Below are 72,089 nucleotides of genomic sequence, written 5' to 3'. Positions count from 1 at the left end.
GCACTAGCACCTCCTCTGGTTGGTGGGGGTGCGTGTTCGGGGGGGGGGACTGGGGGGGATAGCGTGATCCTCCCACGCGCTACGTCCCACTGGTGAAACTCCTCACTGTCAGGTGAAAAGAAGCGGCTGGTGACTCCACATGTATCGGAGGAGGCGTGTGGTAGCCTGCAGCCCTCCTCGGATCGGCAGAGGGGGTGGAGCAGCGACCGGGATAGCTCGGAAGAGTCGGGTAATTGGCCAAGTACAATTGGGGAGAAAACGGGCGAAAAAATCCAGAAAAAAAACGAGATTGTTAACGAATGTATGAAAGGGACATTTGTTCATATGCAGCTCTTCACAAGGGCACTTTGCCTACTGGAGTTTAATCCATTGTGTGTCTGAATCTGGCTTAATAGCTGTGTCAGATTTGGATTCAGGAATCTTACAGTATTCCCACCTTTGGTTAGTATATTGAAAAAGTGATGAACAGTTACACTGCTTTTGACCTGATGCACTCCGGGCTTTGTTCTTTTAATGAAAAGTTTGTCATGAATAAAATGCACTGAGAGCTAAGGCGCCATGCCACACCTTATGGTCTCTTTTACCAATCCAACAGGCTGTTCAGCCAGATTCCAGTCATTAATGACGACCTGCCCCTCAAGATTTTGTCCGGGTCTGTCATTATCAAGCCGAACGTGAAGGAGATCCGTGGCTCCACTCTGGTGTTCGCTGACGGCAGTGTCGTGGAGAAGGTCGGAAGGCCCGTTTCATTCACTGATATGCGTAGTCGGCATACGCATCTGACAGCTCACTTGAGCAACGTTTAATTCCCGATACTTTATCGGTTGTAGGTAGATACACTTGTGTTTGCCACTGGATACAGCTACGACTTCCCCTTCCTTCCTCCTAATGTCATGCACAAGTCTGGCCACCGTGTGGGTCTCTACAAGCATGTCTTCCCCCCCAGCATAGAGCACCCCACCTTGGCTTTGGTGGGTTTCATCCATGCCCTGGGAGCCATCATGCCTCAGGCTGAGATGCAGGCTCGCTGGGTCACCCGTGTCTTCAAAGGTGACGCTCATACTGTGCTATTTGTCCAAGTTTGCCTGTGGTTCGTACAAGATGTGGGGATTACTAGATTACTAACAAGCTCAGATAAAACAAAGCAAGTCGAGTCACGTTCACCACAACTCTGTCTTCTGCTGTTCAGGGCTGAACAAGCTGCCTTCCAACCAGGCCATGATAAAGGCGGTTGAGAGGGATACCGAGGACATGGAGAAAAGGTATGACTGTCTTTTCAGTGTTTGCTTGCCTCATTACTGCTGCAATGTCCTTCAGTGAAGCAATGTGTCACGTTAAATCATACAATGATTGATGAAAGGTCCTTCCGTTAGCTACATCGTGTCCAAGCTGACACCCCTGCAGGTGGACTTTGTCTCCTACATGGACGACTTAGCTGGAGAGGTTGGTGTGCGGCCAAGCCTTCTGTGGCTCTTCTTCACAGACTACTCACTATTCAAGAAAGTGTTGTGGGGGCCCGTCACAGCCTACCAATACCGTTTGACGGGACCAGGAAAATGGGACGGGGCCCGCAGAGCAATCTTCACCCAGTTTGACCGCATGTACCAGGCCCTGAAAACAAGACCGGTCAGCAATAGATACCATTTGCCTTAAGTACCTTTGCCTTTGGCATCTAATCGGTGGCTAAATGTGCAGCATATTTGCACAGATCTCAAGTCAATTGTAGAAAACATTGTTCTTGCCCATGACATTGTAAATTATGTTTTATGTTTGATTAAACTTTTTTTTTCTTCCAAAACAGTTTTGCCAGGTGGCAGAGCCTGAGACTTCGATTGCTGGCCCGATGCTAAAGCTGAGCCTGGCTGTCATGGCTGGAGGAGCCGCCATCTACTATGTCCATGTCCGCAACCCCTCCACCATCCCCACCTTACTCTCCAACCTATGTCCACAGACAGCTTGAACATATAGGGGTCGAACGATGTGAAATGAGTTCTCACATGGAGAGAACTTGGCTGTTGGCTTGTACACTTGCAATGCCAGCTTCTCTCGACTGTACCTCCACGAGTCACTGCTACAACGGCGTGCTTTATATCTTGGACTGAGAGCATCAGTGGGGTCAGAACAACACTTTTATGTAGTTTTATTCCCAGTCTTCCCCCAATTTAGGTTGTGGTTATAGAGATGACAGCTGTCGCGATCACTGTCTGAGCTTTGAACTAGAAGTCCTATCTGTGAATTTGTACTATTTAAACTTGTCTGTCGTACATGGTAGTTGAAAGTCGTTCATTCCTCACTTCAGACATTCTCGGGGCAGATGCTCTCCAGGGAGCTCTGCTGGGATATCTGTAAATATTGAATGATTTTAGTACCAAACTAAAATCAAGAAACCTACTTCATTACGCCATGTTTTACTTAAAGCAAATGTGTGGAAAGACTGCTTTTCACATTTCCATGTGAATAAAACATTGTAATTGTCATCCCCCACCTTCACTGTGTCCTGATGTGTTGAGATCGTAAGCATGCACGGTTCGGCCTCCGCAGCAGCACCTTTAAGACGGGATACGTGAATAAAGAAAGCCTCAGGTGGCTCACAATACTGCTCTCTCTCTCTCTCTCTCTCTCTCTCTCTCTCTCTCTCTCTCTCTCTCTCTCTCTCTCTCTCTCTCTCTCTCTCTCTCTCTCTCTCGCTCTCTGACACTTCATGAAACGGTGTTTGTTCTGGAAAATGATTAATATGAAAAAGAGTTGGATGGTGTAGCTGGCACCGTGCCTGCTTCTGCTGGAAACTGCCAACTTAAAAAGAGAAAGAAAAAAAAACCACAACCCATGGCATCGCGAAGTGCTGAAATCTGGTACACTCGTGCATTTTCAAACATGACCCACTTATTTCCCTTGTGCACAACCCAAAACAGAACACTATCGGTTTGTCAAAGCGCTCCCTACAGGAATCGGGAGCAATTTATTTGTCATTTCATATTGTGTACTACGTACACAAAAGAAACGAAATTCTGTTTCCCCCAGCCCACAGCCGTGCGACACGAAAACACACATCCAAAAACCTCCAAAAACAACACCACCATAAACATACACAAACAGAGAACAAAGCAAAACCACACACACACACACACACACACACACACACACACACACACACACACACACACACACACACACACACACACACACACACACACAAACGAAGAAACAGCCAACAACACAGTACACCCAGTGCAACACAGTCAAAAAAAGAACGCCACCGTCCAGAGAACGAACGCCAGCCAGGATGACTGTCGGAACTGCCGGTCTGGGGCAGCGACCATGAGCTATTTTTAGCCCTTCCCGAGCGGAAGTGGAAGCAGAAGCTTCGCTGCAAATGGAAGTCCGACATCGGACTTACTAGACTACATTAGAAGTAAGCAGTTTGTTGTAATTTTCGTTTTTTTTTTGCGTAATTTAATATTATCGGATTTATGGCAGCATATACGTGAGTTGGTGTTGTAAACACAACCATGCTGTACTGTCTAATGCGCTCCGCATGTCTGACTTCCGGTGACGCGTCCACAGCGACAGCGGCGCTGTGACACAACTAGGACGCTGCCCCGTTAGCTTAGCCTGCCCCGCCTCCGCGTCTCATCAGACTGCCCGCGGTGTTTCCCGCTCAGGTGCAGCGCCAGGCAGGACCGTGGTCACTGGGCCTACCGGATGCAGCAGACCAGGCTCCTCCAGCCGATCCAGCCCCAGCTCTCCCAGCCAAGCGAAATCGACAATCAAAATAAAAACTTCACATGATGACACAAACGTAGATGCAGACGTAAACAAAGACACTGCATAATCGGCACTGGCTGAGGCTGCCGCAAACGCGTGTTCGCGCCGCCATCTTCCCACCTATGCGTATATAGGTATATACTATGGGTACACAGGACATCAAAGTTAAACACCACCTAAATCCTCTCACATTCGAACGAGTTTGTTCCTTTGCACATAGACTCAGTCCAGGTTTCAGCTAACTGGGTGGATTGTTAGGGTTCTCGAATGAAGTCCAGAGACCAGTGTAGCAAAACCCAAAGGCAGCCGGACACAGAGTACAGAGAAACTCGAAGGCAATTTTAATGCAGGAAAAAAATAAACAAACTGCCTCAAAATAATAACAGGGGAATCTAAGGTGTTGCGACGCCGTCCTCTGCGCTGGGAGAGGACGGGTCCGATGCCCGTATCCGACGCGTCCACCTCCACGATGAACTGCCGAGAAGGCAGCCTCCACCTCCGGGGTCCAGGAGAAAGGGCAGAGGGTGGAGGTTAGTGCAGTGAGAGGGGCAGCCACTTGGCTGAACCCCCTGATGAAGCGCCAATAAAAATTGGTGAACCCTAGGGAGTGCCGGAGTTGCGTCCTGTAGGAAAGGCCGCGCCCACTCCTCCACCACTCGGATCTTCCTGGGGTCGGTGCGGGTGTGCCCCTTCTCCACGATGTGGCCGAGAAATTTCACGGAGGCGGAGTGAAACACACTTCTTGGCCTTCACGAACAGCTTGTTCTGTTGGAGGACCAGGCAGACGTGCTGGTGGTGTTCCTCCTCTGTCCTGAAGAACACGAGGATGTCGTCCAGGTACACCACCACAAACGTGTTAAGGATGTCCCCCAACACATCACTGACCAGCGCTTGGAAGACGGCCGGGGCGTTGGTGAGGCCAAAGGGCATGACGAGGTACTCGAAATGCCCTAGGTGCTTGTTGAAGGCCGTCTTCCTTTCGTCACCCTCCCGAATACGCACCAAATGGTACTCACTGCGTAGGTCTACTTTAGTTAACACCGTGGCGTGAGTGAGTGGCTCGAAAGTGGAACTCATAAGGGGAAGTGGACACTTATTTTTAACAGTGATGTAATTTAACTGAAGATTATCTATACAGGGCCTCAGGCTGCCAACCTTCTTCGCCACAAAAAAGAAGCCCACTGCAATTGGGGACGACAAGGGCCTTGTGATTCCTGAGGCCAGGGACTCTGTGATATAACTGTGCATAGACTACCTCTCCGGGACCGAGAGGTTATACAACCGACCGTTGGGAAAGGTGGCCCTCGGAAGGAGGTCTATGGCGCAATCATAGGGATGGTGAGGGGGATGTGAAAGTGCGCTGTCTTTGCTAAACACGGGAGCTAAATCGTGATAAACAGAGGGTACACCAGCGAGATCCGGGGGAGAGAGCACAGGACTGAGGCCAATATCCGCCCAGTGGACCATGAATTTACTCTTTCGGTTTCCTTGTTTGGTTTCACATTGTCTTTGACATGTTTGATGCTCTGTTCTTAGCCCACTCTGTTGTTTTACGGACCAGACACACAGGACACGTCACGCCACGTCCACCGTCGAACGTCAGGTAAATTATTAATTGGAAGCAATGAGAGGTGTCACACTAGCCACGTTCCGTCACGCGTCCGATGGCTCCGTTCAACATCAAGAATTACAGAGTTTGAATTCTCGATGGCTGACGGATCCGTCAACCAGCCTAGTACATCGTAATAATGAGAAATAAAGTTGATATAATGATATTGGCTCTGTTGTTTACGAACTACTGTTTCAAAATCATTTTGTTCTCTAATCCCAATGCAATAGGCCTACTGTCAATCTGCCCGATTTTATTACAATATTACAATACCAAGTCAAAGGAAGTATTTTGCGAGGCAAAACATAATCAGGCCTACAGCAATTCACTAGCATCTTGTTGCTCATTTCGCTTTCTCAGCCGCAAGCTCGTGCTGTTATTGCAGCCCTTCGTCGGCTGCGCGTGGGCTGAACATGACGTGACGCGACGTGCGCTGTTAGGCAGGTCAAAAGTAACGTTGACGGCGACGTGACGTGACGTGTCCTGTGTGTCTGGAGCCTTAGAGTATACTGGCTTTGTTTGATGTGTTTGTATATTTGAAGTCTTGATTAAAAAAATCTTCTTCTTCTTCCTCTTCTTCTTACTGCCTCTCTCACTAAGATTCTTGGACCAAAAACCTCTGACAAATGATGACCTCCCTGGTCGAATTCTTAAGTGGGGAAGACTAACCTGCATGAATTCCAGGGCTCTCGGGTTGTGTTTGAGGATAGTACAGCCGAGGACAATATTGATGCTGTAGTCTTCTGTACAACCCAGTCGCACGGACTTTCGTGATGGCATCACGTTAATTAATAATCGTGACACCATCACGATTATGACCTGATTTACGTGATGTGGTCACGATCTGATAGAACCCTAACCCTAACGCTAACCCTAACCCTCGAGTCGTGACCACATCACGTAAATCAGGTCATAATCGTGATGGTATCACGATCGAAAGTCCGTGCGACTGGGTAGCTTCTGTACGGGCTACAAGAGCAGCTTTCCATTCCTGCCCCGATGTTTGTCTAATGGGTCTGGTGAAGAGGTGACCTTGTACAAGTAAGTACACTGGTAGGATGGACAATTTTGTCTGGTATAGGTATTACATTTAGGGATACTACAACTTGGGCTGTACAGCAAGTGAACGAGGCTATTGCATCCTCAGACAAATTGCATTGTAATCGCAGTAATTCAGTATTCTAATGACATTCAGTGACTTTTAATTAATTTTAGTGACTATAGCTATAACCTATTGGCATAATTTGTTATCACACAATTACATAATTTATTTCCAAATTTTCTCAAATTTTAGGCAGTTGTTTCCTCCTTCTCTATAGCATACTGGCTATCATGGGTCTGATCCAGGCCAAAGGACCAATTATGCCCATAGTGAAAATGCAGGCCCGATGGGGCATTAAGGTCATTGCCGGTAACCAAATCTGAGCTTAACTCTCTCTCTCTCTCTCTCTCTCTCTCTCTCTCTCTCTCTCTCTCTCTCTCTCTCTCTCTCTCTCTCTCTCTCTCTATATATATATATATATATATATCTTTCTATCTTTCTCTCTCTCTCACTCTCACTCACACACAAACAAACATATGGCCTGGCGGTCTGTCCAGGGTGTCTCTCCGCCTGCTGCCCAATGACTGCTGGGATAGGCTCCAGCATCATGTGACCCTGAGATCGGGATAAGCGGTTTGGATAATGGATGGATATGCAAACACCTAAACATCTAGTATCTTTATTTCTTTTAAGGTTCAAGCCATCTTCCACTCAAGGAGACAATGCTCACCACCATTGAGTCTGGAGGAAGGAAACAATGAAAAGGTAGCTAACATCTAGCAGGTGATGTTGTATTATTGGTGGACATCTCTCAGGTGTCTTCTGCTGATGCTGTGATGTCAAGATTTTGCCTTGATCTGAAATGTGGGTTCGATTTAGTGCATATGTGGTTTTGATAAGGGCTTATTAACTAATGTAGCCCTGTTTCTTGATTTTTCAGCTATCCCAGCCCAAACCAGCCTGCATTCCAGGTGGACTACATCGCCTATCTGGATTTCATGGCTGAGGAGGTCAGTGGAGTTTTTGCTCATTCTTAGAAAAATGTGATGAAATAGGAACGGTAAAGGCCTCATCACTATGATAAATTTACAATGTCAGATAGGGGTTCGACCAAACATCCTGACCTTACTGCTAAGAGATCCTCTGCGGGGGCTAAAGGTGTTCCTGGGTCCATGTACCCCATACCAGTACCGCCTGACTGGACCAGGACAGTAGACTGGAGCCCGTCAGGCCATCCTAACTCAATGGGAGTGGGTGGTTCAGCTTTTTAAGACCAGAGCGATACCAGAACCGAGGACCAGGCCGACTTCTCTCCTCTCCCACTGGCTGCTCGCAGTGTCTACGGGAGTTGTGATTGTGGCTGTATTACCGTCTCAGAATAGACTCGGCACTGGGCTGCACATCCCGGCCGAGCTACTGGACAGGTTGAACACTCTGCGGGGGGGTGGGGGGGTAGACACCGATCCTAATACCATTATGTGAGCTGAGATAAAATCCGATCACATGCCAAATCACTCCCAACCAATGCCAAAAGTATGGTACATTTGACCCCAATCCCCCTTAAAATTGGTTAAGTGGGGAGAAAAATTGGATGGCTATACTGAAGTGAAATTCAAATTTAATGGTTATGCACTATAAGCTGACCTGAGCAATTTTTTTTTTCTTTTGTAAAAACCACATGCATGAGGCTATATGAAAGTCAAAGGTAATTCAATTCAATTGACATGTACAAGAGTAAGAGGGGCCTAATAGTACAGCTGTACTCGTAGGCCCCTCTTACCCTCTTGCCGTTCCCTCTTCACATAGATTGCCCCTTTGACTCAGTGTACAGAGTACATTTGTCACCATTTTACAACGCCGTGATTGCAGACATTCCCAAAATCCTCTGTGAATAGTACACATGGCCATTGAAACCGATCACGCCCATATTTACATATGAAGCTGATCGTTGGTTTGGGTCGTTATGCCACTGTGTTGTTTATAAGGGTGGGGATACCTGCAGTCAGTTTAGACTGAGGAGGTCACCTAGATGAGTGATGAAACGTATCCGTCAATAAACGTTGTGTCCAGATGAACTGAATCAGTCTTCTTTGGTACACTGTTTTATGTTTTTATCTGAAGCTAAAATTAATACATAAGCCTATCCACTACTACCACTACTACTACTACTACTACTGCTACTACTACTACTACTACTTTCGGCTGCTCCCGTTAGGGGTCGACACAGTGGATCATCCGTTTCCATCTCTTCCTGTCCTCTGCATCTTCCTCTGTCACACCAGCCACCTACATGCCCCCCCTCACCACATCCATAAACCTCCTCTTTTCCTCTTCCCTGGCAGCTCCATATTCAGCATCCTTCTCCCAATATACCCAGCATCTCTCCTCCACACACATCCAAGCCATCTCAGTCTTGCCGCTCTTGCTTTGTCTCCAAACCGTCCAACCTGAGTTGTCCCTCTAATATACTCGTTCCTAATCCTGTCCTTCTTCGTCACTCCCAATGAAAATCTTAGCATGAAAGTTCTTCAAAGCAGGAATTTAGAATAATGGAATGCAAAAATCCCCACAAATGACCAATTCAATTCTATACCACAATTTGATATTCACAGAGCATTGACCCCCCCCCCCGCTAACTCCACAATATGTTCTGTTCTGCACTTTAATGGAATTTTTAAATACATGCAGGCATAATGGGTAGCTACTGTCAGTCCTTGTGGTGATTTTGCCATACCATAATTCATCACGCCCCATCTATCACCTTTTTCTCACTCACTCACTCACTCACTCCCTTGGAGTGAGTTTTTGCAGATGTAGATCAGGCTGCAAGAGTTCGCCATGTTGCAGAGTAGGCCTACACTGTCCATCCATCCATCCATCCATCCAATATCCGAACCATTTATCCCACTCTCAGGGTCACGGGGATGCTGGAGCCTATCCCAGCAGTCACTGGGCAGCAGGCGGGGAGACACCCCGGACAGACCGCCAGGCCATCACACAGGGCCCACACATTCATACCTAGGGTCCTGGGTTCAAGCCCCAGGGTAGTCCAACCTCGGAGGTCTTCCCAGGTTGTCTTTTGTGTGGAGTTTGCATGTTCCCCCCGTGTCTGCGTGGGTTTTCTCCCACTGTCCAAAGACATGTAGGTCAGGTGAATCGGCCGTACTAGATTGTCCCTAGGCCTACAATGTGGATTAATCGATTTAAGGACTTTAATCGAAGGTCAATGAAAAGTAGAGACTTCTTAACACTTTTAAATATTGTACCATTATTGCATATCCATGCATGTAGGCACAACAACTTATCCTTTTGCCTTCAGGTGTATGGTGGTCTAATTGCCTCCACGCTGTGTTGATTTTATTTCATTTTTTTTGGTAAATACTCTTTTACCACTCTATTCTTGTCTTTTTTTCCTGAGGTCGGCCTCCCAGTGGAGATAGTGTTTATGTGCATGAGCGTGAGCGTTAATTTCTCTGAAATGACAGGCGTTTTGATTTGTTCTCTTTCCAGATTTCCTTCTCCCAGTCTCCGGTGAGTAACAGCGCCTCTGCTGGCCGTCTTCAGCAAAGCAGCCAGCCCTTGAAGTCTGGAGACCGACTGACATCTGCTGGTTGGTCCGGACTACTGCTGAAGACTAAACGTATTCCAGACAGTTTGTCCCCACAACACACTGGCTTCACACTTCCGACAATACGTCTATTGTACCGGTTCTGAATTTGTAAAAAAAAAAAAAAAAGAAAAAAAAAGTCATATTCAGAACGGGGAGAAAATAAAGTCATGCTGTCTGAGGAAGAATATCACGTTTCGAGTCGCTTCTGCATGTACCCAACCTCCAGAGCCATCTGTGGTCCCACCTTTTATGTGCCTTTACTTTGCACATATCCAGAAAACTTTAGCTATCCCGAGGGAAATTGTTTCTGTCACAGCTGCTCAAAATGCTCGGAAGTACACAAGTTGAATAAAAAAAACAAGCAAATGACCCAGGGACCAGAAATATGACCCAAAAAAACAAAACAAACAATAAACAAAAAACAAAACAAAACAGTAGATCAGAGCACCTATCTTTCATAAATGATGCTCCATTCTTGTACAAAAGGAGCTTCTTGTTTCTCTTATAATTATATGTCTATGGGCCTATACCCCCATTGTCAGACAGCATCCGTGTCTGTAGCAAGCAAGACAGAAAGCGACTATCTGTATTGTTTGTCTGGCGTTACAGTTTGGGGGTCTCAGATTATTTCCGAATGTCCATCTCTCTTTACCTGACCAATCTTCCTTTGAACTGCTGGCTGTTACGCTCTGTGGACCCAGAGCCATCTTTACTGCTGCTCTGGCAGCTGAGGCATTGGATATATTTATCACTGAACTCTCAACAGTTTTAACCGATTTCTCCGAATATAATCATAATAGGGGATTTAAATGTTCATATTGATAACACTGATATGTTCACTAAAGCTTTTAAAGCAATGCTAGACTGCTTTGATCTAACGCAATATGTCAACTTTACAAGCAACACCAAGGGTCATATCTGTTAACCTATTGGCTAAGCCAGGGGTTGGCAACCTTTACCATGTAAAGAGCCATTTTTATTTTTTGTTTTTGGGCTGGAAGGGGGGCGGGGATCCTGTCTGGAGCCGCAAAAAAAAATTGAGTCCCATAGACCCACATCATCAAAAGTATGCGCGCGCATTTAGGCAACGGAAGTGAAACGCAACCCCCATTCATTCACGGCGTGAATGGGGGTAGCGTTTCTCCGACGCATTCAGTGACACTCCCATTCATTCACGGTCCCGAGACCCGGTGCGTTCACGGACGTTCGTAAACTCGGCAACAGAGCTCCAAACGCCCCCCCCCCCCCGACCTTGTGGGCCCTGGGGCGACCGCCCCCATGCACCCGCTCTGGCTCCGCCACAGATTCACGGATTCAGACGGAGAAGAGGAGATTACAAAGTTTATTCAGAAGTATAACCAGCATCAAAATGTCCGGTTGTTCTGTGTTTGGCTGTACGAATCGCTACTCTACCAACAGCGGGCTGAAGTTTTACCCAATTCCAACGGGATCACGGCCATTTCAGAGCAACCGGAGGCGCCTGTGGTTGCAAGCCATCAAACGTACTGTAGCGAATTCGGGGGGCAACCACAGGAACTGCCGCGGCCGGGACACGAACTTGTATCGCCCGCACCGCGGGAGACATCGCTAACCGCTTGACTAAAGGGTCACTACTTATCCATGCACGTTACACTACCCCCCTCCTTCGGGAAGCGCGTCCCCGCGCTTAAGCATATCAGCTCCTTCACGCCCCTGCATGGGGGCATACGCTTCCGATGGCCTTTACGGTCTCCCCATCCCACTTCTGACACCAATGTAGCGAATACGGGGGGCAGTCTGGGAGACCGTCACCACAGCCGGGACGCGAACCCGTGTCTGCCGCTCCGCAAGCGACAACGTTAACCAGTCGACTAAAGGGTCCGACCCATTAGTCAAGCACCAACGTGTCTACTTATCCATGCACGTTACACTACCCCCCTCCTTGCTCTTTCATAAGAGCATATCAGTTCCTTCATGCCTCTGGGCGCATACGCTTCCGATAGCCTTACGGTCTCCCGATCCCACTTCTGATACCAATGTAGCAAATTCGGGGGACAACCACAGGAACTGCCGCGGCCGGGACGCGAACCCGTATCGCCCGCACCGCGGGAGACATCACTAACCGCTCGACTGAAGGGTCAGACCCGTCAGCCAGCGGCCAGCGTGTCTAGTTATCCATGCACGTTACAGTATTGATGAAAACTGGACTGAGGACACGATCCAAAATGCTGGCGTTTGCAGTGGCAATTTTATATCAGGTAAGTTATCCATCTACTCTTTGGTTTCACTGGAATGCCTGGTTTAGATGGAGACTAGTGTCTAAAGTAACCGATAAGCAGCGTTAGCTGGTATTATTTGGCTAATGTGGTGTGTCTGGTGTAACGGGGGCAGTCCTATGGTGTTCTATGCTGGTCAGCCTGCTGCACGCCCGTCACTCTCATCATTAGCTCTGCGTTGTGTTCTATTTTGGGTGGGGCCCCAGGTGTTGTGGGGGGCCCTCAGTCTCTCATCATCATCATCATCATCATGATCAAGGAAGGAGGGGGGACACACAGGACTCTATTTGGCCCACCTTGCCATTTATTTTGGTTCCAAACCCTTCACGTGGGGGTTGAAGCGCAACCACTGCCCGGACTTCACTCGTGTGCGTTAGAAGGAGAAACCGTCCACGGGACTCCGATGTAAGAAAGGATAAGCAAGTATTTTACCCCACAGCTTGCAGTATCTTCTTACAGGGATACTCAAGGTTACGTTCTCCTCAACCAGCAAACCAGTGCTACGGTAGGAACACGCGTGGCTCGGCTCGATCGCTGCTTGACACTCCTCCCAAAAAACAAAAATGGCCTCTCCCGCGTTCCCTCTTCCGTATACCCACAAAACCTCTCTCTTAAAGCGACAGTACAAGTATATGACGGTCGTTACAAAACATACATAAAAGTAAATAATGACATAAAATAAAATGTAGTAAACACAAATAACAGCACACAGACAGGATTTGGTGATATTTCATACTCAAACAAAATAAAATAAAAACATTAATTTTAACCTGGTTACATTCACCCCCCCTGAAATTCACCAACATCCTGACAGCAGGATAAAAAGAGAAAGAGGAAAGGAAAAGCCCATCACTGACTACTGGCACAAGTGAAAAGAAGGACCTAGTCCTCCAGTCAACTTAGGAGCTGCCTCGGTTACGAGGTTCAGAAAATAATGAGGTTGATCAAGTCTCAGTATTCCCTTAGATCAATGTGACGCCTAATACGCCACACCATGCACTTGGCCCAAAACAACCCTGTCTGATAGACACCTAATAACTCACATTAAACTAGTTTGAATGACTCCAACCTCCATCAGAGTTCAAACCCTCACACTCCGTAGAAATGGCATCTGAGCCATAGATTCTATTAACCTGTTCACTGACCTCACCACCCTCCCTGTGCGTGTCCTAACCCGACCATCGCTCTCTACTTGTGTGCGTGAGACAGCGCGAGCTGCAACATCTGTATCGAGTGAGGGTGGTGCCCCTGTGTGCGAATCAGTGTGAGATATAACACCTACATCGAGTGAGTGTGATGCCTCTATGTGTGGTGCATGTGTGTTGTGTGGTGCGTGTGTGTTGAGTGGAGACTGAGCAGTGGCCCCCACAGGACTGACTACCACACTAGACGGAATGAACTCTTCCGCTTCTGCCCACTCAGATCTAGGCGAGTCTCCAAGTGATGAGACTGCTAGCCCCACTGCATCCCCTGAGACCGTCAGGCCATCTGCACTGTCCTCCTCATCGGACTCTGCGCAGTCAAGCAACTGACTGGTTGTACTGGACTTCTCACCCTGATCTAACTCAGGAAGGGGCAAGAAGTTGATCTCCAACAAACGGTTCCTGTGCACCACCCTGGTGTGCCCCTCTGCATCCTGAATCTTGTAGACGTGGATATTGGGGTTGACACCGACAACCGTGTACACTCCGTTCTCCCATTTGTCAGCCAACTTTCTCTTCCCTCGCTCACTCTGGTTCGCAACCAAAACACGATCCCCGACAGACAGGACAGTGCCCTTGGCGTGTCTGTTGTACTGTCGCGCCTGATGCTGCTGCTCAGCCGTGGAGTGCTTCTGAGCGATCTCCATTGCACTCCTTAGACAGGAAAGCAGAGACTGAGCATAAGAGTCATAGTCAACAACGTGAGGGTCATGCAAAACCTGAACATAACATCCACCGGCAGTCTTGGGACGCGCCCATACATCAGCAAGAAAGGCGCGTAACCCGTGGTCTCGTGAACAGTGGCATTGTACGCGAGCGTGAGAGAATGGATCTGCTGAGGCCACTGTTGCTTCTGCTGAAGCAGAACGGAACGGAGCACATTCCCCATCGTGCGATTAAACCGCTCTGTCCCGCCATTGCCCATAGGATGGTAGGCCGTCGTGTGGGACTTCGCTACACCCGCCAACCTGAGAAGCTCTGCAATCAGGTTGCTCTCAAAGTTTGTGCCCTGGTCAGAATGTATTCTCTCCGGAAACCCGTAAACACAGAATACATGATCCCAGAGTTTCTTGGCGACCTGCTTCGCTGTCTGATTGGCGCAGGGGAACGCGTGAGCAAGCTTAGTGAAGTGGTCAGTAACCACTAGGACATCGACCGACCGCTGCTTACTGTCCTCAGCGGACCAGAAATCCATACACACAAACTGCATCGGTGCGGAGGTTTTAATGCTCTCCAGGGGCGCGCAAGCAGCTGGCTCTGGGGTCTTCCCAAACACACATCTCCGACAGAATCTGACATATGCTCTGATATCCCTCTCCATGTCAGGCCAATAAAAACGCTGCCTTGCAAGAGAGAGAGTACGGTCCTGGCCCTGATGACCAGCGTGATCGTGGATGCCAGACAGTGCCTTGTCTTTCAGACTCAGAGGTAAAACATACTGAGACCTCCTCTGCTTGGACACTGGGTCCTTTGTCACCCTGTACAAGACACCATCATTGACTTCCAATTTCTCCCACGGTTTCAACAGCCTGAGGACCTTCTGGTCAGCACCATGCCTCTCACGTCTCGATGGCTGCTTCCGAACAGCGACAAAGGGCAACACCTTGGAGATGCAGGGGTCCTGCTCCTGACTCAACCTGAGCTCCTCGGTGGATAACATTGGCAGTGTATCCTGACCAGCCGACAGATGCTGAACGTGCTGGACCAAACTAAGTGCTGTGAATACTGATGCATCAGGCCAGTCACATTTGGCTTGACAAAAAGCCCTGACCTCAGCTGCATCACAAGTAAACCCAGATCGCGCACTACTCACTGTTTGGGACTGGCAACTGAGTCTGAAAACATCCTGCACAGAGTCCCCCTCAACCCCGTCGGCCGGGTAGGGCTCCCTAAGTAGCCTCTGACTGACGGGCTTGGAAAAAGGGTCGCGACTCAAGGCATCCGCCACCACGTTTTTCTTCCCTGGCAGGTGTTTGAGATCGAAGGTGTAAGACGCCAACTTAGACACCCAGCGGATCTCACACGCGTCAAGCTTCGGCTTCGTTAGGAGATAAATCAGCGGATTATTATCTGTCCAAACGCTGAAGCTTTGACCCTTCAGCCAGTGGCTGAACTTTTCACAAACACTCCGCTTCAGCGCCATGAACTCCAGTCTATGAGCTGGATACTTCCGCTGTGAGGCACTGAGGGACTTGCCTGCAAAACCAACAGGTCTGGCCTTGGACTCTCCTCGGGGCACTTGAGACAGCACCGCGCCGAGTCCGTCCAAAGACGCATCGACCGACAAAATGAAAGGCACCTCAAAGTCTGGATGGGCAAGCACCACACACTCCAGTAACATCGTCTTCAACAGATCAAATGCTTCCCCACATTCCGCCGTCCAGTCTGCGGAGGTAAGCTTACGGAAGCTGCCATGGGGCTTCTTATCCTTAGCTGACCTCCCCCTCCTCTTTTGTCCAGCTGTAAGGGCGAACAGGGGCTTAGCCACGAAGGAGCAGTTCGGGAGGAAATGCTGGTAGTAAAATACCATACCAAGGAAAGATTTGATCCTACGAACAGAAGGCGTGCACCCATCACCTTCCATGAGATCCTGCACTGTCATGTTGGAGATGACCTCTACTTTGGAGGGATCGACAGACACACCTCCGCCATCAACCACGTGGCCCAAAAACCGCACCTGCTTCTGCAGCAGATGACACTTTTTCGGAGCCAGTCTCAAGTTGTTCTCCCTCAACCTCTGAAACACAGTGCGGAGCCTCGACAGAGCCTCAACCTCTGACGGCGCGAAGACAAGAAGATCATCAAGATAGCACAAAAGCTTCGTGAAGTTCAGATCCCCAAAGATCCCAATCATCATTCTCATGAAGGCTGCAGGGCTAATACAAAGGCCCTGCGGCATGCGATTGTATTCATGCAACCCAAGGGGAGTCGTGAAAGCAGTGTACTTCTTGTCATCTTCATGCATTGGGATGTTGAAGAAGCCAGAGGTGAGGTCCATCGTACTAAAGAGGCAGTTACCACCCAGCGCGGCAAGACAGTCTGACTGGTGTGGCAAGGGATGAGCGTCTTTCAAGGTCCGAGCATTCAGCCATCTGAAATCAGTGTGGATCCGAAGCCCGCCATCCTTCTTCCACACCATAACCAGCGGTGGAGCATATGCGCTCGAGGACTTCCGGATAATCCCTTTCTCCTCCATATCAGTGAGAACCTGTCTCAACTTCTGATAGTGGGCTGGGGGAACCCTCCTGTAGGGCAAGCGAAAGGGGCGCTCATCCACCAGATGGATGCGATGTGTGTATCCTGTGACCTCGCCACAGTCCAGAGAGTCCCTGGAGAAGATGTCATGGTACTCGGTGAGCAGCTGAGCGAGCTGGGACTTGCATGCCTCACTAACCTGACAGGAGCTGAGGTCAATGTCACTGAGTCCGAGCTCTGACAAACTCCTAGCCGGCTGGACAGGGGGACAGACACTACCTGTGGCGTTGGACTCATGCCTCCCTGCAACTGATTGCAGTCCCTGGAAAACATTAAAGTCCTCAATCGCCAAGCATGGAAACACATCAGCCAACTTGCAGTTCCTTTTCAGCGTGATGGCTTTGTCAGATGGATTGACAACAGTCATGGGTACCCACCTATCACCCCAGAGCGGTGTGACAAGTCGACCTACGAGGACACCGCGTGGCATGGCCTTGGAGTCTGTTGGCTCCACAACAACAGTGCTTCCAGCTGACATAGGCACCTTAGCAGGAAGTCTGCCCCAGACTAAGTGCTCGTGCCTCGGTAAGAGTGTCACGGCCTGGGTGAGCTTAACAGTACCTATCTTCTCAGGAACTGCACCACCCCTCCAGCGCTCTACATTCGTGAACATGGACAAGAACTGTTCAACGTCAGGACTAGATGGATGTTCCTGTCTGGACGCGATGTCCCAGTACTCAGTACCACTCTTGAGTACATGGGCCACATGTTTAATGACGTTTGTGCCGACTATCAGATCATCATGCTGACCGGGCACGACCAGAGTGGGTATGACAAAGGAAACACCATAAAGCTGCATGTTGAGGTCATAAAAACCATCAGGCCTAGTCTCCAGACCACCACAGCCAATCAAGACAATGTTCTGTTCAGGCTGCTGCTTCTCAGGTAAAACACTCCCAGAGCGGAGCTTCTCTACTGTATTTTCACTGATACTGCATGACATAGAGCCAGTATCCAACATGCCATTAAGCTGCATACTCTGGTTGACAAGAACAGGAGCATAGAACAAGTCACTGAAAGCCTGAATCCTCTGTGTCGCCTGAATGACCATACGCGAACCCTGAGGTGCTTTGGCACACTTGTCTTCATACAAGTGAGCCAGGTCGGAGACATCAGTGAGGATACATCTACATTAACCACACCATCCCTCTCTAGGTGTGGGTTTAGTAGTTTAACGGACGAGACTGACGACCAGCTCTTCCACCAGGCTGAGAACGGAGCTGGTTGGGCGGCTGAGGGTGAGGACAGTCCCTCTTCCAATGACCAGGAGACAAACAGTTTATACATCGGTTCTCCCGGCTGCAGTGGGAAAATGTGGAGTGATCCGGAGACTTACAAACCCTGCACAACCGCTGCGGTGCGTCTGGCACCTGCCCTGCGGCGCTAGCTGGCGGTTGAGTCTGCGTCGGTGTCCGGACTGCAGCGCTAACTGGAACCTGAGTCTGCATTGTGACCAAACGGTCTAGCAAGCTCACCAAACTCCTCATATAGTCATCACCGCCAGAGACAGGTGCAGGAGATGGTGTAGGAGACCTTGCACAAAATGGCGTAGGAGATGACGCATGAGCCGGGACGGGAGATGGCACCACCGGCACGGTCGTGTTCAAGTCGGGAGCCACGTCGACTACAGGGACATGAACCTGTGAAGGGAACCTACGCTCTACCGCGCCTGCTTCCCGTTGTCCACCTGCAGCAACATGGGACTTCCCCTCCAGCATGTGCTCATCAAGCCTCTCTTGGATCTCGCTAGCAGACCATTTCCCTGTGGACTTGAACTTAAAAACATTGGCAAGAGACTGATCTGGACAGTGTTTGATAAACATCATGCTTACCTCGTGGCTTGGCTCTTCAATACTACGGCCCTGCCACTTCAAGCATTCGTCAGCCACCTCCACTGTCTTATTAAGCCTAAGCCAATACTTCATAGCGTCCTCACCTGGCTTGGGCAGCGTACTGTAAAAGTCCGCCAGGGGCATGCTCGAGTATGTGAGGTCACTAAAGTGTTGCTTCAGTACATCAAAAATAATGTGGGGGTTCGCTATGTGGTCTACAGATGTGTTGCGCAGCTTTATCCTCACCACGTCCCCTGCTTTCCCCATAAGCTTAGCTAGAATCTCATGTGACTGCTCACTAACTGGAATGGCTCGCTTCCTCAAATACAAAGTCATAAGGCTCTCCCACTCATGAACTGTAAACTTATCAGAGCTATCGCCCCTGAAAATAGGAGGCTCCCTAGCGTCTGTCTGCATTACTACTCTAACACTAGGCACTGTCTCCGAACACTGTTCAGCAGACCTAGCACTGTCTGTGTGTGTGTGTGTGTGTGTTTCTAAGCATTTGTGTTTCCTGCAGCTTAGCAGTGATTGACTCTCCTATCTTCTCTGCTAACTGAGTAATGAGCATGGCTAACTCACCCACTGGCTGCTCGCTGTTACCCAGCACAGCCCCTTCGCTGATACCTGGCCTGGCCCGTTCTACGTAGCGTATGTGGTCGGGTCTCTAGGTCCTGGTGCTCTGGTGTCTGGTTCCCCGCCCTCTAAGAGCTGCCCGAAACTCCTACCTACACCTAGCCGTAAACCCCCACCCACATCTAACTGGTACCCCCTCTCCATAGCACACTGGCGATCCAAAAGATCCTGATCAGCAATGTTACCCCCACCTACGTACGAACCACCCTCTGCCATGTTCCTACCTCTAACACTCAGATAAAATAAAAAATAAAATAAAAAAGTGAAAAGCTCAATTCCTTTAAATAATTGAATCTAGAAAGCACTAAGAGATTGAAACAATCACATACAATCAACAAATTCACCAATAGATTAATCACATATGCACATATCTAGTAGTTTACATCAATAGATTATTCACACGAGTCCTTCAATCACATCAACATTAACTTTTTTTCCTTTTTTTTTCGTGTGTTTTTCTTCCTTCAATATATACAAATGTCCTGTTCACAGGCCCAGTCCATGGTAACCACAGCTATGACTGTCCAGTGTCCACACAGCTCAACTCCAGTCCACTGTAACATGAGTGTACAGTCTATAGAAATACCTGAGGACGTCTGGGGCTTGATGACGACAGCAGCCTCTTGCGGCGAGCAACTGATGTCACTCTCAGGATCCAGGAGGGTCACGGCACCAATGTAACGGGGGCAGTCCTATGGTGTTCTATGCTGGTCAGCCTGCTGCACGCCCGTCACTCTCATCATTAGCTCTGCGTTGTGTTCTATTTTGGGTGGGGCCCCAGGTGTTGTGGGGGGCCCTCAGTCTCTCATCATCATCATCATCATCATCATGATCAAGGAAGGAGAGGGGACACACAGGACTCTATTTGGCCCACCTTGCCATTTATTTTGGTTTCAAACCCTTCGACAAACGTCCAGTCCTCCAGCGGGAGCGGTGTTTCTTACGGACGTGGGGGTTGAAGCTCAACCACTGCCCGGACTTCACTCGTGTGCGTTAGAAGGAGAAACCGTCCACGGGACTCCGATGTAAGAAAGGATAAACAAGTATTTTATCCCACAGCTTGCAGTATCTTCTTACAGGGATACTCAAGGTTACGTTCTCCTCAATCAGCAAACCTGTGCTACGGTAGGAACATGCGTGGCTCGGCTCGATCGCTGCTTGAGACCCCTCCCACAAAACAAAAATGGCCTCTCCCGCGTTCCCTCTTCCGTGTACCCACAAGACCTCTCTCTTAAAGCGACAGTACAAGTATAAAACATACATAAAAGTAAATAATGACATAAAATAAAATGTAGTAAACACAAATAACAGCACACAGACAGGATTTGGTGATATTTCATACTCAAACAAAATAAAACATTAATTTCAACCTGGTTACATTGGCTATTTACAGGTGAGGCGTCACTGGACTCACAGAATCCTGATTTTGTGCCCTCTGTGTTTAAGTACACAAAACAAAGTCAGAGCCCCCAGGCAAAGGTGGAAAGGTCAGAATAATTAGGCCTAAGACTTCCCAATCGTTTTAGAATTGCTTTTCCCCTCTTTCATTTCATGCTATTCAGTGCACTTTGGAGTTTGCAGCTGCTGGCTTTGAGAAAATGGGGCTGTATTACAAATATTTACCGTCTTAAGTTTGAAGTGAAGGTAGGGATGTCTAAGATAGATTTTTCTCCAGTTGGTATTAAGCAAATCATAACCTAATATCTAATCGTAACCAAACAGTTAAGATAGGATCTGCAAGTTAGGAATTTCCTGTAATATGGCCTCTGATCAGTATTTCTGTTCATTAATTTAGCTTTTTTATGTTAAGGTACCATAGGAAAAGGAGACGAGATGAAAGGGTTTACACTCCACCAAATCAGCCTGCTCCTTCTGAAACTCCAGGACAAGTCAGCAGCATGGATCACTGTCCTGGTGAGGATATTTTTTTGTTGTGCAATCAACCAATGTGTTGTGAGCTTGTGCCGGCATATCCTAACTGTTGGCTTTTCTGTTAAAGCTGAGGAGGACATCCCAGTCCCAAGGACAGAATATGATGATCTGAACCTGAGGTACACTCAGCTTCAGAATGACTATGTCAACCTTCAGCAGGAGTGTGAAAAACTATGGGCTGAAAATGAGAAGCTTAAAGAGGAGCTGCAAAATTCTACGTTTTCCTATGCCACTATTAAGTTCAACATGGGACAACTGATTTTTTTCACAGGACTTACCTCCATTATCTTTGACTGGCTGTGTGCAAAAATAACAAGACAGTGTAGAAAGAATTAGCCAAAACCTCTCTCTACAGGATCATCTATTGGCTGTGCTAATGAAATTAAGGCTGGGCCTAACTAATACTGATTCAGCCTATAGATTTAAGGTATCAAAAACCACCTTATCAAATATTTGTCGGAGCTGGATACCTGCTATGGCCATAGTCCTCAAGCCACCCATTAAATGGCCAAGTAAGGGAGCTATACTAAAGAACATGCCTAAAATCTTCAATCGAAACTTTAAAAGATACCGGTGCATAATAGATTGCACAGAGGTTTTCATTGCTAGACCCAGCAATCTGACTGATTACTGGGTCGAGCAATGAAAATTATGACAGGGCAACAAGAAGACAATTATTATGCTGGATAATTTTTTTTTCCAAGATTTTATGAATCTTGTTTAAATTTCTACTAAAGTCATGAAGCACGGCATTAAAACAGAAACAGTACACAATAGAAACTAGACAATCTTATTTCCAGAATAAATAATCTGAAGGTAAAGGTCAAATAAATACATTGAAATGACTCAGTGTCTATACGTCTTTATGATTTTCACCTCTGTATTATAAAAAAAGCTCGGTTTTCAGGGTAGTTTACGGTGTTACAAGATGCAGGAGAACTTTTGAAAATGAATTAAATGCACAATGACAAAAGGAAAATTATCTAGCCTCTGTCAACTATTACATGCCTCCTGGTTTGACACTGTTCTTCCTAGAAGTTTTGGAAGCTGCTGGGAGCTGCCTGCCTAGCCTCTTTGGTTTATGGAAGCTGATTTCCCCAAGTGGAGTTGGCTTGACATCTTTCCTGCTTAGGTCTTTCCACATACATGCTTCAAGCTGTAACTGCTGTTTTCTCTGTCCTCCCCATCCTAACACAGAGCTCAACTTTAAATAACATTGCTGCTGCTGCATGGCCGCAGCATGACCCAAGTCTGAAATGTGAAAAAGACAGAATAAAACATATTGATTTATCCAATATATGTTTTAATTTGATGACCAGAGCTTGCAATTAACACTTAATCTCAGTCAAAATTACACTGTGGCTGAGAAGACTGTAAATTGTACTATATAATTTCGCATTTTTCCGCTGCAAATTAATAACATCCACAGCTGGAGCTCTGAATCAACAAGACATCGTGTGTAGTTCATGATAATGTGAATTTCATGCCCCGTTTATCATGACTGAGTTACAGGGAAGGGCACATTTTGATGTGATGAGGGAAGAAAATGACAGTAAAATAGAAGCAGATTTCATGTTTGCACAACAACTAGGCCGATATCATGAACCCTGAGCAAACTAGAAAAGCACCAGGACAACAAATACTCACCTTGCCATGCAGGTACACCTGGCTGTGAGGACATAGTTGTCGGGTTTGTTTATGATGACCCATGCCTCGTACATAGCCGTCTTGAGTCCTTGCCTTTGACTTGCCAAGACTTGGGATTTCAGGACACGAGTCTATGTCATGGTATTTTACATTTCGCACGTGACCACAGACAACATAGTTGTAAGCATCCAGTGACTTGTAAGCCCGCAACTTCTCTCTTGTGTATACGCTCGGTTTCTCCACCAAATATGTGTGTGTATGTATATATAAATATATCTGGCCACTGGATATTAGGCCACTTAGTAACGTCTTCCACCCACTCGGTAATACCACACGGTTCTGAAAGTCGGTTGCCGTTCGCCAAAGTTAATTTATTCAGATACCTTTCGCGATCTTTTGTCGTTAATCCCCTTGCATAGTCTGACAAACTAGCTAACTCCGCCATACTTCCGTTGCATAAATGCACGCGCATCCACACCTACGTCATCACTGTTTACAAACTCTAAAAGGGTCTATACTTGATGTAGTCCATGGGCCAGACGATATTTCGGTACACTCAAGGTGGCAAAACTTACTTATAATTTTTGAAAGGATCCATGTCTGTAGATGATATTTTGGTATGATAACCATTCCTGAGTGGCAGCTGTATCACAGTTATCAGCTCATGAAGTTAACCACCCACTAAACTAAATTGCATTTTAGACGCTGGTGCATATCCTGGTTTAGCCTCATGGTCAGGACATTTTTCAATGTTCTATAATATTGTCTTTGGTATCATTTTAAAGGGGACCTTCTTAGCTTTCATTCAGGCCCTGTTGTGGATATTTCTCACAAATATAGAGGTTACTTGAGCTCTTCAACCCGTCAATAACACGCATCTTTCTGCAATGTTCGCCTACACTATATACTTTCTTTTAGCCCTGTGGCATCTAGGAATATCAGGGACACAAAACACAAAAACTGGAATACTCACAGGACTGTAAAGATTCAGGAAATGTATAATATACCCATACTATTTCATTGTGTGAGGTGATTGTAAGCCTTAAATGAGAACTAGACCAAAGCCAGTTAGGTCACAAACTGGTCTCTATACATTTGTTTAAATACACAATCAAAATACATGATAAAAAGGAATACCATAGTGAGGTAATGAACTATTTTAATATTTTAAACAACATTGACATTTACATATACTTAGTCAATGATACATGTAATCCCATATCATTAGTGGGTATATGTAATGGTAATGGGTAGAGTAATGGAAATATGTGAATATGGTTACATTATTGTTATCAAGCTCTGGGTAACCAAGTCCAGAATCAACATCCTGTGCATCAATAGACTACTACCACAGTAATACCATCAGAATCATCACACTGTCATTCATCAAACTGCTCGTTTCTCTCATCATCTGACTCCCCAAGTTCAAAGTCCAGTTCTGGACCATCCTGCTGTTTTTGGTTACTGCAGGTCTGTAACCTGCACATGTCTGTGCATGGAAGTCCATTTGACAGGCACATGCAGCTTGGCATTTGGCATGAATGCACACACTTGCATGTTAGCGTTTCCAAGACCACATCTGGTGCAGGTGGGGAGCGCATCCAGTAAATGGCCAGCTTGCCTTCATCGTCTGTCCATCCATACTCAGTAGGGCTTGGCACCACAGGGTTAGCCTGCAGACAGCACTTCCATATTGCTGCCTGATAGTTGGCTCGTTGAACATGCATAAAGAGACAGTCTCTACATGGTAGCAGCTGGCTGGACTCAACCTCTCCCCTTTTGGTGCAGAAGAGCTGGTAACGCAGTTTGTTCACCTCAGCAGTGCTGCTATTAGCAACATACATCCGACAGGTGAACTGCTCAAATTTCTGGAACAGCTCATCACTCACATTCCATGTCTGTCCCAGTTGACTAAAAGTCTCTTGGCAGGAAGTGTGCTTTCTCACTATCTTCAGGGCATTCAGCTTCCCTCGACCAGCGAATGCACTGACAGTGTCGCAGCCTGTGAAGGCATGTAAGCCAATTAGGCTGTCACAGATGCTGTCTCCAAGTGAACTTGCCAGTTTGGTGATGTCGACAAACCGTGTGCGGTTCTGAGTCCCACACTTCTGGTAGATGGGACAGGTGATGTCCTTCTGGAAGCCAAGACAAAGCACCATGACATCAGTGTCCTCAGCTGTGATGATAACTGACTTTGAGCCCGCATTTGGTGCATACAATGCATGCAGGAGCAGACGGGTGTCAGCTTCTTCATGTGTGGAGTGCAGTTCTGCTGCTTCCTCACACCCATCTTCTGTCAACTTGTAGCAGGTTTCCTCACAGGTCATGTACAACACCTTGCCATGCAGCATAGCTCTGTATCGTGGGAGTTTCCACTCTTCCACCAGAAACTTGATGAGACTGGTCTTGTTGGAGGAACTGCACAGAAATTTTCTCCACTGCTGGACGTGGTGTCCCCCTGCAAGATTCTTGTACTGGAGAGTGATGTCTCCACCCCGGTTCAGTCGTTCAGCATCTTTGATCGAAGTCTGGTGATAGACATCAAAAACAACATCAATCCTCCCACTCTGTGCTCCCTCATGGAGGACCTGGGTCAAGGCTGACTCTGCCACCTGTGCAAAGGTTTTGTTGTTGCCATTCATTTTTTGGACCAGGCTCATCCCATCAATGATGGAAGTAGATGGGATTGGGATGTCTTCTGCAGGAGATACATTCTTTTCAAGCTCTCTGGCAAGTGCAGCCTTGTTTGTTTTTCGTAAGGACCCATCAGCATTTGCCAGTGCCCATGGTAGTGGGCCCAATGGGTAGGCAAGGACATCCTTCAGATTCACCTTCCTGCTTTCAGCCACCAGGATCATGTGACTGAAAAGGTTTCTATCTGCCTTCAGAACCACATCCTGTGCTTTCTTTCCATGAGCTTGTTTTGTGCTGACATTGGAGAATGTTTTCAGACTTTGCTTGGTCATCTTGTCGTGGAATTTCACAGGTGGTGGGTCTGCATCTAACCTTGTTTGCTGGAATGCTTGGTAGGCCTCTCTCCTTTCTCAAGAGCTCTCAAGAGATCTATGGTCACATCAGGTGGAGCCATGTTGCCAGTGGAGAGGCTAACCAAATCAATCTCATCAGGGGACATAGGATTGAGCCAGTTATTCTCCATAAGGTCCATGAGAGACTGGACATCTGCTTCATCTCTCTTGATCCTTGGACTATGTAGATCTGGATGAGACCATTTGCACCTGCCTTGACCTGTCAGGTCTCTCAGCTGTCTGAGGTACATGCTTCTATACTCAGCTGTGAGATAATATTTGGTCACAGTTCCTGGCTTCAAGCTGAATCCCTTTGTCCCTCCAGCTGTTTGGGTGTCTTTGTTCACCGTTTCTTCTATAGCTTGGTCAACAGGGATTCGGCCAAAGGGATTGGTGGAGCCCAGTTGGACTGAGAAGCCTCCTTCCATGAATTCTGTGTACACATCTGGGTGTGTGATGGGCAGCTCAGACATCTGGGCGTAGTAGTAGGGGAGGTAGCGTGCATAATTCATCCTGTCATAAGCAAAGCACCATGGGATCATTGCTCGAATGCTAGCCAAGTGTAGCATCCAGTCTCCCTCTCTGGATGCTCGGATGAGCCCCAACAAGATTTCAACCATGTCCAAATAGGACATCCAGAAGTTCGAGAGGCTGCCGTTTCCACCTCTAAGGAACTCACGGTAGACTTCAAATAGATCCATGATGCGTGTACAAGAGCTGTTCTCGAGGACCTCCTTCAAAGCATGTTGTGAGACTTCTTTCCCAAGGCTGTCAATGGTCTTCAGTGTCTCCTTCAGGTGAACCATGTCATTCCTGTGAGTTTCTTCCAACCAGGACAGGAAACCATTCAAGGTCAGTCGCATGAGAGCCTCATACAGGAGCTTGTGTAGTCGCACTGCCCTGTTGTACTTGCGGCCATCCATAACACCAGCAATTGAGCCTTCTGCAATCATGCCAGACTCAATGCAGAGGTCTTTGAGTCCAGCATCTTGGAAACGCTTTCCTATTATTGCCAGCAGTGTGCAGATGGTGTGGAATACCCCAAGCCTAACGATGATATCATGGAACTTGTCATGGTGTTTCCATGTGATCTCGACAGCCTTCGCATACAGGGCTTGGTCAAAGACACAGACAATCTTCCTCAGGCCTAAGCACTGCATGATGCTCAGTGACTGGTTAAGCACCTCGTTGACAGTAGACATTTGTGTCGCTGGAGCATTGATGGTAGGCAGATAGCCTATATTGTCGGGGATGACCGTCATCTCTCCTCGAGTCAGGATGTTGAAGCCTGTCCAGCTGCTGACTGACTGTTCTTCTTGTTGTGACATGCGTGCTAGGACCCAAAGAAGGTTTTTCTCTCTGGCAAGCTTAGTATTGGCTGCAGTATCGGCATCTGACTTTTTGCTTTGTGGTGGCCCTACCCGTTGTCCAGCATTGTAAGTTGGTAACATTGGTGGGGGTCCATCAATGCTTCTCTTCTTTGTTTTGGGAACAGTGGGCATGGGTTGGACAGGAAGTGGGTTGACTGGCTTTGCTTGCACAGCAATCCCATTGACTCTGTGAGATGTTCCCTCACCACTGACAGTTTCTTCAAGACGGTCGATATTGTCCCAGGCTAAAGTTGTGAATATGCCAGGATGGATGTTAGCTGGAAGGGCAATGCCACTCCCTGATGATGAGAGTTTCTGGAGACACAGGGCAGTGTTGATCTCTTCCATCTGTGAATAGGACACACTGTGACCAAGTCGGTTGAGGATGTTTATCAACTCTACATTTCCTGTCAACGATTTGACACTGAATGGCAGAACAATGTGCTTGGAAGGCTTGGTATTTCCCAATGTCACTGCATATACTATGTCATGGCCAAATGACTGCAGAAGGCACTGCACTCTCTGGGATGCATGATCAGGATCATTTGAGCCTGTGAGTAGAGAGTACAGGAAGATAATGAGCGACTCTGGAATGGTAGGACATTCTGCTTCTGGTTTGACTTCAGGCGGCCAGGTTTGAGGAACATCTTGACTTTTAATGTCTGCTCTCAATTTGATGGCTGCTTTGGCTATAACATCTTGTGCACTGACACTTTCCTGGGTCTGCAGCTCCATTTTGAGAGACTGATTTTCTTTGGCAAGTTCCCTCATGGACAAGTTATCGGGATAGAGGAGGAATTTTCCTTTCTCATCAGGGAATATCTGCAAGGCTCCAGCAAACTCACTCTCCAGGTTTCACCTTATGTGCTTCTTGGTTGATTCCTTGACTTGGGCAATGCCTTGGGAGTTCATTGAAGCTACCAGTCTAGAAGAGAGATCAGTCATTGTCATCACTTGAGGATTGCCAAAAAGCTCCATCCTGATGAAGAGGAACAGCTCATTGTATGCCTTATTCACAGCAGCTTCATACTGGGCTGCAGCATCATCATCTTCATTGCTGGCAACCTCTCCTTTGGAAACCTCTTCTTTGGTGTAAAGTCTATAGCATGACCTGTGGTAGTGCCCTTCAGCTGCTACAAGGTCTCTACTCACAATGGCAAGGATTCTGCTGTCCCTTTTCTTTGTGGCTGCACTCCTGATCTTTGCATCAACTCGCAGTTCTCGACACTGCACCAGTACTTCTCTCGTATTCTGTCTCTTGGAATATTTGCTGTTTTTCTGACAAAATATGCACTCTGCATCATAAGTCCTAGATGTACTTGGAGCATGTCGAGCTACTCTCTTAGATTGTTTCTCTTCAGCAGAGACACAACTTTTCTTTTCTTTTGCAAGGAGGCCATCAAGAATTTGCTTCATAGTGAAGATACTGCGACACTTTCTGTGGTAGTAGATTGCTGGAATCTGTCCCTCAGGAATGTCTTTTGCCAGTTTCAAAACTGGTGCATGATTTCGTATCTGAGCTGCCCTGAGCAGAGTTCTCCATGAGTCGACACTTTGTAGTGAAACCAGCTTATCTGTATCATCAGAACAGTGGATCATGCACTCCACCCGTGGGCGCTTTGGTATTGGGTAAAAACTTGCTTGTTCACCAGTGGCCATATTCAGTCAGTTTTCACCTGCCACATACAAACAAATACATGTAACTTAGGTGTATGAACACTACTAAAACAAAGTTTACTTTGCTTCACCAGCGTCATATTACCATTATTTATCTTACATAGCCACAAATAGATACATTACCTAGTTGCTATGCAACAGCTGTATTTTGTCCACATGAGGCCGCTAAAATCAACACAAGATGAAAGTTCCTCGTAGCCACTTTAACTAATCATATTAACATATACATTAAAAGAACATGCTAACATTATGGGAAATTAGCTTACAATCTTCTCCAGAGTGAGACAAGAAGATAGATACCAGTTTCCTCTATATGTGTTTAGTAGAAAGCTATCTGGCTGCACGTTAGCCTAGCTTAGCACAATGAATGGAAGTACACAGTACTGGTTATCCTTGGTTGTTGGCCAACTAAGAACTGTCCCAGAGTTTAAGCTAGGCTAATCAGTACCAGGGGTGTTGAAATGCTATATTTGTAAAAATCTGGGCAAATACACAATCGTGAGAGGCACAGAAACAGGTTTCCTGAAAGAAAAATGAAATAGGTGCTCATTTGGAAAGGTTATCATGTATTATTTTACTTCTGTTAGTGTACCAAATAAAATGGCACCAGTGAAGTTGTGTCACCTTGGGTGATATCGATATCTGGTCTGACCCATGGACTAACTGGCTTTGGTCTAGTTAGTTTCTTAGTAATAATGCCCTTCTAATTTAAGGTTCACAATCACCTCACACAATGAAATAGTATGGGTATATTATACATTTCCTGAATCTTTACAGTCCTGTGAGTACTCCAGTTTTTGTGTTTTGTGTCCCTGATATTCCTAGATGCCACAGGGCTAAAAGAAGGTATATAGTTTAGGCGAACATTGCAGAAAGATGTGTGTTATTGACGGGTTGAAGAGCTCAAGTGACCTCTATATTTGTGAGAAATATCCACAACAGGGCTTGAATGAAAGCTAAGAAGGTCCCCTTTAAAATGATACCAAAGACAATATTATAGAACATTGAAAAATGTCCTGACCATGAGGCTAAACCAGGATATGCACCAGCGTCTAAAATGCAATTCACTTTAGGGGGTGGTTAACTTCATGAGCTGATAACTGTGATACAGCTGCCACTCAGGAATGGTTATCATACCAAAATATCATCTACAGACATGGATCCTTTCAAAAATTATAAGTAAGTTTTGCCACCTTGAGTGTACCGAAATAGGAAATTTTGGGCTCTGGCCCATGGACTAATGGAGTTCACCGTCGATCCGTTTCGCTACGAGCGCCTCGCGGTGGAGCATTCAGTGCGTGGCAACGGCATTGGGGGCCTTCAGCTTGATGAATGCTGTCACTCCACTCTTTTGGCCGGTCATGGACGCTGCCCCGTCAGAACACCCCCACCCTACACACACACACACACACACACACACACACACACACACACACACACACACACAACGATACCAGTCAAGTCCATTTGATTCAATGTATTCATCTAAAACTTGGTAAATGTCTTTTCCAGTTGTCCTACCTTAAAGTGCTTTGCAGAATAATACTTCCTCAACAAAGCTTTCCTGGGAATGAATCGGATGTACACAAGCAGTTGTGCAGCATTGGACACGTCCGTGCTCTCATCCAGCTGAAGTGCAAAACACTCGCTGGCTCTCACCTGTTCCAAAAGCTGAACGGACCCGTCCTGCGCCATGTCACCTATCCGCCGACTCTCGGAATTGTTAGAGAGTGGTGCAGTGTTGATTTTGCTGGCGGCATCCTCACCAAGCAGTTCTCTGACAATATCTTTGGTAGCTGGTAGAATTAATTCTTCTCCAATTGTGTGGGGTTTCTTAGCACGGGCAATGTGGTATGAGGCCAGAAAGGACGCCTTCCATGCCCGTTCAGAAACCGTAGCTTGCTGCCGGACAGTAGCCGACTGCCTGGCCAAATGTTGTTCTCTTCGTTTGAGAAACTCTACTGGTTTGTCGGCCTCTGACGGGTGCTTTTGCTTCAAGTGTCGATCAAGTTTAGATGGTTTCCAACACTTATTCGAGAGGGTGTCGAGGCAGAGAACACATTTAGGAATATCATGTCCATTTTACTTGGTCGTATGTTCGCCTTTTAGCCGGCCAGGAGTTCCGTGTTCGTGCATTTTTTGCAGCTGGGCTGCTGCCTCCAATCTGCTCGTTGCTGCCCCCAGTCTGCTCGTTGCTGCCTCCAATCTGCTCGTTGCTGTCTGCAATCTGCTCGTTGCTGCCTCCAGTCTGCTCGTCTGACGTTTTTCTCTTCAAAAACTTCTCCATTATTTTAAGCTAGCACCAGCTAATTAGCTAAATTCCACGACTACAGAAAAAAGCTAACATTAGCTCGCTAGCGCAAGCAGCAGTCGTAAGCTAACTTGTGATTTGATTAAGACGCTCGGGCAGCAGTTAGCAGCTAAACGTAATGCTTTGACTGACAGGCAGACGGTTAGTTATTTATCGGCTGCGATTGAAATAAAGGCATGGCAAAGACCTAATTTCGGTATGGAAAGATTAATAACAATTGATATTTTATAATCTTATGAATTGAAATTTATTTATATATATATTTAATTTTATAACTTTTTTAAAAACTTTTTTTAATTTTCCTCTCCCGGACCACCTAGCGCCTCCTGGTGGCCCCCGGGGGGCCGCGGCCTCCACTTTGAAAACTGAGGCCCTAGAGCAACTATGAAAAAGTGCAGACATATTAACTTTAATTTTAGCTATTTTTTTTATTCTCTCATTTATGTTGCATATTTTATTTTGAAGTTATCTGTCTTACCTCAGCTGCCTTGTATATTGAAAGATGCTTACTGTCATGGTTTGTATGCCCTTATGTTTTAGAAATGAATCGCTTTCAATAAAAAAAATTTTTAAATCATAGGAATGAACAGGTGCCATTTTTAGATCGGGTATCCAGTTCTACTCTATTACATCCATGCAGGGGACAGAGTTAAAAGGTCCATCACCAACAAAAATGATGTTTATGTACACATACTGGACAAAGAAAAAAACAAAAAACAAAAAACTCGAATGGAATTTTTCTAATTCAGCGTCTTTACTGATGTAAGCACATGAAATTAAAGTACATTTAATAAGGAAGTACAGTCCACAGCAGGGGCGCCGTCAGCCTAGCCGAGGCCTGGGATGAGGTGATCTCTCGCGAGGCCCCCCTCCCCCCGTGCACTATAAATCATCTCATGTAGGCTACATATCACTTGTCTCAAGGTAGGATCACAGTATTCACAAAGAAACCATGTGGGCTATAACTTGTCTAAAGAACAGTAGGCTATTCGCAGATAAATCATCACTGTCTCAGTATTCGTAGATATATCATGTAGGCTATATCAGTGATCCAGGCAACTCAAAGGACGGAGGCAGGAATAAAATTAAAAAGGCTTTAATAAATCTTGGCAGTTTACATTGGTGAAGAAAGGCGCTATTTACAATTCATCAAGTATTCCTCTCTAAATGCTTATCATTGTAAATGTTTTGTCAATAGCCCTAAAAACCCGTCAGTTCCAATATTTAAACAAATAAAAAGCACCGCACTTTCCGGGTTGGAAAGTCATTGATGAGGTCAAAGAAGCATTGTGTTAAACTGTTATACGGCTCTACTATGCTAACTAGATGTTAAAATGTAAAACCATGTCTATCAATGAAGTAGCCTAGCTAGCCGTTGCCCGTAGGTAACGTAGCTAGCTAGCTAACAACCAGTAAGCTAACGTTAGCTCAAATTAGCTAACGTTAGCTCTGCTGTTTGCCAGATGTAACGTTAGCCAGCCTAGATAAAACTCACTTTTCTCTTTAGCTTTTTTCAAATACGTTGCCATAGAGCCCCTTAACTCTTTTTCATCATTTTTCCTTTGTCGTTTTACTTTTCGGCACCTGGTGGTTGTTGCCTAGTATTAGCCATTTTAGAAAATGTGCATGAGGCAGTGAGTGGCGTTTACGTTGTTGACAGTCGGACCAAACCATGACGTGGGGGAGGGGGGGCGTGAATCTGTTCTGACCTCTATGTCAAGGAAAATAAGCAATAATAGAATAATAAGCTTTTTTGTTACTGAGAAATACTTTGTTAAATCTTCACGGATATTTATTTTTGACAAAATATTCCAGCAGATTATTTTAAGGTTAGGGGTCAGTTTGATGCCCCCCCGATCTGAGGCCCGGGGATAACTGTCCCCTTTGTCCACCCCTGTCGGCGCCCCTGGTCCACAGTACTGGAAACATGGCCGACGTGTTGCTGTTACTGGGACATATTAACACATCAGTGAAGCCACTGATACAAACCTACACACATGTTCACCTGCAAAACATGTACATGGATGCAAACAGGTGAGACACAACCACTTCTGTCTCTCTCTGTCACACAGACACACACACACACACACACTGAATAAAACATAGGTTTTGTTTACAGGTTATCAGGAACAAAACATCACTTTATTTAACATCACACAAAAACCATCAATAAACAGGAATCTGACTCATATTCTTAAAGTGGGGGGTAACTGAGCTCAAATCTGCGTTTTGGGATACCCATACCCCAGGAAAACATATCAGTAACCACCCAGCTAATTCTGTATGATTAAACATGTTGCTAAGTATATAAAACAAAGCTTCAAAAACGTAAAAATCTGCAGCGTCCACTGGTTTCAGACTCTGGGGGCGTGGCACCGAAATCACGCTCTGTAGAGTGGGGAGAACCTGTCAAATAGCTACCCTAGTTACTGTTGATAAGAAGAGATGGCTGCCAACAGCGGAATTGCCTACAGGATGTAGAAAACTATAGGACAAAACTAATTGGGCAAATTTGCAATAGCTGGCTTATTAGTACACTGTTTGTTATCTATTGGCTCCGTTAGGAAACGTTATTAGAGTGTTCACTTGGAACTGTCAATCAGGGCACAGCGCAGTTAACACGTACGTTACAGTGTAGCATCAACTAGCTTACGTACGTTAGCTACAGTGTAGCATCAACTGTAATGTTACAGTGTAACGGTTACACACTCCCATCCGCAATAAGCTAAACGTCAGCTCGGATAGAATAATTCTAGCTATAAAATCTGAGCCGACGTTAGCTAGCTAGCTAACGGCAGGCTAACGTTACTCTAGCAGTGCGTTTTCCTATGGCTAGCGAACGTTATGTCGTTGTTGTATAGCTAACGTTAGCGAGCTAATAATAAACAACAAGGCTACTTACTGTGTTGTTGGTGTAACGAGGGCAGTCCTATGCTGTTCTATGCTGGTCAGCCTGCTGCACGCCCGTCACTCTCATCAGTAGCTCTGCGTTGTGTTCTATTTTCGGTGGGGCCCCAGGTGTTGTGGGGGGCCCTCAGTCTCTCATCATCATCATCATGATCAAGGAAGGAGGGGGGACACACAGGACTCTATTTGGCCCACCTTGCCATTTATTTTGGTTTCAAATCCTTCGACAAACGTCCAGTCCTCCAGCGGGAGCGGCGTTTCTTACGGACGTGGGGGTCGAAGTTCAACCACTGCCCGGACTTCACTCATGTGCGTTAGAAGGAGAAACCGTCCACGGGACTCCGATGTAAGAAAGGATAAACAAGTATTTTATCCCACAGCTTGCAGTATCTTCTTACAGGGATACTCAAGGTTACGTTCTCCTCAACCAGCAAAACTGTCCTACCGTAAGAAACACGCGTGGCTCGGCTCGATCGCTGCTTGAGACTCCTCCCACAAAACAAAAATGGCCTCTCCCGCGTTCCCTCTTCCGTGTACCCGCAAGACCTCTCTCTTAAAGCGACAGTACCCGTATATGACGGTCGTTGTAAAACATACATAAAAGTAAATAATGACATAAAATAAAATGCAGTAAACACAAATAACAGCACACAGACAGGATTTGGTGATATTTCATACTCAAACAAAATAAAATAAAAACATTAATTTTAACCTGGTTACATTCACCCCTCCTGAAATTCACCAACATCCTGACAGCAGGATAAAAAGAGAAAGAGGAAAGGAAAAGCCCATCACTGACTACTGGCACAAGTGAAAAGAAGGACCTAGTCCTCCAGTCAACTTAGGAGCTACCTCGGTTACGAGGTCCAAGAAATAATGAGGTTGATCAAGTCTCAGAATTCCCTTAGATCAATGTGACGCCTGATACGCCACACCATGCACTTGGCCCAAAACAACCCTGTCTGATAGACACCTAATAACTCACATTAAACTAGTCTGAATGACTCCAACCTCCATCAAAGTTCAAACCCTCACACTCCGTAGAAATGGCATCTGAGCCATAGATTCTATTAACCTGTTCACTGACCTCACCACCCTCCCTGTGCGTGTCCTAACCCGACCATCGCTCTCTACTTGTGTGCGTGAGACAGTGCGAGCTGCAACATCTGTATCGAGTGAGGGTGGTGCCCCTGTGTGCGAATCAGTGTGAGATATAACACCTACATCGATTGAGTGTGATGCCTCTATGTGTGGTGCATGTGTGTTGTGTGGTGCGTGTGTGTTGGGTGGAGACTGAGCAGTGGCCCCCACAGGACTGACTACCACACAAGACGGAATGAACTCTTCCGCTTCTGCCCACTCAGATCTAGGCGAGTCTCCAAGTGATGAGACTGCTAGCCCCACTGCATCCCCTGAGACCGTCAGGACATCTGCACTGTCCTCCTCATCGGACTCTGCGCAGTCAAACAACTGACTGGTTGTACTGGACTCCTCACCCTGATCTAACTCAGGGAGGAGCAAGAAGTTGACCTCCAACAAACGGTTCCTGTGCACCACCCTGGTGTGCCCCTCTGCATCCTGAATCTTGTAGACGTGGATATTGGGGTTGACACCGACAACCGTGTACACTCCGTTCTCCCATTTGTCAGCCAACTTTCTCTTCCCTCGCTCACTCTGGTTCGCAACCAAAACACGATCCCCGACAGACAGGACAGTGCCCTTGGCATGTCTGTTGTACTGTCGCGCCTGATGCTGCTGCTCAGCCGTGGAGTGCTTCTGAGCGATCTCCATTGCACTCCTTAGACAGGAAAGCAGAGACTGAGCATAAGAGTCATAATCAACAACGTGAGGGTCATGCAAAACCTGCCTGAACATAACATCCAACGGCAGTCTTGGGACACGCCCATACATCAGGAAGAAAGGCGCGTAACCCGTGGTCTCGTGAACAGTGGCATTGTACGCGAGCGTGAGAGAATGGATCTGCTGAGGCCACTGTTGCTTCTGCTGAAGCGGAAGGGAACGGAGCATATTCCCCATCGTGCGATTAAACCGCTCTGTCCCGCCATTACCCATAGGATGGTAGGCCGTCGTGTGGGACTTCGCTACACCCGCCAACCTGAGAAGCTCTGCAATCAGGTTGCTCTCAAAGTTTGTGCCCTGGTCAGAATGTATTCTCTCCGGAAACCCGTAAACACAGAATACATGATCCCAGAGTTTCTTGGCGACCTGCTTCGCTGTCTGATTGGCGCAGGGGAACGCGTGAGCAAGCTTAGTGAAGTGGTCAGTAACCACTAGGACATCGACTGACCGCTGCTTACTGTCCTCAGCGGACCAGAAATCCATACACACAAGCTGCATCGGTGCGGAGGTTTTAATGCTCTCCAGGGGCGCGCAAGCAGCTGGCTCTGGGGTCTTCCCAAACACACATCTGCCACAGCATCTGACATATGCTCGGATATCCCTCTCCATGTCAGGCCAATAAAAACGCTGCCTTGCGAGAGAGAGAGTACGGTCCTGGCCCTGATGACCAGCGTGATCGTGGATGCCAGACAGTGCCTTGTCTTTCAGACTCAGAGGTAAAACATACTGAGACCTCCTCTGCTTGGACACTGGGTCCTTTGTCACCCTGTACAAGACACCATCATTGACTTCCAAATTCTCCCACTGTTTCAGCAGCCTGAGGACCTTCTGGTCAGCACCATGCCTCTCACGTCTCGATGGCCGCTTCCGAACAGCGACAAAGGGCAACACCTTGGAGATGCAGGGGTCCTGCTCCTGACTCAACCTGAGCTCCTCGGTGGATAACATTGGCAGTGTATCCTGACCACCCGACAGATGCTGAACGTGCTGGACCAAACTGAGTGCTGTGAATACTGATGCATCAGGCCAGTCACATTTGGCTTGACAAAAAGCCCTGACCTCAGCTGCATCACAAGCAAACCCAGATCGCGCACTACTCACTGTTTGGGACTGGCAACTGAGTCTGAAAACATCCTGCACAGAGTCCCCCTCAACCCCGTCGGCTTCCTGAACAAGGGCCGGGTAGGGCTCCCTAAGTAGCCTCTGACTGACGGGCTTGGAAAAAGGGTCGCGACTCAAGGCATCCGCCACCACATTTTTCTTCCCTGGCAGGTGTTTGAGATCGAAAGTGTAAGACGCCAACTTAGACACCCAGCGGATCTCACACGCGTCAAGCTTCGGCTTTGTTAGGAGATAAGTCAGCGGATTATTATCTGTCCAAACGGTGAAGCTTTGACCCTTCAGCCAGTGGCTGAACTTTTCACAAACACTCCACTTCAGCGCCATGAACTCCAGTCTATGAGCTGGATACTTCCGCTGTGAGGCACTGAGGGACTTGCTTGCAAAACCAACAGGTCTGGCCTTGGACTCTCCTCGGGGCACTTGAGACAGCACCGCGCCGAGTCCGTCCAAAGACGCATCGACCGACAAAATGAAAGGCACCTCAAAGTCTGGATGGGCAAGCACCACACACTCCAGTAACATCGTCTTCAACAGATCAAATGCTTCCCCACATTCCACCGTCCAGTCTGCGGAGGTAAGCTTACGGAAGCTGCCATGGGGCTTCTTATCCTTAGCTGACCTCCCCCTCCTCTTTTGTCCAGCTGTAAGGGCGAACAGGGGCTTAGCCACGGAGGAGCAGTTCGGGAGGAAATGCTGGTAGTAAAATACCATACCAAGGAAAGATTTGATCCTACGAACAGAAGGCGTGCACCCATCACCTTCCATGAGATCCTGCACTGTCATGTTGGAGATGACCTCTACTTTGGAGGGATCGACAGACACACCTCCGCCATCAACCACGTGGCCCAAAAACCGCACCCGCTTCTGCAGCAGATGACACTTTTTCGGAGCCAGTTTCAAGTTGTTCTCCCTCAACCTCTGAAACACAGTGCGGAGCCTCGACAGAGCCTCAACCTCTGATGGCGCGAAGACAAGAAGATCATCAAGATAGCACAAAAGCTTTGTGAAGTTCAGATCCCCAAAGATCCCAATCATCATTCTCATGAAGGCTGCAGGGCTATTACAAAGGCCCTGTGGCATGCGATTGTATTCATGCAACCCAAGGGGAGTCGTGAAAGCAGTGTACTTCTTGTCATCTTCATGCATTGGGATGTTGAAGAAGCCAGAGGTGAGGTCCATCGTACTAAAGAGGCAGTTACCACCCAGCGCGGCAAGACAGTCCGACTGGTGTGGCAAGGGATGAGCGTCTTTCAAGGTCCGAGCATTCAGCCATCTGAAATCAGTGCAGATCCGAAGCCCGCCATCCTTCTTCCATACCATAACCAGCGGTGAAGCGTATGCGCTCGAGGACTTCCGGATAATCCCTTTCTCCTCCATATCAGTGAGAACCTGTCTCAACTTCTGATAGTGGGCTGGGGGAACCCTCCTGTAGGGCAAGCGAAAGGGGCGCTCATCCACCAGATGGATGCGATGTGTGTATCCTGTGACCTCGCCACAGTCCAGAGAGTCCCTGGAGAAGATGTCATGGTACTCGGTGAGCAGCTGAGTGAGCTGGGACTTGCATGCCTCACTAACCTGACAGGAGCTGAGGTTAATGTCACTGAGTCCGAGCTCTGACAAACTCCTAGCCGGCTGGACAGGGGGACAGGCACTATCTGTGGCGTTGGACTCATGCCTCCCTGCAACTGATTGCAGTCCCTGGAAAACATTAAAGTCCTCAATCGCCAAGCATGGAAACACATCAGCCAACTTGCAGTTCCTTTTCAGTGTGATGGCTTTGTCAGATGGATTGACAACAGTCATGGGTACCCACCTATCACCCCAGAGCGGTGTGACAAGTCGACCTACGAGGACACTGCGTGGCATGGCCTTGGAGTCTGTCGGCTCCACAACAACAGTGCTTCCAGCTGACATAGGCACCTTAGCAGGAAGTCTGCCCCAGACTAAGTGCTCGTGCCTCGGTAAGAGTGTCACGGCCTGGGTGAGCTTAACAGTACCTATCTTCTCAGGAACTGCACCACCCCTCCAGCGCTCTACATTCGTGAACATGGACAAGAACTGTTCAACGTCAGGACTAGATGGATGTTCCTGTCTGGACGCGATGTCCCAGTACTCAGTACCACTCTTGAGTACATGGGCCACATGTTTAATGACGTTTGTGCCGACTATCAGATCATCATGCTGACCGGGCACGACCAGAGTGGGTATGACAAAGGAAACACCATAAAGCTGCATGTTGAGGTCATAAAAACCATCAGGCCTAGTCTCCAGACCACCGCAGCCAATCAAGACAATGTTCTCTTCAGGCTGCTGCTTCTCAGGTAAAACACCCCCAAAGCGGAGCTTCTCTACTGCATTTTCACTGATATTGCATGACATAGAGCCAGTATCCAACATGCCATTAAGCTGCACACTCTGGTTGACAAGAACAGGAGCATAGAACAAGTCACTGAAAGCCTGAATCCTCTGTGTCGCCTGAATGACCATACGCGAACCCTGAGGTGCTTTGGCACACTTGTCTTCATACAAGTGAGCCAGGTTGGAGAGATCAGTGAGGGATACATCTACATTACCCACACCATCCCTCTCTAGGTGTGGGGTTTAGTAGTTTAACGGACGAGACTGACGACCAGCTCTTCCACCAGGCTGAGAACGGAACTGGTTGGGCGGCTGAGGGTGAGGACAGTCCCTCTTCCAATGACCAGGAGACAAACAGTTTATACATCGGTTCTCCCGGCTGCAGTGGGAAAATGTGGAGTGATCCGGAGACTTACAAACCCTGCACAACCTCTGTGGTGCGTCTGGCACCCGCCCTGCGGCGTTAGCTGGCGGTTGAGTCAGCGTCGGTGTCCGGACTGCAGCGCTAACTGGAACCTGAGTCTGCATTGTGACCAAACGGTCTAGCAAGCTCACCAAACTCCTCATATAGTCATCACCGCCAGAGACAGGTGCGGGAGACGGTGCGGGAGACGGTGTAGGAGACCTTGCACAAACTGGTATAGGAGATGACGCATGAGCCGGGACGGGAGATGGCACCACCGGCACGGTCGTGTTCAAGTCGGGAGCCATGTCGACTACAGGGACATGAACCTGTGAATGGAACCTACGGTAGACGCGCCTGCTTCACGTTGTCCACCTGCAGCAACACGGGACTTCCTCTCCAGCATGTGCTCATCAAGCCTCTCCTGGATCTCGCTAGCAGACCATTTCCCTGCGGACTTGAACTTAAAAACATTGGCAAGAGACTGATCTGGACAGTGTTTGATAAACATCATGCTTACCTCGTGGCTTGGCTCATCAATACTACGGCCCTGCCACTTCAAGCATTCGTCAGCCACCTCCACTGTTTTATTAAGCCTAATCCAATACTCCATAGCGTCCTCACCTGGCTTGGGCAGCGTACTGTAAAAGTCCGCCAGGGGCATGCTCGAGTATGTGAGGTCACTAAAGTGTTGCTTCAGTACATCAAAAATAATGTGGGGGTTCGCTATGTGGTCTACAGATGTGTTGCGCAGCTTTATCCTCACCACGTCCCCTGCTTTCCCCATAAGCTTAGCTAGAATCTCATGTGACTGCTCACTAACTGGAATGGCTCGCTTCCTCAAATACAAAGTCATAAGGCTCTCCCACTCATGAACTGTAAACTTATCAGAGCTATCGCCCCTGAAAATAGGAGGCTCCCTAGCGGCTGTCTGCATTACTACTCTAACACTAGGAGCTGTCTCCAAACGCTGTTCAGCAGACCTAGCACTGTCTGTGTGTGTGTGTGTTTCTAAGCATTTGTGTTTCCTGCAGCTTAGCAGTGATTGACTCTCCTATCTTCTCTGCTAACCGAGTAATGAGCATGGCTAACTCACCCACTGGCTGCTCGCTGTTACCTAGCACAGCCCCTTCGCTGATACCTGGCCTGGCCCGTTCTACGTAGCGTGTGGAGGTGAACTGAGGAGTGCCAAATGTGGTCGGGTCTCTAGGTCCTGGTGCTCTGGTGTCTGGTTCCCCGCCCTCTAAGAGCTGCCCGAAACTCCTACCTACACCTAGCCGTAAACCCCCACCCACATCTAACTGGTACCCCCTCTCCATAGCACACTGGCGATCCAAAAGATCCTGATCAGCAATGTTACCCCCACCTACGTACGAACCACCCTCTGCCATGTTCCTACCTCTAACACTCAGATAAAATAAAAAATAAAATAAAAAAAGTGAAAAGCTCAATTCATTTAAATAATTGAATCTAGAAATCACTAAGAGATTGAAACAATCACACACAATCAACAAATTCACCAATAGATTAATCACATATGCACATATCCAGTAGTTTAGATCAATAGATTATTCACACGAGTCCTTCAATCACATCGACATTAACCTTTTTTTCTTTTTTTTTCGTGTGTTTTTCTTCCTTCAGTATATACAAATGTCCTGTTCACAAGCCCAGTCCATGGTAACCACAGCTATGACTGTCCAGTGTCCACACAGCTCAACTCTAGTCCACTGTAACATGAGCGTACAGTCTATAGAAATACCTGAGGACGTCTGGGGCTTGATGACGACAGCAGCCTCCCGCGGCGAGCAACTGATGTCGCTCTCAGGATCCAGGAGGGTCACGGCACCAATGTAACGGGGGCAGTCCTATGCTGTTCTATGCTGGTCAGCCTGCTGCACGCCCGTCACTCTCATCAGTAGCTCTGCGTTGTGTTCTATTTTCGGTGGGGCCCCAGGTGTTGTGTGGGGCCCTCAGTCTCTCATCATCATCATCATGATCAAGGAAGGAGGGGGGACACACAGGACTCTATTTGGCCCACCTTGCCATTTATTTTGGTTTCAAACCCTTCGACAAACGTCCAGTCCTCCAGCGGGAGCGGTGTTTCTTACGGACGTGGGGGTCGAAGTTCAACCACTGCCCGGACTTCACTCGTGTGCGTTAGAAGGAGAAACCGTCCACGGGACTCCGATGTAAGAAAGGATAAACAAGTATTTTATCCCACAGCTTGCAGTATCTTCTTACAGGGATACTCAAGGTTACGTTCTCCTCAACCAGCAAAACTGTCCTACCGTAAGAAACACGCGTGGCTCGGCTCGATCGCTGCTTGAGACTCCTCCCACAAAACAAAAATGGCCTCTCCCGCGTTCCCTCTTCCGTGTACCCACAAGACCTCTCTCTTAAAGCGACAGTACACGTATATGACGGTCGTTGTAAAACATACATAAAAGTAAATAATGACATAAAATAAATGTAGTAAACACAAATAACAGCACACAGACAGGATTTGGTGATATTTCATACTCAAACAAAATAAAATAAAAAACATTAATTTTAACCTGGTTACATTGGCGACAAAAATTGAAGCTGAAGAGCCTGGAGACCGGGAAGGGTTGGTTCGGCCAAACTAACCAGAGCCAGTGGCCCGTCTGAAAAACCAAACTGTCGCCTCTGCCAGTTTGAAAACATTCCGTTGCAAAGTGCTTGCTGCACAGGCGGGTGGTACTGCTAGCAACGATGCCCTCTCCAACTCCATGGCCCCTAATAAATTCTGCCCACTTGAGCCTTCTTTCTCCTTCCTTCGGGAGTTGGTATACGGTGTAAGACCCCGAAAGCTGGCATCCAAGGACGCACTTTCTATACGCAGGCATAGCATTCACAAGACTTTCAACTGGCTACTTTCAACTAAGGTTACTATACTTTCAACTACTACGTTCAACTGCCTCGGAGTGACAGCTACCGTTACAAGCTTTATTAGGGGACAGACAGGCGAGATTAAGGTTACTATAGTAACCTTAGGTGGGATACGCAAAGGTGTTCTAAATCAATGCAAAGGGAGACGGCGACGTCATCAAGGAAGCCGGCCAAAAAAAAAAGAAAGGAAAACGGGAAAAATACCCAAAAACGGTCTACCTCCGCAAATCAGATCTATACATAGTTCAACACATTTTAACATGTCAACAGCAATACATCTCCCACATTTATAAAGTATTTTGAAGCAAATCTGTAAATTTGGTTACCCTGCTCTTTAAAGTCACACGTCATAAACATTTCTCTAAAACACACAATCATAACGTGAATCCAGTAAATTCTACATGTGAAGCTAAAGGGGATTTCAGAGAGAAAGAGAGAGAAGGGGTAAACTAATGGTAGGGTTAAGTCTTAACACCTCATCTGATCCATCGAGGTTAGTGCTGTTCTGATGTGGATGTTATCATTCAGCGTGTTATGCTCGCGCACCAGAACCTGACCCGTGTGGCGAAACCCAAGACAGACAGACACGAGATGACTTCCAAATCTACAAAGGGAGGTTTTATTGTGGGAGGGAAATGTATGGTGAAAAAAGGCGTTCTGTTAGTGGGATGTGTGAATAAACTATGTGTGGTGTCCCGTGGTTTGCGTGTATAACTATGTGTGAGTGCTTTTAGCCAATGTGTGGTGCGGTATGTAAATGACCAGGAGGTGTTGAAGAAATGTGCGTGCACCTGGCGAGAAAGTCCAGTCCGTGATCCAAGAGGGGTTGTCCGAGAAAGTCCAGGTCCGAGATCCGGGAAGTCCGAGTCCGAAAGGAGGGGTCCAGATAGAGGGACAAGGGGGGAGATCGCAGGAGAGGGCCGGGGAGAAACGTGAAGGTCGCTGGGGACGAGGGAGACGCGGGGAGCCGTGGAAATCGCGGAGGGAGAGTCTTGGGAGGAAACAGAGACACGAAGATAAGACACTGGGGAATAAACAGAATGCAAGGAACGCTGGAGGGCTTGTCAGAACTTTACCGCAGGGTTCAGTACGTCGAAGCACTGAGAGACGTTCTGGGAGGCTTCTTGTAGAAGGCTGCCTGATTGCCACAGGTGTGCCTGATGGATGATGGCAAACACCTGGTGCAGTGCAGCGCTCGTCTCCTCAGAGCGCGAGCCGAGCGCTCGGATGTTTCCGGCACGTCCGAGCTGGGGGAGTGGCTTGAACGTGCCGGGGAGGCAGCTCGGGGCGGTGTAACCACAACACAGCGTCTATCTATTAAACATCAACCACACACAATCTTCCATCTGGATGTTTACACACCATGTTTTTACCTCCCTGTCTGTCTGTCTGAAACACATTCTACTGATTTGAGCAACAACAAACAAGCTGTGAGTCGCTAAATAACATCCATTTAACGTATACTCCTTTCATACATTTTGATTTTCACACTGTTATCTAACAAGAATGAAAAGAAAACACCATCCTGACTACAAAATGTGCTGCAGGATGAAGAAGTTACAATATCGATCATCACTAGTTTGATTTCCTTCACCTCACTCTTCCATAACAACCAACATCTTTACTAAGACTAAAAAAAGCTTTAAAACTGGCTTTATCAGTCTGTGGGTGTGGGGCTGAATTAACCTTCCTTCACTCTCAGTTTGATCAAACCAGATCCATCAGTTGCTGCTTTTTAGCACCTGTTTGGTCCCCCTGGATAAGAACTGAGATTCTTTTGAAAACGAGACAAAGAAATAAAAGTGGTGAAAGAAACCCGTTCACCAAACACGTCTTCCTCTGAGGACAGCTCTGCCCTTTCCACTCGTCAACTATTTCCAATCATATATTTCAAACGCAGAACAAATCCTGACACGTAACCGAGATCTTCCCTACCAGACCTTCATCACCTCTGCAACCGATTCATCATCCCACAGTGCAAGTCCAGGATAGAGAGGCTGAGTGAAAGTGGTGTTGACTTTGTGGAGCAGGGTCGTTGTATCAGAGGCACTGTAGAAAGACAAAACACCTGCCTTGTGGTCCAGGAACACTCCTACTATGGAGGAGGAAGGACCTGACACCTCTGTTTCTACATCATTGTGTCTGAACCAGTAACGACCCCCAGAGCAGATTAACCTCCAGGATTTGTCATTACAACCAAATGCTGAGTCACGTGATGATCTCTTGATGTCTTTGTATGACACTGCTATACCAACATAATCACTAAATGTCACCTCCCAATAACAGCGTCCAGATAAGCCCTCCTTGCACAGCACTTGGCTATAGTCAGTAAACCTGTCTGAATGAGGAGGATAATTCAAGTCTCGTGGTGTCTGCGTCACCTTCCTGTTGTCGTCTGACAGGGAGAGGCGCTGATGGGCAGAGTTCACATCCAGCGTGAGAGGACGACAATCTGAAAGAAAAGAAGTATTAATGTCAACCTGCTGTCATTTACTTAATAATTGTTGTATTTGTATGTTGCAGTGTTTTGCTTACACAGTAAACAGTCTTCTCTGGTCTTTGGTTCTGGTGGCAGTAAGACATCTACAGCAGACGCTGCAACGAAAAGTACAACAAATACAACACATTTATAAACTAGATGAGACTGCAAGTGTACAGGGAGGTTTTTCTGTGTGTTGGTGTGTGTTTTTCTCTATACTCGATATTCCTTTCAGCTACCTGGATATGAAATCCTGGGCCATGTGTGTGTCATGATATGGTCTAGTTTGTCTCTGAGGACAGACACAGCATCAGTCACATCTCTGAAGTAATGCACAGGACGGACAACAATGCTCATTGAGTCCAGAGAACCAGCCGGGAGGGAGAGAGACTTGAATTTCTGGAGTGAGAGAAAGAGAGACAGAGAAAGAGGAAGAGAGAAAGAGAAAGAGAGACAGAGAAAGAGAGACAGAGAAAGAGAATGTAGTTAAATGCTGTGTCTCGAACACACGACGCCTCATCAAACACGTCTCTCACAAAACCGTCTCCATCTGGCTGTGTGGGTCAATGAGCTGACTAGGACATGTTGGACTTCAACTCACTCTACCAACTCATCTTCATCTATGTGAGAGCGTAGTCCTGCGTGTTTGTTGATAAAGCAATAGGAGAAGATGTTCGGTCTCAAAACCATCCGTTTTATTTAGCAGTAAATGGATAAAGCATACAGAGCTCTGGGTCTAGATCTTCCTATCCCTGACAAACAACAGATTGTGTCAGTTCACGAAGTCTGACTCCCTCTCCTTTCCCTGACCCAGTCTTTATACTATACAAAGTGTTGACTGAATATGGATGTGTGTGATCTTCTTTCTGATTGGTCCGTTCATCTGACTCCGTTTCCGCCTCACTGATATCCGGACTCCAGGTAATCTTCTTCTCCATCTGTGTTGCAGCTGCCGTCGTAAAATCCTGTTCCTATCTCTGAAACCACAAATCACAGCACATTTCGTCTCCACTCCCCCCTGACCACAACACTTCCAGTGTTCCCCTTCCCATTCAGAGTCGCCAACCCTATCCAAGGTCAGCGACCCTCACACCTTCCATGGAGATAGACATCTTGTCTCTACTCCCCCTTGACCACAACACCCTTATTGCTCCCTTTGTTATTCAGAGTCGCTAACCTTATCTAAGGTCAGTGACCCTCACACCTAATTTACTCTGCATTCCTCTGTCTGCTAACATACTCAGTACTTTTCCACTGCCACTATAGACCCTCATGTCCTTGTAACAAGCCCTGTTCCTCATGCATATGTTTTCCCAATGATTAATATATCCTTATATCCCTTATTCCAATTAACACGTTGTAATCATCATTATTAAACATCACACCATTACATTTATCTACAGACACCAAGTACAGATTGTGGCTCATCACCTTTACTACAAATCCTTTCCCATCTTTCCTGAACCTCTCCACAGAACAACAAGAAACAGAAGAGTTACGTTTGTACCAAGAATCACTATTATTTCATGAAAGATAAAAGTCCCACACAACCATCGGCGTCGCCAGGTCATTTTGCCGGGGCTTCAGCCCCAACGTTTTGAGTGTCGCCCCGAATATAATTTTAAATGTAAGCCTATGTGAAGCCCGACACAACACGTAACGTGTGTGAATGTCCAATAATCTTCGTCACATAACAGCCTATCCAAATAAATGCAGGTCTCTAAACTAACGCTGTGTGTGTGTGTGTGTGTGTGAGGGAAATATAATTTAATATTCCAGTAAACTAATGTTAACATAAATACACGTATCTTTTTTCTCTCATCTGGTACTGTAGCATGTCAATAAATGTTTAATGATAGCAGTTGTGAAGTATTCTGCTTCTACTCAATACTACTACTAATTACTAACAACTACTAATATTTTAACATCACAATTCATAATTAATATGGGGAGTAAACAACACCTGAATGAAATGGATGTGGTCGTCAGTGTGTGACAGCTGCTCCAGCTCAGAATCGCTCCTCCTCCACTCTTCCATCTCCTCCTCCAGCTGCAGGAGAAGCTCTTCAATCTGACTGACTGCAGTCTTCTCCTGGGCTCTGATGAGCTCCTTCACCTCGCTGCGCCTCCTCTCAATGGAGGCCATCAGCTCAGTGAAGATTCTCTCACTGTCCTCCACTGCGGTCTGTGCAGAGCTCTGTCAGTAGAAAGATACAAACACCTGGTAAAGAACCTGCATTTCGTTTAAGAAGAAGGACCAGATAGATCCTAAATGTACATGTGACTAATATGAACTTCTATTCCAGTCCTTTCTTCCACCTCTGATGCATTTTAAACTGTATTTGTATCACACTTTATTTAAATAGATAGCTACAAATCCCTTAGCAAATAAACTCAACCGATGAAAATAAGACAATAAAACAAAAAGGGTGAGATAGGGTGAAAGATAAAACATGAGGCAAAACACCTTGTGCAACTACTGGGCTGCGAACATTGTAAAACTTTTCCATTGGACATTTACATATGAGAATCAACAGGGCACAGATTGGGTTCACATGGAGCTCTTATCCAATTCTTTACCGATATTCGCCTCTCCACTACCACATAATCCTAACATACAAATAACAAACCTGGTGGTTAAAGCTTCACTTAGGATATGGCTCCAGTTTAGGAGGCATTTTGGATTAAAGCCTGCTAGCGGTCTTTTCCCAGTAGCAAATAATCAGTTCTTCTCGTCATCTGTGTTAGATAACGCATTTCAACATTGGCATAGACATGGACTGGTGTTTTTCTGTGATGTATTTAAAGACGGAACATCCACCTCATTTGAAACACTTACCAAAGACCATAACATACCCACATCCCATTTTTTTAGACACCTTCAAATCCGTAGTTTTGCCAAGAAAGTGTTTCCCTCATTTCCGTATCTGCCACCCAGGAACCAATTAGATGTTATTCTAGAGATAGATCCCTTTGGGAAAAAACGGGTCTCTATAATTTACACACTGATAAAGGGATTGAAACAGATATCCTGGGACAAAACAAAAACTACATGGGAGAGAGAGCTGGGTGTAGAGCTTTCTGAGGAGGCATGGCGGGACAGCTTAACTCATATACATACGTCCTCATTGTGTATACCACGTGGGTTCATTCAGTTTAAGGTGCTTCACCATCTTCACTACTCAGGGGACAAGCTTGCCAAAATCTTTCCCACCACAGACCCTGGCTGTCCGAGGTGCAGCCATAGTCTAGCCTCGGTGGGACACATGTTCTGGGCATGCCCCTCCCTCAGCAGTTATTGGGGACAGATATTTAATGTATTCTCACATATCTGTAAACAGACCATAAACCCTGATTTTCACACAGCCAACTTTGGCATACCGCCACCTAACTGTAAGGTCACAACTTTGCAGGCAAATGCTCTAGCATTTGCCTCATTACTAGCACGCAGACTTATCCTATTTAACCAGAAGTGGAATAAAGCTCCATCGTTTTTGCAGTGGTTGAGGGAGGTGCTGTCCTTTCTACCTTTAGAAAAGCTCCGATATAAAATATGTAAAACCCGCAAAAACTTTACTTTGACCTGGAGTCCTTTCATAGACTTTATTGAAGGTTTTCCCTTTTATTGAATTTACTTTTTATTTACCTGGTTTTAACGACATACTTATAGATATATGTGTACAACGTTATATCGTCTTCAAAAATATTGTTATTATGTGGAATTGGAATAAGAAATCCCTGCATAGTCCTTTTTTTCCCTTTTCTTTTTTTGAGCCTTGGGGGGGAGGGGGGATTCCTACACGTTTATTTTTTTCTTTCTTTTTTGTTGTTGTTGTTGTTCATGTGCCTTGTATACCCGTTCCAAAAAACTTGAAAATAAAGTAAAAACCTTGTGCAAACATTTAGTTCAAGTTGGGACTCTCCTCACCCAACAGAATATATCTGTTCCATCATCTCTGCCAACCCTCGCTAGGAGAGAGGCCAACATGGGCACATTTGTCAGTTTACCAGTAGGGATGCACCGAAATGAAAATTCTTGGCCGAAATTGAAAACCAAAAATGAGGAAACAAAGGCCAAAAACCGAAAACCGAAACACCGAAAGAAATGATAATGTCAATTATTAGAACCATTGCATTTATGGCTATGACTGTGTACTAACCTCACTAAAATCAAGGCATTGCAATTCAAAGAATAAATCAATTACAAAAGTATGAAAATATTTATTTAGCACTGACATTACAACAATGCACAATATAAATTAAAATTCAAAACAAAATGTTTAACTTGACCCCACTCATGTATACATTAAATAATAATGTACAGGCCTATAACTGACTGGCCTGCTGAAAGATTGTAAAATTAAATATGTTCTCTCACAAAAACATAAAGTGCATTTAAGTCAAGTGCCTTTTAAATTTTTCTCTGTAGGACTACTACAACAAAGTGCATTCAGAACAAGTGCAACTGCTGAAAGATATAACAATATTTTCTCTGTAGGCCTACAACATAACAGTGTATCTGTTGTGGTTACACCGCCCCGAGCTGCCTCCCCGGCACGTTCAAGCCACTCCCCCAGCTCGGACGTGCCGGAAACATCCGAGCGCTCGGCTCGCGCTCTGAGGAGACGAGCGCTGCACTGCACCAGGTGTTTGCCATCATCCATCAGGCACACCTCTGGCAATCAGGCAGCCTTCTACAAGAAGCCTCCCAGAACGTCTCTCAGTGCTTCGACGTACTGAACCCTGCGGTGAAGTTCTGATAAGCCCTCCAGCGTTCCTTGCTTTCTGTTTATTCCCCAGTGTCTTATCTTCGTGTCTCTGTTTCCTCCCAAGACTCTCCCTCCGCGATTTCCACGGCTCCCCGCGTCTCCCTCGTCCCCAGCGACCTTCACGTTTCTCCCCGGACCTCTCCTGCGATCTCCCCCCTTGTCCCTCTACCTGGACCCCTCCTTTCGGACTCGACTTCCCGGATCTCGGACCTGGACTTTCTCGGACAACCCCTCTTGGATCACGGACTGGACTTTCTCGCCAGGTGCACGCACATTTCTTCAACACCTCCTGGTCATTTACATACCGCACCACACATTGGCTAAAAACACTCACACATAGTTATACACGCAAACCACGGGACACCACACATAGTTTATTCACACATCCCACTAACAGAACGCCTTTTTTCACCATACATTTCCCTCCCACAATAAAACTCCCCTTTGTAGACTTAGAAGTCATCTCGTGTCTGTCTGTCTTGGGTTTCGCCACACGGGTCAGGTTCTGGTGCGCGAGCATAACAGAACGTCGAAGCCATTATGGACCCAGGCAAACCCAAGGAGCGGACGGTCCCTGTGACGCCCCTGAGCCCCGTCCCCCTAGAGGCAGTAGTAAGAAGTCACAGTTGCCAACTTGCCTCTCTCTGCTCAGAGCTTACTACTGCCTTCACCCGTGTCACCGGAGAGATCAGCGATCTTCAGTCCGGCTCCCAGGCCGCGACGAGCACGTTAGATGCCCTCACCGCGCAGATCGCTGCACTCTCCACAGCGGTCTCCAGGATGAGCGACCACCCTGCCCTGGCCTCGGCCTCTGCCCCCAGCTCGGCCTCCGGCTTCCCCGTTCCTGGTCCCGACGTTCCCCCTCCGAGTCAACCCCCACTGGACCCCCGGTGCGAGCCTAACCTCCCCTGCCCCAAGGCCTTCGGTGGGGAGTTCGAGCTGTGCAGGGGTTTCCTTGGTCAGTGTGAGCTCCTGTTCAAACACCAGCCAGCTAGGTATAGGACAGGAGAGACCAAGGTAGCCCTTGTCATGTCCCTCCTCACCGGCAAAGCCCTCAGCTGGGCCATAGCGGCGGTAGGCCATACCGAGCAGCTCGCCTCGGACTATGGTGCCTTCCGCCGCGAGTTCAATCTGGTGTTCGACCACCCAGCTGACGGGCAGGACGCTGCCGGCGCCTCCATTCCATCCAACAGGGAGCCAGGTCGGTGGCCGAGTATTCCCTGGAGGTAAGGATACTCGCGGCAGACAGTGGGTGGGATGACCCTGCGCTCAAGAGCGCGTACAGGAGGGGGCTGAGCGAGCCCATCAAAGATCTTATCGTTCGGGACCGCCCTGCCTCCTTCAACGAGCTCGTCGCCCTCCAGATTGACGAACGGCTGCGGGAGCGGCGCCAGGAACGCGCCCCGCGCGCTGGCCCCTCCCATAGACCAACCCCCGTCCGTCCTATCGGTGCCTTCCCTGGGTCATCGTCCCGTGGGCTCTCTCCACCCTCACACTCCCCCTCGCAACCCTGGGTGGCTTCTGGATCCAGGCCGGAGGAGGAGCCCATGCAGTTGGGTCGGTCACGGCTCCCGCTGGAAGTTGGGGAGCAGAGGATGCATGGCCACCTCTGCCTCTACTGCGGGAGGTCGGGCCACTATATCAAGGCCTGCCCGACTCGCCCAAAAAGACCCGGCTCACTAGTGAGGGGTGTCCTAGTGAGTCTGACGACCCTTCCTCAGCCCCAGCCCAAGAAGGAGCACAACCACCTCTTTCCGGTCACTCTCACCTGGGGTAACCGCTCACTGTCTGTTGGTGCACTCCTGGATTCGGGGGCGGACGAGTGTTTGATGGACACCTCGCTGGCCCGGCAGGCCGGCATTCCACTCGTCCCCCTAGACACACCCCTCACAGCCCAAGCCCTAGATGGACGTTCACTAGGTAAAATCACACACAGCACTGCTTCCCTCACCCTCACTCTTTCGGGTAATCACGTGGAAGCTATCCGTTTCTTGGTTTTGCGCGCCCCTGGTGTTAGGAAGACCGTGGTTGGAACGGCACGATCCCTACATCTCTTGGTCTACTGGGCGGATTTTGGGTTGGAGCGTTGCGTCTCATGCCAACTGCCTTCGCTCCGCCCACTCCCCGTCCAGCGGCCTCAGACCCGTGCCTCCTCCCACGGATCTCACTGGTGTTCCTTCCATTTATCACGATTTAGCCCCTGTATTTAGTAAAGAAAGTGCACTTTCCTTCCCCCCTCACCGTCCCTATGATTGTGCCATAGATCTCTTTCCCGGGGCCGCCCTTCCCACCGGTCGGTTGTATAACCTCTCCGTCCCAGAGAAGGAGGCTATGCGCAATTATATCACAGAGTCCCTGGCCTCAGGAATCATAAGGCCCTCGTCTTCCCCGGTGGCGGCGGGCTTTTTTGTGGCAAAGAAGGAGGGCAGCCTGAGGCCTTGCATAGATTATCGAATGTTAAATAATATCACGGTGAAAAATAAATACCCACTCCCCCTTATGAGTTCCACGTTCGAGCCACTCACTCACGCCACGGTGTTCACGAAGCTGGACCTGCGCAGCGCGTACCACCTGGTGCGCATCCGGGAAGGGGATGAATGGAAGACGGCCTTCAACACCCACCTAGGGCATTTCGAGTACCTCGTTATGCCCTTCGGCCTCACCAACGCCCCGGCCGTCTTCCAGGCATTGGTCAACGACGTGCTCCGGGACATGCTGAACACGTTCGCGGTGGTGTACCTGGATGACATACTCGTGTTCTCCAGGACTGAGGAGGAATACCACCAGCATGTCCGCCTGGTCCTCCAACGGCTGCTGGAGAACAGGCTCTTCGTGAAAGCCGAGAAGTGCGTGTTCCACTCCGCCTCCGTGGAGTTCCTTGGCCACATCGTGGAGAAGGGGCTCGTCCGCACTGACCCCAGGAAGACCCGAGCGGTGGAGGAGTGGGCACGGCCCACCAACAGGACGCAACTCCAGCGCTTCCTGGGGTTTGCAAACTTCTACCGGCGCTTCATCAGGGGGTTCAGCCGTGTGGCCGCCCCCCTCACTGCACTCACCTCCAACCTCCGCCCCTTCTCCTGGACCTCGGAGGCGGAAGCCGCCTTCTTGGCCCTGAAGAGGCTGTTCACAACGGCTCCGGTGCTCGCCCACCCGGACCCGTGCAGACAGTTCATCGTGGAGGTGGACGCATCGGACACGGGCATCGGAGCCGTCCTCTCCCAGCGGTCGGAGGAGGACCAGAAGATCCACCCGTGCGCCTTCTTCTCCCGGCGTTTCAGTCCTGCGGAGAAGAATTATGACATCGGCAACAGGGAGTTGCTGGCCGTCCACGCCGCCCTAGAGGAGTGGAGACACTGGCTGGAGGGAGCAGGGCAGCCGTTCATCGTATGGTCCGATCACAAAAACCTGACCTACGTGTGGACGGCTAAGAGGCTCAACCCCAGGCAGGCGCGCTGGGCTCTCTTCTTCAGCCGGTTCGACTTCACCCTCACCTACCGCCCGGGCACCAAGAACGTCAGGGCAGACGCCCTCTCCCGTCTGTTTCCCGAGGGGTCCCCTGACGCCCCAGACACCATCCTTCCCCCGGCCCGGGTGGTGGGCGCCGTCACCTGGGCCATCGAATCAGTGGTGAGAAGGGCCCAGCGCTCCCATCCCGACCCAGGCAATGGACCCCGGAACCGGCTATTTGTGCCTCCCTCTGTCCGGCCCCAGGTGCTGGAGTGGGGCCACTCCAGCCATCTTGCCTGCCACCCCGGTGTCTACCGAACGGCGGCCTTCATCCGCAGGGGTTTCTGGTGGCCCACCATGGAGGCAGACACCAGAGAGTTCGTGGCAGCCTGCACCACCTGCGCCCGCAGCAAGGCTCTCCATCGCCCTCCAGCAGGTCTCCTGCGCCCCCTTCCTGTCCCCGGCCGACCTTGGTCCCACATTGCCTTGGACTTTGTAACTGGCCTCCCCGTGTCCCAAGGCAATGACACCATCCTGACCATTGTCGACCGGTTTTCCAAGGCCGTCCATTTTGTTGCCCTCACCAAACTCCCCTCTGCAGCCGAGACGGCGGACCTTCTCGTCTCCCACGTCGTCCGACCTCATGGGATTCCCCTGGACATTGTCTCTGACCGTGGTCCCCAGTTCACTTCGAAGGTATGGCAGGCCTTCTGTAAGGGGATTGGGGCCACGGTCAGCCTCTCCTCCGGGTATCACCCCCCAGACCAATGGGCAGGCTGAGCGGGCCAATCAAGCCCTGGAGGCGGCTTTGCGTTGCGTTACCACCAGCAACCCCGCCTCCTGGAGCAAGTACCTGCCCTGGGTGGAGTACTCGCTCAACTCCATGGAGAGTTCGGCTACCGGTTTGTCCCCCTTCGAGTGTTCCCTGGGCTATCAACCCCCTCTGTTCCCCCATCAGGAGTTGGAGGTAGCGGTCCCGTCCACGAGGGCCCATCTCCGCCGATGCCGGCGCGTTTGGAAGACCGCCCGGGCCGCTCTGTTGCGAGCTACAGAGCGGGCCCGGCGCAGCGCCAACCGGCGGAGAGTGCCGGCCCCAGCTTATCGACCTGGCCAGAGGGTATGGCTCCTGGCCCGGGACCTGCCCCTCCCTACCCTCAACCGGAAGCTGGCTCCCCGCTACGTCGGTCCCTACACCATCGACCGCATCGTCAACCCTTCGGCGGTGCGTCTCCATCTCCCTACCTCACTCAAGATCCATCCCGTCTTCCATGTCTCGCGCCTCAAACCGGTAGCCACCAGCCCCCTGTCTCCCCCTGTTCAAGCTCCTCCACCCCCCAGGGTCCTCGACGGTGGTGACATGGTCTGGGATGTCGACCAGCTGCTCGCCGTACGCCGCCGGGGGCGTGGGTACCAATACCTGGTGGACTGGGTTGGCTATGGGCCCGAGGACCGCAGCTGGGTTCCCCGGTCCTACCTGGCCGACCCCGCACTCCTGGAGGAGTTCTATCGGGCCCACCCCAACGCCATCGGACGGTCGCCCGGTGTCTCCCGTAGGAGGGGGGGTCCTGTTGTGGTTACACCGCCCCGAGCTGCCTCCCCGGCACGTTCAAGCCACTCCCCCAGCTCGGACGTGCCGGAAACATCCGAGCGCTCGGCTCGCGCTCTGAGGAGACGAGCGCTGCACTGCACCAGGTGTTTGCCATCATCCATCAGGCGCACCTGTGGCAATCAGGCAGCCTTCTACAAGAAGTCTCTCAGTGCTTCGACGTACTGAACCCTGCGGTGAAGTTCTGACAAGCCCTCCAGCGTTCCTTGCATTCTGTTTATTCCCCAGTGTCTTATCTTCGTGTCTCTGTTTCCTCCCAAGACTCTCCCTCCGCGATTTCCACGGCTCCCCGCGTCTCCCTCGTCCCCAGCGACCTTCACGTTTCTCCCCGGACCTCTCCTGCGATCTCCCCCCCTTGTCCCTCTACCTGGACCCCTCCTTTCGGACTCGACTTCTCGGACCTGGACTTTCTCGGACAACCCCTCTTGGATCACGGACTGGACTTTCTCGCCAGGTGCACGCACATTTCTTCAACACCTCCTGGTCATTTACATACCGCACCACACATTGGCTAAAAACACTCACACATAGTTATACACGCAAACCACGGGACACCACACATAGTTTATTCACACATCCCACTAACAGAACGCCTTTTTTCACCATACATTTCCCTCCCACAATAAAACTCCCCTTTGTAGACTTAGAAGTCATCTCGTGTCTGTCTGTCTTGGGTTTCGCCACACGGGTCAGGTTCTGGTGCGCGAGCATAACAGTATCAAAACAAAGATTGCCATAGCCTGTAGGCATTTAACAACAACAAATGCACCAAGAATTGTGGATGTGCAAAGTGGAAAACTAGTATTTTAACAATAGACACACGCCCATTCTACTTATTGAGGTAAAGTGGCAGGTTTTTCTTGATGAAGAGTAGCTTCTCTGCTTTATCACAATGAAGTCTGTTCCTCTTCTCATCAAGAACATGAGCTGCAGCACTGAACAGTCTCTCGCTGTCAGTGCTTGTGCACGGAGCATACAAGTACATGCGTGCCATCTTTGCCAGGTCAAGAAAGCTTCCATGGTTATTTCTCCAGTAGGCAAGAGGGTTATCACTTCTGGAGATGGGGACTTCAGACAGATAACCATCCAACTGTTGAGCGGTTGAGCTTGTTGTCTGCCTGATATTTGAGAACGATAAAGGGCCAGTACGTAAACATTTTTATCAAATAAAATAAAAACTGTCTAGCAGAAAAATAAAATCATCTGATAGTCACACATAGTAAGTCAGAACAGAATAGCCTTCCTATTATTTGGGGCACTCTGTTGCAGGATCTTATTGAACATATCAGAGAAGGAAGGTGCATGCCCCTCATCTGGTGCAGAGACGAGTCCTTTTTTCTGCGCTCTGCTCTCCTGCTGCACTCTGCTCTCCTCCCGCGCTGTGCGCTGGTCCGTCTCCAAGCGGGTTGTCCGCATCCATCACGGCCTGGATCATTAAACGTGCGCGCTGCTTTAATCCCACATGCAAGTAATGATCCTTATAACGCGGATCAAGTACAGTCGCGATGAAGTGCAGAGGATCCGAATAGATCTCAGTGAAACGTGTGTTGACAGACTCTAAGAGTGTGCTTTTCATTGTTTTCACTCCGTGGTCCATCTCAACCTCTTTGCTTAGAAGACGCTTTAGTGCCGCAATTAACAGAATAACGTCTGCTACAGATACATCAGCGGAGCTGATCTCTTTAGTTAACTGCTCAAAGGGGGCAAGAAGAGAGAGAATGTTCTCTATTAAGACCCACTGGTGTGAAGTGAATGTCGCGGGGAGCTCGTGATCCACGCTGTGTGCAGCCAAGACTCGCTTTTGCGCAAAGAGGCTTTCCAGCACGTAAAAAGTGCTGTTCCAGCGTGTACTCACGTCTTGTTGAAACCGTTTTATTGGTGTTCAAAACTGATCTTGCATAGACTGTAAGCGGGAATAGGCTAGCTGAGAATGTTTAAAGTGGCCAACAATTATTCTGCCTATAGCCAATACGTCTTTTACGCTGCGCTGAGACAACACTCCCTCATTCACAGCCAGATGTAGTGTGTGGGCCATGCACCGTATTACTTTCAGCTGGCTGTCTTCTATCGCCTTTGCCATATTTCTTGCATTGTCACTGACTATGGCATGCACTTTAGATCGGTCGATATGCCAGGTGTCGAACATATTGGCGAATGCAGCAGAAATGGCTGCTGCTGTATGTGACCCTCTAAACTCTTGTGAATGGAGCAGAATCTTTTGCAGCTTGAAATCTGTATCGATCCACTGTGCGGTTAGACTGAGCATACTGGTGAGGCTGACGTCTGAGCTCCATATGTCGGTCGTGAAACTGATAGCTGTAATATCTGATGCTATAAGCTCATGGACATGAGTTGCAACAACATTAAACAGCTCAGGTAAACACACGTCTGAGAAATGCCGTCTGCTTGGCATGGCATAACGGGGCTCAATGTGATCAATCAGCCTACGAAATCCCACATCTTCTACGACAGAGAACGGCCGATCATCTAAGGCAATAAACTCCATAATTTTTTGTGTTATGCTCTTTGCCTTAGCACCATCACTGGAAAACTTTCTTGCCTTTTCAAATAAGTCCGCTACAGACGGAGCGGGCGTGCTCGGATTGACTTTTCTTTTCTGCGCCGCATTCTTCTCATATTCAGAATGGCAATAGGGATGTTTGGATTTCAGGTGATAAATTAAACCCGACGTGGAGAAACTCTTTGCAGACACACCCCCTCTTGAAATTTCAGCATTGCATGTTTTGCAAATCGCTATCCGTGGGTCTTTCTCCGAGATATTGAAATACGTCCACACCGCAGACATGTTGGCTCTTATCCAGATAACCGTGTGCTGGCTGCGCTTTTTGCTTGCGTCATCACAATTCTGTTTCGGCCTTGTTGTTTCGGTGATTTAGGTCTTTCAGCCGAAAACCGAAAATGCACTTTTGGGCCATTTTCGGCCGAAAATTTTCGGTGGCCGAATTTTCGGTGCATCTCTATTTACCAGACAAACAATAGCACACACTTTAGTCCATTTTCTTCACCTTCAGATCCTCCACAGCCTGTCTCAGCTTCTTAATCTCCTTCTCTCTCTCCTGGACTCTGCAGGGCTTTCTGGCGACTAACATCCAGCCGTTTCTGGAAGAAAACATACCAAAACATTGCAGCTGGGCAAACGGAGAATAAAGAGGGAAGCATTTCTGTGTCGGTAAGTAGTTTTTAAGGTAACACAGGGAGCCTCGGCTTTTAGATGTGCTGAATATTCTGTGTTGAGAAACTGAATGTTTTCCATATACAAACCAAACCTATTCTGCATGTAACCTCACAGGACTGCCTCTTGTTTGTTGGTGATCAACAAGTTGTGGTGGTCCTACCTGTATCTCAGCCCTTTCTGCTGCAGCTGACACTGTATCGTGTCCCTTATGTTCATCCATGATGCACAGATAGCAGATACACTGCTGGTCTGTACGACAGTACACCTCCATCAGCTTGTCATGACTGGAGCACATCTTCTCCTGCAGTCGGGCCGTGGCAGAGACCAGCTTGTGCTTCTTCAGCACAGGAACAGTGTAGTGAGGCTGGAGGTGAGTGGAGCAGTAGGAGGCCAGGCACACTGAACAGGTCATAAGCGCATTGTGGGGTTGAGTCCCTGTGCAGAAATCACAGGCCACATCTGTGGGGCCAGCGTAGGACACATCTGCAGAGGGAGAGGCCTGCTGGTTCCCTGTTGTCTTCAGATTCTCCACAATCTGAAATATTAAAATCCTGTCTTAAAGGAATTATCTGCTGTGGTCATGATAAAATGTACTACTACTACGATCACTACTTATGATGATAATAATGATAACAAAGAAAATGTCATCATCAACATCACTACAATGCTGCTGTTGTTAAGTTAGAATGAAGTGAGGAACAAAACAGAGAAACGTCAGTAATAAATAAGATATGGGAAAACAGTAATATAAGTGTAACCCCGGTGTAAATACACCACAGATAAGTTTCAGTTAATATGTACATAGCAGTAGACATGCCATAATTTCTACACCAAAAGTCTATGTCACTTTAAGTATGTTGCCTCACAACAGTTAGGGGGCGGGGCCAACGGGTCGTGCGGGGAGAGCAGAGCGGAAGACGAGAGCCTGCTGGCACTCGGCCATGAGGGTTTGAGTGTATTATGCCCTAAAGTTGTTTTTTGCTGACAGTTTTGACTGCTGATATTATGTTTAGCTGCCAGCTAACATGTCTCGTCCAAGTGTATACTGCCACATGCTACTTAGCGGCTACTTAGCGCCCCTGCTAATGTATGCTAACCCTGCATGGGCGAACATTGAGGCTGCACACAGCGTCACCAGACAGCGCACCGTGTGACCGGGAAAGCACGGCTGCACCTCTGGCAACGAGGGAGCTCCACTGTTTCCCCTCTTCATCACCTCTAGGACCGAGGGGGATTTTCCTTCACCATAGTCATCGCCGGAACAGATGACGTGAGACCGGACATTAAAGGGCAGAGACCTTTGACTTTTAATCAGGGGTGAGTCACCCACGGTTACCGTGCTCAAACCCAGCTCCCATCGGGCCTGCAACGGGGTTGTTTATTTGTTTATTGCTGGCTTTTGTTTTTATTTCTATTAAGTGGGCCCACACCAGTGAATACTTAAAGGCCCAAACATACTCGGGCGGAATGTACGCAGAGCGGACTCCGCCAGACTAAAAGCGGACATCCGCAAGCCCTGTGCGCGCAAAACTCAGGTGCAACAACCTAAACGACCCCTGTGTAAACAAGGAACTAAACAATGGTTCCTAACAATAGTTCCTATTGTTACAATGCATATGTAGAGCCAAACATGGTCAATACGGCAATACTCACAGGCTGCATTGTGTGGTATGTCACAGGAAGCTCGTTCCAAGTTTTAAGAATCAGCTGGTCTTCAGGTTGAAGATTTTTCATTTCTGTCTACTTGTGTTCCCTCGCCAGCTCTGCTCGCTGTCGCGCAAGACTTTCCAACTCTCCATTAAGTAACTTGAACTTACTCATCCACATGTCTGATGCCTTCAGGTCAGCAACTTCCAGCTCAAAGTCTCCGATAGAGACCCCGGGGATGCATGTCAGGTCGATTTTGTCCACTGCACACTCATGTGGGTGAGTGATGAACTTGAAAAGACCAGTGCGCGCACGAAATTCTCCAAAACGTGCTTTGAATGACTGCAGGATATTGGACGTAAAGCCAGCTAGCTGCTGGAGATCCAGATGTTGAGTGGAGTCACTTGCTAAGCATGCACCTCTAAATTGTTGCAGTCTTTCAAAGTGCAGAAGACGACCTGTTTCAATGTCCCTGAGAAAGACTTCCAGCTTGCTTTCAAATGCAAACACTGCTTGTTGAAGGGATGAGATTGTATTTCCAATACCTTGCATTTTCACATTGAGCTGGTTCAGATGGCCAGTTATGTCCACGAGATAGTGAAACTGCAGGAGCCAGTCAGTGTTGTCTAGCTCAGGATGCTTGACGCCTTTCATTTCAAGAAAAGTCCGGATTTCACTCAGGCAAGCTGCAAAACGGCTGAGCACCTTCCCCCTTGACAACCAACGCACGTTGCTGTGTAAAAGCAGACCGGGATAATGATTCCCAACTTCTTCCAACAGAGCTTTAAACTGGCGATCAATTAAAGCTCGGGCAACAATAAAGTTGACCACTCGAATGACCAGCGACATCACCTCACCAAGCTCCTGGCCACACGTCTGAGCGCAAAGTGCCTCCTGGTGCAGGATGCAATGAAAACTTAGGATGGCTCTCTTTTCATGTTCACGGAGAAGTGCTACAAATCCTTTGTTCTTCCCCAACATACAGCGTGCACCATCAGTACAGACAGAAATAGGTTTATCCATGGGTAGTTTTTTTTCTTTAGCAAACTCCATGAAAGACGTGAATAAATCCTCTCCTCTTGTTGTCCCTTTCATTGGCAAAACAGCCAAGCTTTCCTCACGCAGTGTGTCACCTGCAGCATACCTGGCAATTATACTGCACTGAGATAGATGGCTAACGTCTGTTGACTCATCTAACGCGAGAGAAAAGTATGTCCCGGCGTTTATGTCCTTAATTTGTGTTTCCTCGACTTGATTTGCCATCATGATGCTACGATCGTACACAGTTCTTGCTGACAGGGGCATGTCTTTTATTCGTTTGATTATCTTGTCTTTATTTGGGAAGTCAGCAAACAGTTCATTGGCCACATCAAGCATGAATGTTTTGGCATACTCGCCATCTGTGAATGACTTTCCATTCCTTACTATTGCCAAAGCACCCGCAAAGCTAGCGGAATTCCCGTCACCTTGCTTGTAGTCCATGGCCCAGAGCCCAAAATTTCCTATTTCGGTACACTCAAGGTGGCAAAACTTACTTATAATTTTTGAAAGGATCCATGTCTGTAGATGATATTTTGGTATGATAACCATTCCTGAGTGGCAGCTGTATCACAGTTATCAGCTCATGAAGTTAACCACCCCCTAAAGTAAATTGCATTTTAGACGCTGGTGCATATCCTGGTTTAGCCTCATGGTCAGGACATTTTTCAATGTTCTATAATATTGTCTTTGATATCATTTTAAAGGGGACCTTCTTAGCTTTCATTCAAGCCCTGTTGTGGATATTTCTCACAAATATAGAGGTCACTTGAGCTCTTCAACCCGTCAATAACACACATCTTTCTGCAATGTTCGCCTAAACTATATACTTTCTTTTAGCCCTGTGGCATCTAGGAATATCAGGGACACAAAACACAAAAACTGGAATACTCACAGGACTGTAAAGATTCAGGAAATGTATAATATACCCATACTATTTCATTGTGTGAGGTGATTGTGAACCTTAAATTAGAAGGGCATTATTACTAAGAAACTAACTAGACCAAAGCCAGTTAGTCCATGGATCAGACCAGATATCGATATCACCCAAGGTGACACAACTTCACTGATGCCATTTTATTTGGTACACTAACAGAAGTAAAATAATACATGATAACCTTTCCAAATGAGCAGCTATTTCATTTTTCTTTCAGGAAACCTGTTTCTGTGCCTCTCACGATTGTGTATTTGCCCAGATTTTTACAAATATAGCAATTCAACACCCCTGGTACTGATTAGCCTAGCTTAAACTCTGGGACAGTTCTTAGTTGGCCAACAACCAAGGATAACCAGTACTGTGTACTTCCATTCATTGTGCTAAGCTAGGCTAACGTGCAGCCAGATAGCTTTCTACTAAACACATATAGAGGAAACTGGTATCTATCTTCTTGTCTCACTCTGGAGAAGATTGTAAGCTAATTTCCCATAATGTTAGCATGTTCTTTTAATGTATATGTTAATATGATTAGTTAAAGTGGCTACGAGGAACTTTCATCTTGTGTTGATTTTAGCGGCCTCATGTGGACAAAATACAGCTGTTGCATAGCAACTAGGTAATGTATCTATTTGTGGCTATGTAAGATAAATAATGGTAATATGACGCTGGTGAAGCAAAGTAAACTTTGTTTTAGTAGTGTTCATACACCTAAGTTACATGTATTTGTTTGTATGTGGCAGGTGAAAACTGACTGAATATGGCCACTGGTGAACAAGCAAGTTTTTACCCAATACCAAAGCGCCCACGGGTGGAGTGCATGATCCACTGTTCTGATGATACAGATAAGCTGGTTTCACTACAAAGTGTCGACTCATGGAGAACTCTGCTCAGGGCAGCTCAGATACGAAATCATGCACCAGTTTTGAAACTGGCAAAAGACATTCCTGAGGGACAGATTCCAGCAATCTACTACCACAGAAAGTGTCGCAGTATCTTCACTATGAAGCAAATTCTTGATGGCCTCCTTGCAAAAGAAAAGAAAAGGTGTGTCTCTGCTGAAGAGAAACAATCTAAGAGAGTAGCTCGACATGCTCCAAGTACATCTAGGACTTATGATGCAGAGTGCATATTTTGTCAGAAAAACAGCAAATATTCCAAGAGACAGAATACGAGAGAAGTACTGGTGCAGTGTCGAGAACTGCGAGCTGATGCAAAGATCAGGAGTGCAGCCACAAAGAAAAGGGACAGCAGAATCCTTGCCATTGTGAGTAGAGACCTTGTAGCAGCTGAAGGGCACTACCACAGGTCATGCTATAGACTTTACACCAAAGAAGAGGTTTCCAAAGGAGAGGTTGCCAGCAATGAAGATGATGATGCTGCAGCCCAGTATGAAGCTGCTGTGAATAAGGCATACAATGAGCTGTTCCTCTTCATCAGGATGGAGCTTTTTGGCAATCCTCAAGTGATGACAATGACTGATCTCTCTTCTAGACTGGTAGCTTCAATGAACTCCCAAGGCATTGCCCAAGTCAAGGAATCAACCAAGAAGCACATAAGGCGAAACCTGGAGAGTGAGTTTGCTGGAGCCTTGCAGATATTCCCTGATGAGAAAGGAAAATTCCTCCTCTATCCCGATAACTTGTCCATGAGGGAACTTGCCAAAGAAAATCAGTCTCTCAAAAGGGAGCTGCAGACCCTGAAAAGCGTCAGTGCACAAGATGTTATAGCCAAAGCAGCCATCAAATTGAGAGCAGACATTAAAAGTCAAGATGTTCCTCAAACCTGGCCGCCTGAAGTCAAACCAGAAGCAGAATGTCCTACCATTCCAGAGTCGCTCATTATCTTCCTGTACTCTCTACTCACAGGCTCAAATGATCCTGATCATGCATCCCAGAGAGTGCAGTGCCTTCTGCAGTCATTTGGCCATGACATAGTATATGCAGTGACATGTGGAAATATCAAGCCTTCCAAGCACATTGTTCTGCCATTCAGTGTCAAAACGTTGACAGGAAATGTAGAGTTGATAAACATCCTCAACTGACTTGGTCACAGTGTGTCCTATTCACAGATGGAAGAGATCAACACTGCCCTGTGTCTCCAGAAACTCTCATCATCAGGGAGTGGCATTGCCCTTCCAGCTAACATCCATCCTGGCATATTCACAACTTTAGCCTGGGACAATATCGACCGTCTTGAAGAAACTGTCAGTGGTGAGGGAACATCTCACAGAGTCAATGGGATTGCTGTGCAAGCAAAGCCAGTCAACCCACTTCCTGTCCAACCCATGCCCACTGTTCCCAAAACAAAGAAGAGAAGCATTGATGGACCCCCACCAATGTTACCAACTTACAATGCTGGACAACGGGTAGGGCCACCACAAAGCAAAAAGTCAGATGCCGATACTGCAGCCAATACTAAGCTTGCCAGAGAGAAAAACCTTCTTTGGGTCCTAGCACGCATGTCACAACAAGAAGAACAGTCAGTCAGCAGCTGGACAGGCTTCAACATCCTGACTCGAGGAGAGATGACGGTCATCCCCGACAATATAGGCTATCTGCCTACCATCAATGCTCCAGCGACACAAATGTCTACTGTCAACGAGGTGCTTAACCAGTCACTGAGCATCATGCAGTGCTTAGGCCTGAGGAAGATTGTCTGTGTCTTTGACCAAGCCCTGTATGCGAAGGCTGTCGAAATCACATGGAAACACCATGACAAGTTCCATGATATCATCGTTAGGCTTGGGGTATTCCACACCATCTGCACACTGCTGGCAATAATAGGAAAGCGTTTCCAAGATGCTGGACTCAAAGACCTCTGCATTGAGTCTGGCATGATTGCAGAAGGCTCAATTGCTGGTGTTATGGATGGCCGCAAGTACAACAGGGCAGTGCGACTACACAAGCTCCTGTATGAGGCTCTCATGCGACTGACCTTGAATGGTTTCCTGTCCTGGTTGGAAGAAACTCACAGGAATGACATGGTTCACCTGAATGAGACACTGAAGACCATTGACAGCCTTGGGAAAGAAGTCTCACAACATGCTTTGAAGGAGGTCCTCGAGAACAGCTCCTGTACACGCATCATGGATCTATTTGAAGTCTACCGTGAGTTCCTTAGAGGTGGAAATGGCAGCCTCTCGAACTTCTGGATGTCCTATTTGGACATGGTTGAAATCTTGTTGGGGCTCGTCCGAGCATCCAGAGAGGGAGACTGGATGCTACACTTGGCTAGCATTCGAGCAATGATCCCATGGTGCTTTGCTTATGACAGGATGAATTATGCACGCTACCTCCCCTACTACTACGCCCAGATGTCTGAGCTGCCCATCACACACCCAGATGTGTACACAGAATTCATGGAAGGAGGCTTCTCAGTCCAACTGGGCTCCACCAATCCCTTTGGCCGAATCCCTGTTGACCAAGCTATAGAAGAAACGGTGAACAAAGACACCCAAACAGCTGGAGGGACAAAGGGATTCAGCTTGAAGCCAGGAGCTGTGACCAAATATTATCTCACAGCTGAGTATAGAAGCATGTACCTCAGACAGCTGAGAGACCTGACAGGTCAAGGCAGGTGCAAATGGTCTCATCCAGATCTACAGAGTCCAAGGATCAAGAGAGATGAAGCAGATGTCCAGTCTCTCATGGACCTTATGGAGAATAACTGGCTCAATCCGATGTCCCCTGATGAGATTGATTTGGTTAGCCTCTCCACTGGCAACATGGCTCCACCTGATGTGACCATAGATCTCTTGAGAGCTCTTGAGAAAGGAGAAGAGGCCTACCAAGCATTCCAGCAAACAAGGTTAGATGCAGACTCACCACCTGTGAAATTCCACGACAAGATGACCAAGCAAAGTCTGAAAACATTCTCCAATGTCAGCACAAAACAAGCTCATGGAAAGAAAGCACAGGATGTGGTTCTGAAGGCAGATAGAAACCTTTTCAGTCACATGATCCTGGTGGCTGAAAGCAGGAAGGTGAAACTGAAGGATGTCCTTGCCTACCCATTGGGCACACTACCATGGGCACTGGCAAATGCTGATGGGTCCTTACGAAAAACAAACAAGGCTGCACTTGCCAGAGAGCTTGAAAAGAATGTATCTCCTGCAGAAGACATCCCAATCCCATCTACTTCCATCATTGATGGGATGAGCCTGGTCCAAAAAATGAATGGCAACAACAAAACCTTTGCACAGGTGGCAGAGTCAGCCTTGACCCAGGTCCTCCATGAGGGAGCACAGAGTGGGAGGATTGATGTTGTTTTTGATGTCTATCACCAGACTTCGATCAAAGATGCTGAACGACTGAACCGGGGTGGAGACATCACTCTCCAGTACAAGAATCTTGCAGGGGGACACCACGTCCAGCAGTGGAGAAAATTTCTGTGCAGTTCCTCCAACAAGACCAGTCTCATCAAGTTTCTGGTGGAAGAGTGGAAACTCCCACGATACAGAGCTATGCTGCATGGCAAGGTGTTGTACATGACCTGTGAGGAAACCTGCTACAAGTTGACAGAAGATGGGTGTGAGGAAGCAGCAGAACTGCACTCCACACATGAAGAAGCTGACACCCGTCTGCTCCCGCATGCATTGCATGCAGCAAATGCGGGCTCAAAGTCAGTTATCATCACAGCTGAGGACACTGATGTCATGGTGCTTTGTCTTGGCTTCCAGAAGGACATCACCTGTCCCATCTACCAGAAGTGTGGGACTCAGAACCGCACACGGTTTGTCGACATCACCAAACTGGCAAGTTCACTTGGAGACAGCATCTGTGACAGCCTAATTGGCTTACATGCCTTCACAGGCTGCGACACTGTCAGTGCATTCGCTGGTCGAGGGAAGCTGAATGCCCTGAAGATAGTGAGAAAGCACACTTCCTGCCAAGAGACTTTTAGTCAACTGGGACAGACATGGAATGTGAGTGATGAGCTGTTCCAGAAAATTGAGCAGTTCACCTGTCGGATGTATGTTGCTAATAGCAGCACTGCTGAGGTGAACAAACTGCGTTACCAGCTCTTCTGCACCAAAAGGGGAGAGGTTGAGTCCAGCCAGCTGCCACCATGTAGAGACTGTCTCTTTATGCATGTTCAACGAGCCAACTATCAGGCAGCAATATGGAAGTGCTGTCTGCAGGCTAACCCTGTGGTGCCAAGCCCTACTGAGTATGGATGGACAGACGATGAAGGCAAGCTGGCCATTTACTGGATGCGCTCCCCACCTGCACCAGATGTGGTCTTGGAAACGCTAACATGCAAGTGTGTGCATTCATGCAAAATGCCAAGCTGCATGTGCCTGTCAAATGGACTTCCATGCACAGACATCTGCAGGTTACAGACCTGCAGTAACCAAAAACAGCAGGATGGTCCAGAACTGGACTTTGAACTTGGGGAGTCAGATGATGAGAGAAACGAGCAGTTTGATGAATGACAGTGTGATGATTCTGATGGTATTACTGTGGTAGTAGTCTATTGATGCACAGGATGTTGATTCTGGACTTGGCTACCCAGAGCTTGATAACAATAATGTAACCATATTCACATATACCCATTACCCTACCCATTACCATTACATATACCCACTAATGATATGGGATTACATGTATCATTGACTAAGTACATGTAAATGTCAATGTTGTTTAAAATATTAAAATAGTTCATTACCTCACTATGGTATTCCTTTTTATCATGTATTTTGATTGTGTATTTAAACAAATGTATAGAGACCAGTTTTGTGACCTAACTGGCTTTGGTCTAGTTCTCATTTAAGGCTCTCAATCACCTCACACAATGAAATAGTATGGGTATATTATACATTTTCTGAATCTTTACAGTCCTGTGAGTATTCCAGTTTTTGTGTTTTGTGTCCCTGATATTCCTAGATGCCACAGGGCTAAAAGAAAGTATATAGTTTAGGCGAAAATTGCAGAAAGATGTGTGTTATTGACGGGTTGAAGAGCTCAAGTGACCTCTATATTTGTGAGAAATATCCACAACAGGGCTTGAATGAAAGCTAAGAAGGTCCCCTTTAAAATGATACCAAAGACAATATTATAGAACATTGAAAAATGTCCTGACCATGAGGCTAAACCAGGATATGCACCAGCGTCTAAAATGCAATTTAGTTTAGCGGGGGGTTAACTTCATGAGCTGATAACTGTGATACAGCTGCCACTCAGGAATGGTTATCATACCAAAATATCATCTACAGACATGGATCCTTTCAAAAATTATAAGTAAGTTTTGCCACCTTGAGTGTACCGAAATATCGTCTGGCCCATGGACTATTGGTCCACACACGTAGTTGCTGCTGACTCGTCTGCACTCTCCGCTGTAGCTCCTCGCATGCCCTTTTCCTGCTGTCCCCCGCTGGATATTTCGATGCAAATGAAGCATGGTGCTTTTCTGATCCGTTATTCCCACCTATATGCTTATTTAGGTGTCATTAATAATAAATGATTAGGCACACCGTTATTACACAATGCCTAACGTGGCTTGCTTTATTCCACTGTATTGCAAGACTGCCCGAACAATATTCCTCGCGCTTCTCCCCACGTCAACAGGTGACGTCACATACATACGGGTGCCCTTACATGCCAAACCGGTACATGACATCCCTCCTTTTCTGGGAAATAAACTTCAGGTTATTTTCAATTAAAAAATATGAACCCATATAATGACAGTATCAAAACATTCCTAACCAAAACACATACCGCATATTCTGTATGCTTTCACCTTAATTAGAACCATGTATTAATTCTCCATTAACACATATTCACTTATGAACAGTCCGTAAACATATAAGACCTTTTAACATGTTAATTTCACATTTGCATCATCAAACAACAATCGTCACTGAACATGACCCAACAGTTTTTTTTTTACATTTCTCCAGTCTATGTCAAATCATAATCTGCCAGCCTCGATGGCAAGCGTCTCTCTCTTGGAGGCCTGTCTGCCCCCAAGGTGTCATTGCTGGTGTTCCTCCGCTCTGCGTTTTGAGCACCCAGTGTCTCTCTGTTTGATGTGCAGTCCTCGGCATCCTGTGATGCTTCTGCTCCGGCAGGTGTCTCCTGAGTACTGGTGTATCGCTTCACCAGAGATTCGACGACAACTTGGTTTCCTGATTTGCTCACCACCTTGTGTGGCGTTGTGTTGAATAGTGTTGTCAGTTTATCAGTCTTTTCTTGTCTCACCAGGACCGTGTCACCGACATTGACATCCGAGTACCTGGCGTGACGCCGTTCGTCTGCATAGATCTTTGATTGTCCTTTCTGTTCTGCATCTCTGTCTCTTACCTCCAGATCAGCGTGTGCTGCTGTGATGCTTGGCAGCTTCCCCCTCGCCTTTCTTTTGAAGAGCAACTCCGCGGGACTCTTCCCTGTGGTCGCGTGATCGATGCTCCGGTATACTGTCACATACTTTCTAAGTTCTCGCTTCCAATTGAGTCCATCTGAAACAGCGATGCGAATCCTCTTCATCAGCGAGGCGTTTTGACGTTCTACCTCGCCGTTCGCCTGCGCCCATCGTGGCGTTGTTTTCACATGCTTGATTCCGTTGGTGTCACAGTACTCACTGAACTCCTCTGATTTGAACTGAGGACCCTGGTCCGACCTCAGTGTGACGGGAAGTCCATGTCGACTGAAGATTGTCTCTAGACTGTCTATCACTGTTGACGTGGTTGTGGACTTTAACACGTCATACTCATAGTAGCGGTTGTAGTAATCAACTACAACTAGAATCGAGTCACCTGTCGGCAAGGGTCCGAGTAAGTCAATGGCAATATCTTGCCAGGGCCCCTCTGGTAACTCTGTTGGTCTTAACGGTTCCGGTGCGTCTGGCCGAGCAACAACTTGGCATCCGTGGCATGACCTACAATGTCTCTCGGCTGCTCTGTCCATTGTTGGCCACCAGACTTTGCTCCTGAGGTGCTGTTTAGTTCCGACAATTCCTAAGTGTCCTTCGTGTGCTAGTGAGAGAGCGCGTGCCCGCAGTACTTGTGGCAGCACAATACGCGTTCCACGTAGAACCAACTGTCCTATTACACATAACTCACTAGCCACCGCGGCATATGCTGCGCACTTCTCAGTGTCCACTCTCAATAGCTTTACGCACCTCGATCAGCTCCTCGTCGTGGGCTGATGCCTCCTCCCCCTCGTGGGTTGTCAATGCTCTGGGTGTGGCACTCACTGCAACGAATCTCACATACTCGTCGGATCCGTGTGCATGTTTCTGTTTCAGTGCGCTGTTCCCCAGCAGACGTGATAGTGGGTCTGCTATGTTCTTTTTGCCCAAGATATGTACTACTTTAAAATCATAAGGCTGTAACCTTAGGACCCATCGCTCTATACGAGCGCATGGTTTCGAGCGTGGGCTGTAGATAGATTCAAGAGGTTTGTGGTCTGTAACCAAGTCAAATCGTCTACCATAGATGTATGGGTGTAACCTTTCACACGCCCATACCAGACCTAAGGCCTCTTTCTCTGTCTGAGAATACCTGCGTTCACAGTCGGTTAGACCACGACTGACGTAACAAATGGGAACATTTTCTCCATTCTGGGTCTGTACTAACACTGCTCCTAATCCCACTGGACTAGCATCTGCAATGATTTTGGTCGGTGCATCTTTGTTAAAGTAGGCTAGTGTCCCTGCTTTGGCTAAGCCCTCTTTCAGCACCTCAAACGCTTGTTTCTGTTCTGGACCGAATTCAAACGGAGTGTCTTTTATCTTGGCCTCCACAGGCGCCCGTAGGTTGAAGGGTATACGCCTGAGTGGCTGTCCTACTGGTGTCACCTCTGGGTCTATGTGTAGCTTTATCTGTTTTGTTTTCAGCTTCCCTACCCCCTGAAATACAGTCGGGTACTGCTGCTGAAGTGATTGGTTCATGTCTCTGACGGCTGATATGTTGGCACCTATTTCAGTACACCTAGTTTCATGGCCAACTCTTTTCCTAGTAGTGGTTCTCCATCACCTCTGATTACTATGAATTCTGCTTGTTCACAGCGTTCTCCTATTTTTACTTTGCATGTGAACGCCCCTTTAATGGGTAGAGGTTGGTTAGATGAATAAGAAAATAGTTTCCTTTCCGGCTTTGGGACATATGAGTGGCACCTAATTTTCTCTGACTTTAAACCCTCCCAGGTCTTTTCGTCTATCACATTGCAAGTAGCCCCGGAGTCGACAAGCATCTTCAAGCTAACTCCTCCCACATTTATGTTGAGCCTATCTGACTTGTTTGTATCACTCAATACAAAGGCATAATCATGTTCTTCTATCTCTATTTTATGCACTTTTTCCTTTCCTGTTGCACCTTTTGTTTTGCATTGCTTTGCGAAATAGTCTCTACCATTGCATTTGCGACGCGTTTGGCCGCGCGCGGGACAATTGGGGTCTTTCCCAAAGTGGTCTGAATGTCCACATCTAAAACACGTTTTGTCCATTTTGTCCGTTTTTCCTCTATCCGCGCCCGGTCTCCCTTGTCCTCTTTTCTGACATTTCCCTCCTTTCTGTGAGACACGACTCACAGTCGCCTCTGCTTTCCCCTCCCTCACAGACATCTCCGCCATTTGTTCTTCAATTTGTTCACACTGTGCCGCCAACTCGAGAGCGCGAGCAAGCACCAAACCACGCTCCTCGAGGAGTCTACGGCGAACATAACTTGACGTGCATTTGCTTACAATTGCGTCTCTAATCTGATCGTCTGTGTCTCCACCAAAACCGCAGTCTTTTGCCGCACGTCTCAAGCGTGTAGCGAATTGTTGTACTGTCTCCCCCTGATTCTGGGAGATTTTCTGAAATGTCTGGCGGGCGAATGTAGCATTTACTTGAGGCACGAAATATCTGTTCAAAGCTGCAACAGCGGCATCATAATCAGTCACCTCTCCGGTGGCGTCCAAAGTTGAAAAGATGTCCTGTGTGTCTGGACCTGCGTGATGCAAAAGAAGTGCTCTCCGGCGCTGCTTCACTGCATCCTCGGTGTTATCATCGATGATCAGACCTTTCCCATCAGCAAACAGTTCAAATGACATTAGCCATCTTGTCCACCGCGGCCCCAAAGTCGCCGGGTCGGAGTAGCAATCAAACGCCGGTACGCATGCTGTCTTTTCCATGTTGCCGCGCTAGCTAGCTACAACTGTTAGCTACACTTCAGATCTAACTAAACGTTACGAACTTTAGCTCATCACTTAGTTTAGGCTCGGTACATCACTCGTCGCCATTGTTCTGATCCGTTATTC

The 72,089-nt window shown here is 47.7% G+C and overlaps 1 protein-coding gene and 1 pseudogene across 1 annotated transcript in view; one reads left to right on the top strand and one right to left on the bottom strand.

The window, feature by feature from the left end:
* Positions 1 to 1,960, top strand: part of LOC130110139 (flavin-containing monooxygenase 5-like) — a 4,964-nt gene extending 3,004 nt beyond the window's left edge. Inside the window, exons 6-10 of the mRNA XM_056277132.1 lie at positions 596 to 731; positions 831 to 1,050; positions 1,190 to 1,262; positions 1,374 to 1,626; positions 1,811 to 1,960. Coding sequence (XP_056133107.1) covers positions 596 to 731; positions 831 to 1,050; positions 1,190 to 1,262; positions 1,374 to 1,626; positions 1,811 to 1,960 — 832 coding nt within the window. The remainder of the gene's footprint in view (positions 1 to 595; positions 732 to 830; positions 1,051 to 1,189; positions 1,263 to 1,373; positions 1,627 to 1,810) is intronic.
* A 42,703-nt stretch (positions 1,961 to 44,663) lies between these two features.
* LOC130109786 (tripartite motif-containing protein 16-like) lies at positions 44,664 to 59,442 on the bottom strand (annotated as a pseudogene).
* Positions 59,443 to 72,089: the final 12,647 nt, after the last annotated feature.

Source organism: Lampris incognitus, chromosome 3 (assembly GCF_029633865.1).
Source record: "Lampris incognitus isolate fLamInc1 chromosome 3, fLamInc1.hap2, whole genome shotgun sequence".
Taxonomy (NCBI): domain Eukaryota; kingdom Metazoa; phylum Chordata; class Actinopteri; order Lampriformes; family Lampridae; genus Lampris; species Lampris incognitus.
This window is presented reverse-complemented; position numbering and strand designations above follow the sequence as displayed.